Source organism: Agelaius phoeniceus, chromosome 9 (assembly GCF_051311805.1).
Source record: "Agelaius phoeniceus isolate bAgePho1 chromosome 9, bAgePho1.hap1, whole genome shotgun sequence".
Classification (NCBI taxonomy): Eukaryota; Metazoa; Chordata; class Aves; order Passeriformes; family Icteridae; genus Agelaius; species Agelaius phoeniceus.
The window spans coordinates 16,440,735-16,498,606 of NC_135273.1; the positions used below are offsets into that span (position 1 = coordinate 16,440,735).

The following is a 57,872-nucleotide window of genomic DNA, read 5'->3' on the forward strand; positions in this document are numbered from 1 at the left end:
GCCTGCAGGGAATGCAAGATGAAAAAGATGGTGGATATGTGGAACGTTTTCTGTTAAAGTAGATGAATTGAAGAGAAAATGTATTCTGGGATGATTCTGAAGAAGTACAATGTCCTGGCTTCCAAGAGAGCAATCATCAGCAGCCTGATCTGTTGACTGAAGGATGGGCATATGGATCGTTTCAAACCAATTCTGCATCATTAGAAATTTATTTATAAATCTCCTGATCAATACTATGCAGTTTCTTTTCTATCATTTTGCAAAAAGCTACCTCTTGAACAAAAGGTTGGGTTGAATTTCAGTGGCACTTGGTTGTCAGGGAATGAAAGAAGCAACACACAAACATGTCAAAAACCTGGACAAAGGCATCAGTCTGACTGGAGAGAAGTGCTTAAATAGGATCTAAAGGTAATTGAGAAGGTCAGTCTACCTCCCTGTAGACACATTAAATATGATGTTATTCTCTTGAGCCAGTACCAAGAAATTGGAAGATTGATAGCTCAAACAAGAAGGTTAAACACAGCTATGGTCTTGTGTATTTAAACCATTTCAGTTTATGAATCATAAACATTGTTTACACTACCCACTTCTCTGAAAGGAATTTATAATGACAAGGGTGGAAATTGTGACTACTTTCCACTTGTAAAACAAAACTGTTTTGCAATCATTTGCAGTTGTTACTGCAGTCCTAGAAGCTAGAATAACAGAAATGGATATTATTCTTCACAGTGACTGGAGTTTTTATAAAATACAAATGATTAATTCAACTGAATTTTTAAATATCAAAATCCTGAAGTCAAAACCCTAACACAGTTTCCTGTGCAATATCTTCAAAGACTGCAAAGTGGCCTCTAAACATAATATAAGTTTTTCAGTTCAGAGTTAAAACCTAAAGGATAATTTATTCATTGACCAATGAAAAGTGGGATTAAGGCTATGATCTGAACTTCTGGAATAAAAAGATGCATAAGGAGATAGCTGTAATCAGTGATTGATTTTTTACCATTCGCCTTCTCAGTTCTTTTCTTTGTTAGGTTAACAAGCCCCTTGTTTAAATCAAGTTTTCTAGGTCTGTGATACTCTCATTGCTTTTTTACAGACTCACCTCAGTTGATCTTTATCACTTTTTGAAGAGTAATGTTTAAACTGGATACAATGCCCCATTCAAAGCCTGGTTTAGCCCATGCCTTACTTCCTGTATCTTATGGCTGATATATTTATTTCTGTGTTTGCCTTATTTGCTATTGTATGACAGCTGTTGTCTCACATTCATTGTGGTCCCTGTAGCCTTTTATGCTTTCCTGCAGACATGACTCCACCAGCATCCATCCCCTTGGCTTTGTGCAGGTGTTTCAGAACAGGATCTTGCACTGTCTCCACTGAGCTGAGTCTCACACTTTAGGCTGGTCCTGAGTGGTCACATTAACTTTGAATTTGGTTGAGGATCTGGACTGAAGTCCAGGTTACATCCAGTAGGGTACATCTGTAGCTCTACAATGAGGAGCTACATGGTAAAGCACACTCTTTATTTCATCTGTCAGATGGACAGGCCCATTAACTCTCCAGGGATTTGTTTCAGGCTCTCTGCAGAGGCAAGGGAAGCATCTCTGCCACAGTGCGCACTAATCATGTTTTCAGAGATAACTCCATAACCAGCTGCTTCCAGGGCTATAAAGGTTATTCTAACATAGGGGACAGTAGGGAAAGAGCAGTCAAAACCCAGCTACAACAGCAACAGATTTAAACTGCAAACACAGAACAAAAGGATACGGTGATTTTAGTAATGTAAGAAAGATCTTCCCCCCACTATATCCCCATCAAATCCAAGAGAGAAATTGCAGCTTGTTCAGGAAAATTGATATAAAAGCAATGAGCACCAAAGACTAACACCTGTTATACTGCAAAAGAGAAGTCACAATCATGGAGGGAAATGTGTGTGTAAATATAGGCGCAGGAGAACATGGCAAAGAATACTAAGAAAGATTAGTTATTGCATGGGTAGGCTAGAGAAATCTCATTCTGGTTTATTTTCTTTCCTTAGCTCCTAAAGTTTAGTGACTTGTATGAGATGTGAAGTAAATTGTCCAAAAAAATATAACAGCAACATGCTCATTAAAACACAGAGTAATATTTTCCTCCAAAGCGGATACACTTAGGATAATCTCCTATAAAGATTATCTCAAACATATTAGACAACTCCATTTCACACTGCATAAGTGGCAGCAAGAATGTGAAAAATGGACAGAGATCTCAGTGTAATAATATATAACAATTACAGGTGGTCAGAACTTAATTTGAAAGCAACTCCAATGTTTGGTGAACTAATAAGCCAAGGCACATGATGTGCCTTGTGCTCACTGGAGCCATAGAAGATTTTAAAAGTCACAATGCAGTCCTTTATGGTGCCTCCTGCTACCCACAGCCCTCAGTCAAAGGCCAAAATTCCTCCTACAGCCCATGGGGTGTCCTCAGCACCCATCAAAGTGAAATACACAATGTGGCATGCTGAGAAGGGAGCCACACAGTTATGTATGTAACTCCAGGCAGCTTCCTCTTGAGAATATTGGTTGTAAACCCTCTCCTATGGTTTGTTGCCCAAGATATTTTATTTCCTTCTCATAGTCCTCTCTCTTTTGTTTCTCTCCCACTCCAAACAACCAACCAGGGAGAGCTCTAACTATGCAATGCAGTTAGGAACTGGGAGAACTACCTGAAAATGTTCCCTCTCCCCTGAATTAGAGAATCCCACCTCTTCTCCAGGAGTCATTCTCTCAGTCTCTCACACTCTGCAGAGGTCTTTCATTTTTAGCACAGAACGATCAATTAGTCAATATCAATTGCTGTTGTCACATCATAGCATGAGTCATATCATAGAATGGTTTGGGTTGTGAGGGACTTGTAAAGGTCTCCTAGTTCAGCCCTTCAACAAGCTGGGACATCTTCAACCAGTTCAGATTGCTCGGAGCCCCATCCAGCCTGGCCTCAGATCTTTCCAGGGAAATGTCCCCGCGCTGTCCCCCCGGGCGGCGGCCGGGGAGGGGCGTCGGCGGGGGCAGTCCCCGAGCATTGATAACCCCGTGCCGGGCCCGCCGCGGGCAGCGGGGAGCGCCTGCCCCGCACCGCCACGCAGCGCACGGCGCACCGTGAGTGCCTCGGGGCTGCGCGGAAAACGCCGGGGTGCGTGGGGAACACCGGGTGCGGGGGAAAAGGACGGGGGTGTCTGATGCCGCTCGCAGCTGTGATGCCGCACGATGGGCTCCGGCTGCTGCTGTCCAGTTACGGATTCCTGGTCAGGGTGGTCCCGGGACGGAGCTGACGGATGGACGGACGCGAACTAAAAGCCCCGGGGCTTACGAGCCTGGAGGGATCAGCCCTCTCCACGCCCGGCTCGGGCTGGCGGGACCCCGAGGGCTGCGCTCCCGCCGGGGCACCGCCCGCCACGCTCCGTGTGTCCGCAGGGCGCGGAAGATGCGGCGGGAGGGAGGGCCCCGCACCGGGACGCGCCGTCGCTGAGGCAGCCGAGGATGAGGCCGCCCCTGGCGCTGCTGGCCCTGGCCGCCCTGGGGGCCGCCGCGGGCGGCGCGGAGCGGGCGGCGGCGGAGGAGGCGCGGGCGGGGCGGTTCTCCACGCCGGAGCGGCACCGGTGCCGCTGGGAGCTGCGCTCGGCGGCGGGGGCCAGCGAACTGCGGCTGAGCTGCCGGGCGGCGGGCGGCGGGGCGGCGCGGAGCTGCGCCTACCGCGGGGAGCCGCGGCGCTGCCCGGCCTTCGGCGCCCGCAGCCGCCACTACTGGCGGCAGATCCTGTCCCGGCTGCGGCGGCGGCGGCGGCACCCCTGCGCCCCGGGAGCGCCGCTCAGCGCCCGCCCCTGCGGCCCGGGCCGTGCCCCGCCCGAGGCGCAGCTGCGCCTGCTGCCCGACCCCGGCCCGGCCACGCCGGCCCCCGGCCCGGAGCCCTCCGAGGACCCGGCGCAGACCTACTGCGCCGAGCGGTGGCACTCGCTGTGCAGCTTCTTCGTCGGCTTCTGGGAGGGCTGAGCCGCTCCGGCCCGCGGGAGGGAGCGCGGCCGCCCGGGCTCCGCACCCGGACACTGCCGGCCTCGCCTGCCCTCGGCCACCGCCGCCAGTGCCCCTCGACTCTGTCCGCTCTCCTCTTCTACTCCCCAATAAAGCGGTAACTATTTTGTGACAAGAAGCTCGCGTAATTCTTTGTCTCGCCGAAGCCCTGTAACACCTGCAGCACCGTTCCGGTGTGTACTGACCCGGGTGAGAGCACCTAGGCACAGCTCATGCATTCAAGTACGTTAACCTTTTTCAAGGGACATAAATACGAAGAGACAGCTGTTCTCTCCCCAAAATCAATTTCTATGAGCCTAAAGTTTGTAGTTAGACTGCTCGCCCAAGTAGAAAACCATATATTTACACCTGAATAAGAAACGACTGAGACCTCATTGAACCCTAGAAAAACCTTTCTTGCTGACAGATTTCGCAAGCTACATGAACCAGTCTCGTTTCCCACAGAACAGCAGGGCAACTGTCTCCGAACAAGAACTTTAACAGGGCTGGGCAAGAAACCAGCTGTGAAAAGAAAGGTTGAGAAACTCAGGAGCATCTAGGTAGAGGAACTGGATTTAGGAGATGAATGATATTTCATGACATACTGTTGAACTAGACAGGTTGTTTTTGCGGGGGAAAGAGGGGTTTGAGTGATACTTTATCCACGCAGAATGGGGTACATTTTGGTAAGGAAAGCTAAAGTTTCCCTCAGCTGTCTGGGGTCCTACACAGCCCTAGACATCTGCCTGTGACCAGAACAGTTGCAGACTCTTTCTGAACGGTTTTAAGGATCGCTGTGAGAAGGCCACTAAGAAGTCATCAGGATCTTGCCAGTACCTCTCACAAGGATCTGGGCTGTTGCATGCAGCTCTTACTGCCAAAACAATTTCCTTTACAGCAAATAGCTGGATAATGCTCTGTGCAAGCACTATGCCAAAGCTTCATCACCACTGAATGTGGCTTGGATCACTATTTTTTTTAATGACTGCTCACATTTCCTTCATGTGCCTGCCACCCAAGCAGCCACAGAGCAGGCTGCTGGCTAGAGCATTGCACAGTACATTGCAATAATGCCCAGCTTTGTTTTACTTCCATGGCCCCAGCACAGCAGCTTTGTGCAGTGCTGCTAGAGTTTGTATTTCTCACCATCAGATGCAAAGGTGGAACACCATGGCAACCAAGCTGATTACCCACATCACTCTGCATTTAAAAACCCAGCTAGGAACGCTGAACAAATTCATTGTTTACCCAAGAGGGAGAAGAAAGCAGAGGATCCCTTACTTTATGTTTAACCACAATATTTTCCTGAGTCTCCAAAGTAGCTCAAAGTCTTCCTTTTAGCACCACTAACTAATAAAATACAGCAACGCAAGAGACCGTATTAATTGCATTTACTGTGGTTAATAACACCAAAGCCTAGTGCTGAATAATATACACTCAGTTTTTCTATTGACAAACTGACCTGCAGATCCCAAAGGCTGGGAAACCATAGTGAGATCCTCAGATTTGTTCTTAAGGGGGAAGACCATGACTTTCTGCTTCCTATCTCAACCTTTTAATCCTCTCCCATGATTGGATAACAGCTGCCACCACCAGCTAAGGCAACCAAACCAGAAACACTTTGTAGCCAAGATCTCCACTTCCAACAGAAACAATTCATTTTAATCCTGTGGCAGCTCCACAAGAGGTACTCATTACACTTCCCACCCCTGGATTTCGTTCAGCTCCCCAGATCTGCCCATGCACCCACACTTTACCTCTGCTCTCCCATTGCAGCTGTGGCAGTCCTTCAGCTCTGCTCTGGGTCCTGGCTTGGCTGGCTCCTGTCATCACATCCTTCCTTCCTCAGCACCTCCTGACTATCCTCAGCAAGAAGAGCCAGTGTGGCCCAAACCCTGACTGTTTGTCCCGTTGGCCTGATAAACTCTTGTCTCCCAGAGGAAGGTGGTGCTGGGAATAATCAACTTTTCCCATATGCAGCTGCTGCTTGGGCTGTCATCACAAGGGTGCTGCCAGCTGACAGATCAGTACACTAGGTGTGTTTTTCAAGCTTGTCCCACAATGGATCTGGAGTTGCAGACCCCAGACTTTGAACAGTTCAGTCTTTTGTCCCAGTCCACAACAGGAATTACTCTTTCCTGGGTTCTGCACTAGGCACTTCCTTCTGGAAGATGCTGATTTTCCCTCTCAGTCTTTATTCATTCCTCTGAATTCAGAGGTTCAGCAAATGAAATCTGCTCAGGCAGTCATAGCTCAACCCTCAGCTCTACCAGCTGTACTTGCCTGTATTTGCATATTAATGTTTCCACATGTAATTTTGACATCGATATTTCCTACTTGAGTTTTTGAGCAGCCTGTGCTAGGAGAGTCTGTGAAGGGATGCAATATTTTTGAGGTTTGTGGTGCAAGTTAAAAGCCATCAGACTATTAGCAAATAAGAATAAGGTGGAGACACAGAAAGAATAAAAAGAAATGAAAAATTAAAAAAGCAACTATTCAAGCTGGAGCTCATTGGATAATGGAACCTGAAATCTTTGGGAATCTCTCTTTAATTGCCCCTGACATATTTCAGGCCTCCCTTGTGCTGTGAACCCTGTACTTACTGTAAAACCAAGCAGCACATGAGGTGAGTGAATGGCAGGCTTTGTCAATTTCCCAAATAACAAATCACCTCCTCTGTAATAATCTGGATTTTTAAGAGTTCCAAACTCACTTCACGAACACAGCTACATGAAAGAGGCTTTTAACCATACAGTATTACAGAGTTTAGATTAACTCTCTCAGCCCTCATTCTCCTTCCTTGTACCTTGTACCTTGTACAGATACCTAACTTGTATCTGTTAGATACAAGTATGTATCTGTTTGGTACATGTATATCTCCAGCTTTAATAGTTTTAGGCTCTAACAGGATATTATTTACTGGCATAAAATGAGAAAATGTTTGATGGAAGTGTCATGGTGAAACACAGAACTAATTTCTTATTACACATTCACAAAGTACTAAAATATCTATTTAACAAAGGAAATCCATAGGACAAAATCTGGTCCAATTAAAGACATCCAAATCCTAAAATACAAAATTGTATCTAATATCTACTTAGGCACACATTCTTAATTCAATAAGAAATATCTTAAAGCATTTCATTCTCCATGTTATTTACAGAGCTCGTATTTAATCTGACTACTGGAGCCAGCAGATATTCTCTCATGAGCAAATTAAAGTCTTAGGTCCCAAAATGTCTGTAGGGCTTGAATTCTTGGTTGAAAAAGAACAAAAAATTCCTAATTAATTTCTTTTTTTCACACTGCAGTTGGAACTAGAAAATACATTAGATGTATCATCCTCAGAGTTAGTTTAGTGAAATGCAGGAGATGAAAGTGTAGTGGCTAACCTTTTAAAGCTGTGTTTCTTTTCAATTTAAAAAAGTACTGTGCACTTCCCAAAGTCACGATCCTCAGCAGCAGCATGATTTGCACTAACAGGAATAAATATAGCCTCAACTCCATGTGTTTGCTGCTTCTTTTTTATTTTAAGAGCAAAACCTTTTCCAAAATTATGAATAAATTTATCACTGGGAATCTTTTGATGGGAAAAGGCTAACAAGACAGCCACACAAGACAGTATTATTTCGTGTTGGTCGAGACAAGATGCTGAGGATTTGGAGCTGATCTTTTGTTTCTGCTCAAAGACAAATGGTATAAAATTTATATGCATGCTTCTGTCCTGACAGCAAAGGGCTTCAGCAGGACTCTTGACTCTCACTGACAGCTAATGGCTCTTGGGGATGCTGCTCTCTGAAGTCCCTGGGCATGAAATGGTCTCTCGCAATTCATCTCCCGTTAATAGCAAGACTACAGTGTCTCTTTTTTTTTTAAAGTTCTTTTATCCCTGGCTGAAGCTGCCTGTGTTCCCATTGGAGCCGAGAGGGGGTAGTGTGATGGTTTTCTCCCCTCAGCTCTATTCTCTTGCAGCCCTCAGCAGACGTCGGGGCAAGCTGGAGGCCCTATGGCAAGCGGGACCTGCTGTCATCCCACCCAGCAGGGGCCAATGAACGCCTGCAGCCCCAGCTGGCGCACACACACGGACACACAGACACACGGACAGCATCTCAATGGCCTCGGGGCTCTCTGGAGCTCCATGGGGCCTGGCAAATGGCAGCGGGAACGAATGGGATGGCTCCTTTCAATGGGCATCTCTGGGCCGGAACATTGTGGGGCCGGGGTCGTGTAGGAAAACAGCAGCAGAAAACAAAAAGTACTTTGGTATAATAGACCCAAGGGAGATAAAGCTTCTGTTTTCATTTCTGTGAGACGAGGTAGCCCTGGGGTGGGGGCCAGCCATGTGCAGGGGGCACCTATGGGGAAAACACAGAACTGGGACACCAAGAGGAGCCAGCTGGCCCTTTCTGCCAGCACCAGGCTGGTGGGGAGAGCCCAAATCACCTGGCATTGGTTGCTTTCTTCCTTTTAATGTGCCCATGTGGTAAATGTGGCTTCGTAATGAAATAACATCACAAAGTGACGAGTATATGCCTGATGATACCCCAATATAATCAGCCACAGCTTGGTCTGCATTTTACATGGCTCCTCCTCACCTGCAGAGGTTGTGCAGATGTTTCATTGCCTTCTTCACACTCTTTGCTGCCTCAGGAGATCAGACTCTGATGCTCAGGTCCATTTCCATCTCTGCAGTTCCTCTGCCCACAACCTGATGGAGCTGGGACTCTCAACAGTGCTAGTTCCTTTCAAATTATTCAAACTAAGGTGCCAGAGTGGGGTAGGCTTCTTGTGGGAAATTTGGAACTAACCCCTGAATGAGGTTAATGAAAATGTTTCCATCACACATCAGTTGCAGTAGAAGTCATTTACACTTGAGAGGAAGTACCAGCTAATTTTAAATCAGTGAAAGTGTGAGTAAAAAATTGGCATAGGTAACTCAGAAGATAAGCCTGGAAAAGTCATAATTTCCTGAAAAATGATAGCTCATTTGTTTTTTTTTATTATTACAGTCTAGGTAAGGAGTAAGTACATATAAATATTCTTTGAAAATTTAAGACAGTGGTTTGTTGGACACCCTCTCTTTTCTAGGCACCTTAGGGATCCTGTTCAGCACAGGCTTGTGCTGTTAACCCAGTTATCCCACACAGGCACCCCAAAGCTGGGGAATATTGTGAGGGGTGTGTGGCCATTGTCACTCAACACACAGCAAACTGAAGCCATCTCCAGTCTAGTGACAAGAACAAACTATATTTTACCAACTCTGGATGATCACCATTTATAAATAAATATAAAATAAAAATAATTACAAAAAAAAAAAAGTGGTCTAAAGTCTTGTGTGGGGAGGGAGTGAAGGGGCAGAAATGTAAGGGTAACAGAGTTTTCAGCTATGCTCCTACTGGTAAATTAACCTTTCCAACACCTTCAATAATTGCTTGAGACCATAGAAAGGCAGCTTCTGTCAGATCTTCTCTTTTAACTCCTAGGGACAACTTTTGTGGACTGTCATAGAAATGCATTATCATTCAACTTCATGTGTGTGCCTGCATGAGCTCACCACAGTGAAGAACATCTTTCCCTGAGCAAAACGGCTTTTACAGATGCTGCTGCCCTTGAGTTGCATTAAGGGTCTAGCTGGAAGAAGTCAGACCAAGCAATATGATTTCTGTTAGGTCTATTAAACCAACACAGCCAGGCCATTGCCAGACTGACTGGAAGAGCAGTAGGGTGTAAAGGGAGAAAGCCCCCACTGCCTCCCAATCTATTAAAATGAGCCACAAACACAATACTGATGTGGTAAGTCAGGCAATATGCAAATGGCTGCGCGTCCCAGAAACCCTAATCCTATCAAGAATGCAGAAGATGTTAATTTGGCCATCTTTCACAGCTCATAAATCTATCTGTAGCAAAGCCAGGCTGGCAGATGTCATCCACTAGCACTTTGAGGCTGGCAGTCTCGGCATAGATGCCCGATCATGCCTCAGTAAAGACCAATGAAGAGCATTGTTTGTGTGGCCTGGGGGCAGCTTCTCACATTTTGCTACAATAGAGGAAAACAGTGGGAAATGTGAATGACTGATTGGCAGAACTGGTGGTCTTGGTTGTCCTGCTTTCCACATAGGGAGCTACAGATTTCACATGCATTTTTCATCAGCAGCAAGCAGATTAGTTTACCTTGTTCTCAACAGTTAGTGGTGTATGTTCCTCAAGTTTTTGAATCCTAAACTATAAATACAAGCTGGACATATTTCCTTTTCTCTCAGGCAGATACTCCTTACTTCAAACTACTGAAAAGAGCAAACAGCTTTATTATGATATGATCTTACTCCTAAGATTTAACATCTAGGATAGAAATATTCTATTTCAAAGCAAGCAAAGGTCTGTAAATAAAGTATCTCTATAACAATATGTTCATTTTATCCTTCTCAAATACAAGCTTTGAAATTACCAGTTGCAATATAGCTTCTTTAATACCAGCCAGAATTAATCTAATTTTTACAGTGAGGGTGGTAAAAGCACAGGTTGCTCAGAGGGGTGGTAGATTATCCATCCCTGGAAATATTCAAGTTGGGCAGGGCTCTGAGCAACCTGATGACATAGTAGAAGAAGTCTCTGCTCTTTGCAGGGGTTTGGACTAGAGGATTTTTAAGGGTCCCTTCCTACCCTACTATTCTAGGATTCTGTAATAATTTGCTTTTAAAAGGTGTATATTGAAAACATCACAGCAGAACTTTTTGTGTGAAGTTACCTGGGACCAAGGTGATGAACCTTGCTTTTATGAACTGAAATGTCTTTCAGCTTCTCAGTGGATATTGTGACTATCACAGAACTCCATGTCGAATCACTTTATTACAGCACTGGGCTGAAAAAAGAAACAAGACAAAATTATAAAGAATGCTGTAGAGAAACAGGGATTTCCAGCAATAAAAATGGCATGTGACTGTCTGCTATTACAGGTACAGACATCCCCATGGAAACTGCTGTTCATTTAGGATGTGTGCATTCCTGTCACAAGCCACCCACATCACTTCATTTTAGATCATGAAGCTGCAGCCCCACAGAACAGATTTCTTTGCTTGTTCAGAGGGTCTAGAGAGAGGCAGTCTCTGAACTGAGAAGTTGAGCTGCTTAATGCTGGCAAATCCCTGCTCTCTGCAACAAGGGAGAAGGTGCAAAAGGCAGCCACAGTTAAATAATTCAGATGGGTCTAAAGAGACAGAATGCTGCAAAGAAGAAGAAACCAGAATGAAAGTCAGTTTTAAAACTTAAGGACACATAATGAATTTGCTTGGGAAATCCTGGTTGTATTTTACCATTAGAATTAGATATGACAGGGGAGAATGCATTGTGTCTGATGACATGATAACTATTCCAACACCATAACCTTAAATTATTATTGCTAAATTATGATATAAATATAGTTCTGATTAATTTTCTGGACACTAACAGAATTAAGAGGCAAATGTGTGTTTACAGGTATGAGATAATTCATTGTATTAAAACTAGTAGGTCAGTGAGTCCAAACACATTATTTTAAGTAGGTTAAAGATGCTGAACCACAAACCCCACAAAATAAGTACTGTAAATTCTGTCCAGTGGAGGAGACATATTAAACATTATTTTGTAGTCTGTTTGTTTCTTTTTTAAAAGGAAAACATGTTATTTATTGATATTGCAGTAAAACATCTGTAATACATAACAATGCACCCTATCACACAATAATATCTAAGCTATTAATTGTACAAAGTCACACCATTATTCTTTCTTTACAAAATACTAAACACAGCTGAAACTTGATATATGAAATATTTAACTCATACATTTTGTTCAACTGCTTTATTGAACAGCTAGTATTTCTGAGAGAGGGGAGGGAAGTCTCAGAAGACATAGAGGAGGCATACCTAAACCCAAGAGTTTATGGACTATTTTTATATGACTCCTTGGCTTTTAAAATTTGCCACAAGGTTCTCGTATCTCTTGCAAAGTATTGTCATGATTTCAGTATATCTGCTGGACTACGTCCCTACAGCTGACACTTGGTGCTCACATGAATAAAACTATCCAAAACTTTAAAGCATGTCCCTGAATAAATCTATTTACACTAAGTGTCAAATTTTCCTTCTAACTGAAACATTCTACTTAACTGCTCCAGGTTATTATTTCTTTCTGCATTTTATATCTGTTCTTTTTATTAGTGTTCCAAATTTATAATTGACTAAGAACACTTTTAATAATAGGTGGTATTTCAGAAGTGCTTTGGAATATGGTTTAATATACAATTACATAAAAAAGCAGGTTTCCATATTTGTCCAGTCCTATCCATAGTGGGTTATTCCCATTAGAATTCCCCTGGGACTTATCTGCTCTGTGCTAAAATTGAGAATTGCTTGAAATGAGCTAGCTCATCATTCTGCCTCTCCACCTCATTTTGAGTCTGATTATACAAATGCCAAGAGGCTTTTAAAGCTGCCCAAAATGCTTACATGGCATATATATGTAGGATGTTGGATAGAAGGTTCACTACGTTTTTTTTATTTCAGAAATTCAGCAATCTGACACACTGGCAAAAAAGGGCAGCATGTTTCTCTAATTTTTCCTCCTTATCAAGACACTTGGTGCCTTTTACTCTAATTTAGTGTGGATGATTTCCTTGACCTTGTGGTGTAACACTGACCTGATCTTCTCTGTTAATGTATTCCCACCACTCTGAGATGCTCAGTAAATTACACCCACAACCCTGCTCCCTTCCTCTTTTTTAAACCTCATTTTTTTCTTAAGGTCTGTTCTGCACCTTCAGAAATCCATCTCTCTAGTAATGTGCTAAATGGTTCTCCATTCAGAGATTTACTCCCAATAGGAGAATGTTTTCTTAAAACCCGTAATTTTGCAGTTTCTAGTGCATTTTCACATTCCTAATCTTTTGAAATAAGCTTTAACATTAACTCATTTAGTTTGAAGTCAGATTTATTTCACTGTCTGATTACCTGGTTTAGAATCTTTGCATTAAAAACCACCTTTGGCACAATGTGCTTCAGGGCCCTCAAGTTATTACTGGAACTATGCTGCTGTCTGTACAAATTGCACTCATTTATGTGTTTTTTAATTATTTCTAAATCTTGAAGTTTTAGTACCCAACTGCTAAGTGGGTTTTTTCCCTAAATACTGAATTAGACTTTGTTCAATAGAAACAAGTGTTCTAATGAATACTTATTATTCAAAGTAAACCTCTTTCATTTCAAATCTAATTAGTTTATCTCATGTTTGCTATGCTTCAGGAAAATACTTTCAAATAGGGAACCATGATCAGTCATCATATGCAGGTTTATTGATTTAAAGATGACACTTTTGGACTGCTTAGTAGCTAACTCTATCATTAATTAAAACAGTACTTAATGTGACTGCTGTCAGCTTCTACTTTGACTAAAAAGCTATTAGATACAATATTCCCCTCAGCTGGGTCATAAATATTATATAGACTAAGTGATTTACTATTACTCATTTTTGTAACAAAATCAGTTTTTACCTTTCATAGAATCACAGAATCAGTAAGATTGGAAAAGCCCTCGAAGATTGAGTCCAAACTATTTGCTTAATTTATTTACCTGCTTAATTTAATTACCAGCTTCTTTATGAGGCTAGTAAGAAATTCTATTTCTGTACACATCTATTGATCTATGATGTCCACAGCCCCAGAAAATTGAATAGATTTCCTGTGAAATAAATAAATATGAATGAATAAATTTATTGTGAAATAAGCTTCCAAATGCATTGCTGGCAAAGGTTACCTTTCTGAAGAGCAGCTGGACAGCACAAAGCCAGACATTTCTGCCCCTGACAGAAACAACTACTTCCCAATCCACTTCACAGGTTACTTCTATCAACTACTCAATATTAACCCTTCCCCACATGTACCACTCCAGTTCTGTACACAGTGTTAGCAGGCGACACGAAGCTGCTTTTCCAACTATAAAAGGCCTCAATCACACATTCTTAGGCACTGGTGCACCTTCTTTTGCTCCTTAAACAATTCACATTTGTTTTACATGTTAAGGTCTGCAAATACTTCATGGTCTTTTGAAAACTGCGAATGGTCCTACCTTAAAAACTCTGCAAGGAAGTGTTCCCCTGGCTATGTCACTGCACATGTCAGGAGCCACCCCAATCACCTTTGGTGCCACTCAGGAAGACCCCAGCTGAAACACAGTCATAAATGAACCAACTTTATCAAGATTGCAGATGGAGAGATGGATCTCACCTCCACTTCCTTCCAATTTCCTGGCTGCATTAAAATCCCCACCTTCCCATATACATCTTACCACTATACAGAATCCAGGGGGTTTTCAGCTTGCCTCTGATAAATCAACGCTTCAAAAATCAACGCTTCAAAAGTTTCGAAGATCTATTGTGCAGGACATTTGCCTTTGGTATTCAAACCCTATTTCTTTTCTTGCACACAGTTCACCAGGTCTAACATTAATGTTTTGAATTGGCTGCAAATTTTCCCCTTCTAAAACGTGTGTTCTTCTCAAAAAGAGCCTCATAATGTCCATACATCAGTGTCTGCTTTTTTATGTCAAATGTAAATTGGGAAGCTGATAGAGTACTTTGGCCATTCCCAACAATTATATTTGTTATTCCTAACATGCCTTTCCAGTGTGTGTAGAATTTGCCTTTCTTTTTTTACAGGTTACTATTTCTTCTATTCTCTCCCTCCTGTCTGTCTTCTCTCAGTTGCCATCCTTGCACTTTTTAGGGCAGAACTTGTTATCTTCAAACCAATCACCTACATGCTTTTTCTTTTGTGTCCTGCTCTGGCTGCCTGTAGCTTTTTCTGATCTAGTGAGCCACAGGGAGAGGGAAGAAACCCCTTGATACTCTCAGAAGCACCACTGCTTATGCTTGCTGCACTGGGACAAGAGGAGGGACACACCTCCTCTCCACGGTAACACCACCACCTCCACCTCCTTCTGCAACTTAAGCACAGCTCCAAGAACCAGAGAAGGGCAGGCCTCAGTCAGCCTCACTGCCAGGTCACTGAAGGCAAGAAAGCAACCTTCAGCTCAGTACCAATCAAATCTCTATTTTTTTAAACTGGAAGGCAGAAGGAAAGCCACCCATGGGGCTGTTTCCAGTGAAAGAGAAAACCCATTTTATTATATTAAGTTCAGGAGACGGGCCAAAGAAGGGGACATGGCTCCTAGGCTGCAGCACTCTCACTGACAATGATGTTCTGCAGGAAAAAACACCCTCAAAACTTCTTTTACATTTTTCTTTCAGAGACTGAGCAAGAGTGTGTGTATGCACAGATACACATACATGGCTAATGAGCAAGTTCAGAGTAGAAAGGACAGTGGGAACTCCTTTATACACTTTGTCATTTGCATTCTAAATGAGTGCCAACATAGCTCTAACATGCACTGTATGGGTAATCAACTTTTTCAATTATATAAGAGAAGAGTGTGGCTGAATTGTTTTTTGATTTCTAAGAACTAAAGTTTAACTTCTGAGTAAATTTTTTAATAAAAGATCCTAACATTTCCAATTTGGTTAGTTGTATAATTTCTTTTTATACTAATTATTTAATTAAACAAAACCAAATCTAATGCAAAATGGAAAGTTAACTTTTTACAACCCAGATAGGTGGAATTTTCAGAAACAATTTTATCAGAAGTTATGTTCCCAAGACCCTTTAAAGATTTTCATTACCCTTGATCTTAGAAAACATTCGCTGTCCTGCCCTCTAGTGCTCATGTCTATTTAAGTCTTGTATACAAATCTGGTTTTGGAAACCTACCACCATATAAATGGTCCTATTGAAATAAAACTACTTACTGATTGCAATACTACCAGTGATCTAAACAGTTCCTTCTGTTGTTTCTCAGGTATGTATAACACCCATGCAGTTATCTGAAAGTAAGACTCTTCAGGTTACTTTTCATTTTACCAAACCAATGTAAACAAGTTTTCTTTCTCAGTTCTGGACCACATAATGGAGTTTGAAGTGGACAAATTGTAGCTGACTTCCGGGTTTATTACTAAAACATTTTCACTACTAGCTAAAGCTGTTAGTTAGCCACATATAAAACTACAAGTTTTCACAGTATTTACAGGTTTTCATCCACATTAAAAGCTCTTCTACTTAATGTAATTAATTTTGCCTCCAGTGATGCAGTTTGTTACAGCATTGTGCATGCTTACATTTAAAACAATGGGTTAACATACTACATCTGTAATTACTCCCAAGCTACCAGAAAACCAGTGAATTAAATTTATTTAGTGTTAAATGGATATGGAATGTCATACAAGTACATGTAAAGACACTTCAAGATGAGTAAAGCAGAACTAATTGCACAAGGGATTAAAGGTTCACCTCAACAGTCAGTATTATCAAATCATTACAGCTTCCATCTTCAGAGTGCAAGGTATGTCATGCAAAAAAACAGCTCAAAAAATCCCAAACAGACAAAACCAACATTGTGGTACCACTTAAAATGCTATCATACCACAATATTTTACAAGACATTAGGTGATCAGTCATATAGAATGAAGCATTTTAGCAATAACAAAAAAGTTTTAAACATAATCAACAGATTTTGCATGAACACAAATTCCAGCATTACTATACCTAAGGAACAGGCAACATGCTGGGAGAAAGTACCTAAAAATCAAAGCCTCTTTTATTCATAGCCAATATTACCTTCTGCAAGAATTCTGCAATCTTATTCAGTTTCCTCACATAACTGGGTAAGGTTCAATACATTTTTACATAGAGCATAATCACATAACCACCACATCAGCAAGAGGATTTCATTATCTTGATCAGTTACTACATTTAAAACCATGGTAAGATAACATGCCCTGCAAACAAATTGTCTTCTGGGACAGTGTTCTGTATGTAGAAATATTAAACAACTAAAATATACTCCTACCCACTTTAACCCCAAGTAACTTATAATTTGTATTTACATATTTTTGAAATATGTAGGTAAAAACCGCAGACGGCAGGAAAGCAGAATACACACGAGAGCTATGACAGCGCGGGTGGGTGCAGCCAGGAGCCCCCAGTGACACCTGGGCAGGGGCTGGACCTTCTGCACTCCTCCTCTGCCCAAGGGGCCTCAGCAGGGCTGTGGCAGAGCTGCTGTGGCAGAGCTGCTCCTCCTCTCCCAGCTGGCTGAGCTCTGAGCTGGGAGCAGAAGGTGCAGCTGCAGCAGTTCCACGCAGCTGAAAGCAGACAAACACACTCCTACACACCTGCTTCAACCACAGCTTGAATGTTAACATGGATGAGACACAGGAGATGAGAGGATGCCTTTTAACATTTCCACCTTGCAATGCTCATATTCTGAGGGCACCAACAGGTAGATTCATCTACCAGAAAAAGCATATAAAAAAGACCAAGTTGTTTGCCCTCATATTAGGAATAAACTATTTAACTTCCTGGCTTAAATGTAAGCAAGAGAAACTCAAGAAAGAACTTCTTGAGGTTAATTTTCCATCTACATTCAAAGAAAATAATTTACTAAAACTGTAACTTGCAAGGTCTACTAGCCTTGAAGTGAGGATACAGGTTAACTATACCTATAGTTAAATAAAAAACTTCAAAAGGCATTTTACAGAAATAAAATATGCAACTCTAGGAAGTAGGTGGAAAACCACTTTAGTATTTGTCTGGAACATTCTATTTTCATAGCCCATCATTCTCAGGAATGTATATTTCATAAATAAAAATACAGAACAAAAAATTTGTGTATTCAATCTAAATATTGAATATTGGATATTTCTAAGCCTCTTCAGATAAAATTTGCTTTCTCCCCCACAATTAAGTGATAAAACCTGAAAAAAACCTGACTTTTCAAATCTATCTCACATGAGAAAACACAGATGAACAAACCAACATCTGGAAAGAACATTTTGTACAAGATTGCAGTTCTAAAACACCTATATTACAAAGCAATGTAAATAAATACCAGGCTAGTACAAAAGCTCTTATTTACAGTTTTACAAATGAAAACGTTTTCAGTGTAAATGCAGTGTTTTAAAGAACACAATATTAGTAAAATGAGTTCCTGTATAGACCATTACAATTTCTGCTAGGTTTGAATGCGGTATTGTATAAAACCATTGTTTCAAGTTAATTTTTGTTTATAATTTAGTACAGCCAAACCCCAGTTTATGCCTGGAATGGTATCTGTTAAAGTGCTGAAAAAGAGGACATTTCTGAAATTTTAGAAAAACATACTGTACATTATTAAAGCTTTATCAAGTCAAAACTGGTATATTTTGTTCACATTTGCTACCACACCACCTGGGAATGGGAAGTTTTTCAACAAAAACTTGTTATTATTGGGATGGCAGCCATTGGTATCTTCACATCCAAAGTCTGATGGTTTCCCATGAGTAAATTGTCTTAAGCTTCAGTGGTGGCTTCAGGTTTCATAATCTGGTAAGTAATCAAGTATTCTGGATAAGCCTGGAAAAGTGACACACACATTGTTTATTATTATTTGATTCTCTGGATGAATTAATAATGTTTGTTAAGGAGGAGAAAAAATTAATGCCAAAGGGAAAAAGGGCAAAATGCCAAAGGTAAAAATCCCTGGATCATTCAGGAAACATGCATCCTTCACCTGCAACCACAGCTGGAGTTTGTTCAAAAACAAAATCAAGCCCTAGCACCCATAAACCTAGGGAAAAAAACCCCAATGCATGACATGCCTTTGAAAAGGCAAAAGAGAGTCTGTGAAACCAACCCAAAATCTCTTTACCTGCTCTCCTCTGTAAATGACATATTCTGCCAATGCCAATCCATTGACACTGGGCCGCCCGGTCACTGAGTGATGTCCTGGGGGAGAATGAGCCATTTTCATGGCACTGAACTGCAGGAAGGACTTGCCCAATGTTACACGACAGAAGAGCAACTGCCTGTGTTGAAAGGGAAAAAGGAGCATGAATGCATAATGCTTATGACTCTGAACCTTGAAGCCACTTCAGTCAGCTTTCATAGCTCAAATTTCTCAGGTTCTGTTTTGCTGAACAAAAGCTTTCACTTTGGAAAGCTCTGGTCCAAGGAATGGGTTGGTAGTAAAATGGAAAAATGTTTATCTTAGTTACTGGAAACAGCATGCTTAACAATGTACTCAGAGATTGCCACCACCTTTTCTTTGCCTGTTACTTACTTATTTTAAATTTTTTGGGCGTTTTAGGAAAAAGTTTTTTATCCCCTCCCCCCATTACTCATCCTGACAACATAATTCACAAGTGTTCTAATGCTAGATTTGTATCCAAAGGCCAAGTCAACATCAAGGCCAAGTGCAAACTCTAGGTCAATGCAAAATACCTCAGACTAGTATTTGTCAGTTTGTTATGCTGTTTTCACTATTAAAAGACTCAACAAGGGCTCTTACTTCTGTATACATGTACCTACTGCATTGACAATGGAATCCAGGCATTTTTATAGAGCAAGGTTATGAATCACCCTCACTCTGCCAAAACTTTTGCTTTTATCACTCTTTGCAGAAGACAAACTAAAAATCCCTTCTTATTCAAAACTTTAAAAAGCATGACAAGACTGACATCCTCTGTAACTCTGGAAGATGATCCCCATTATTTGAGAGTCCCACAAAAGAGTAAGCAACATGAAAAGGGAGAGAGACTCAAAGAAGGATACTGGAAGGATGACTTTACCTTGTATACCAATGTAAAACAGCATGCACACAAACACTAAATATTCTTCTGGTTGAAATGACTGCCACCACCAAAACTGACTCCATGACCTAAGAGTTTGTTCTGAACTGATGGTGTTGTAACAGGTGTTCTTGTTGAAAAGTGGATTCAAGAACTCAGTTAGTGGCAGAATCCACAAATCCACATCTCTGTTTCAGTGTGTGAAAAAGCAGTGATGTGAGTGCTGACTGTACATCCTCCTCAAAGAAATACTGCATCTGAGTATCTCTGAATTTCTCCTTTCCCTGTAACACACAATGAACTAAACTCTCATATTGCATCTTTCACATAAGCATCTAGCACATCCTCTTCATTCTCTGGCTTCCTAAGTCTGATTTTTACACTAAGTTAAGGGAAAAGATATGGTTAAATGCATTAAGATGGTTGAAGGTTCTTTGGGACTTTGAAATGTCAAAAGTTTTCTGAAAGTTTCTATTAGGCCCAGCATACAGGGAGTACTGAGAAGGTCTGGTTAGCCAGAAAATCTTTCTTCAGAGAGAGACTGCTGCATTGATAGTCTAGGACACAATATAAAAAAGCCAAATCAGATTCTTTCAAGAGACTTACCTATGGCAAACATAGCAAGATCTATCTTTGTGGATTGGACATCCAGTGCCACCTCCAATTCCATACACATACTGATTGCTTTTGGAAGAATTTTCAGCAAAATAAATCCCAGCTCCAAACATGCCGCCTATATAGGCATGTCTCTCATCAAAGCCTTTGTGAATGATTGCATTCACAAATGGGGAGCCTAAGAGAAAGAAAGTAAAACACTGAAAATACAGTACACACATTTCTGTATGTGTCACAATTCAAACACTTGTTCCCAGTGTGTGGGGAACTATGTGGCCTTCCTTGTGAACATGCACTGTGAACTTTGCTCACCAGGACAAACTCTGTATTTGTGCACAGTAAAGGCTTCAACTGGCTTTACCTTGCTAATGATAAGCTATCTTTGGAATGCTTAACAAAACTAACTTATCAACTTATAAAACCAAGAAAACAAACAAAAAAAAATCGCACCCCAAAACAATCCTTAACAGAATAAAGTTTGACCTTTAATCATTTTGGTCATACAGCTGCCAAAACAGCCTCCTTGAGGAGGCACACTACTTAATCTTCATTCATAATTACTGAAATGTCTTCACTTAGATCTTTGAAGTCTCCTTTGGGGAGGGACAAGGAGATGCAAATTTCAGAAGAACAATACAGTACATTGTATCATCCCTTGTGAAATACACAAACACTTGCTCATAAAAAACTCATGTAAAACCTGGAACCTACTTCCACTGAGGAAATTGACTTTCTTTGAGACAGTAGAAACCCTCCAATAAAGAGTGCTGATGATGAAATAAGTTCATTAAGTGCATTTCAAATTCTCACCATGAAACAGCATCCTTTCATTGGCATGGTTATGATTCTCTTCAGAGACCTCTTTCCTTCTGTGTGTGTATCTTTCCCATAGTTTTTTGTTGCACACTTTCTGAATCTGAAACAGTCAAAATAACACCAAAAATCTCAGTTCACTTCACTGGACAGATAATCTATAGCCACTACACTACAGTACAGTTACACTGCCACTGCAATGAGAATACTTTTCTTAGGCCTCAATGAAACACAAATTGACTTACCCTGCACAAACTGATTGTTGTTTTATGACAAGTAAGTAATAGCTATATACTTAAGAATCAATTCATTTTACAGAGCTCCTTGTTAATAATCCTTAAATTAAATATGCTCTAATTTAAATTTAACAGGCTCAGTCACAATTTTTCTTGATGCCGAATCACTAGTAAAAAGATCAATCAATAAATTAAGAAATGTCTTCCATGAAGATTTGTGAAGCACTTCTAAAAGAAAGTAAATAACATACTCCCTGCAGAGGTATGCTGGGTATTGCAATGTCTTGTGCATGCAGATATAGCATAGCAATTCCACTGTAACTTCAGTTAAGAATTAAACTTAGTAGTACTTACTTGCAAATCAAAATATTTATGATATTAATGAAAATTACCATTACTTCAGAGGGAAAGCCAGATAAATACAAACCAAAATTCCATTAGATTATTTAAACTCATCTACTGCCTATTTTTTTACACTTGTTTGATGTTAAATCAAGCCAAAATAAGAGTTCAAAAGTTTTGCTTTTTCTTCTTCTCTTTCTTTCCTGTCATTCTCCCTCAAAAGGAGAAGAAACCCTCTTCTGTTTCTTATAAAACCTTCTGCCTTTTCCTTCAAAAATTCTCCAGTTTTCAGTGACATCTTTCTATGTCAATTTCTTCCTGACCATTAACCCATAAATAGCTTTTCCATATAAATTAAGTCTTTGAATTTCCCTGGAAAGTGATCTTTATCCTGTGCATGTCTCAGAAAGGCAAATCTTGTCACCTTATGGAACTCAAACACGTGTAGAACGTTTATGGATATGTTACTTTAAGACAAAGCTCCAAACATGTAAAACCATTGGCCACAAAAAACTCAAGCACCTTTAAGATGTTGTATCTATTGAAGACTCCACCAGCATGTCCTCCATCTCTGTGCTCTCGGACAGTACTCTGCATCTGAAAATTGAGAATTTAAAGAGGATGACATTCCTGCACAAGATCTTCAACACGTTTCCCTTTACACAAGTCAAGTAATGAAAATAATGAATCATGTATTATTAACACAATTAAAAATCATAAGAGAAATTTTAGGTGACTTGTTGTTAAGTAATGCCAGATTTTGTGAATGCACATGAATAGGTTTAATGATTTAAAAAAAACCAAAACAGTATTTTGACTGCTCCATGGTCTAGTCTTCAAACTGGAGAAGATCATCACTAATCTCTTTAAAATTGTATTTGTTCAGAATTTTGCCTTGTGTGATTACGGCACTTTGAAAGGAAGTGATGTAAAACTGTCTATGACAAACAGGCAATTAATTTGTAGTACAGAATTTAAGTTATATTGAAGATATTTGATATATTATACAGGTTTTAAAAATACTACAAGCAATAATAATGTAAGAAAGAAAAAAGTTACAGACATCATGACCAAAGATTATAAGTGGTCCAGTCAAAGTTGGGAGTCTGAAGTATCCTTATGCAGGTTTTACTTAAACTTAGTGATGTTTACTGTACTGTTAAACTGTCCAGCAATGCTTCCTTATCTGCTTCTTTAGCAGCAATAGCAAAAATACTGAAAGAATACAAAGAATGGCATTTACCTCTTCTTCTACAGACTGAAATTCCTTGTCTTCGGTGGAAAGGTCTATGAGAATAGTTCCACTAGCAGAAGTATTTAGAGTCAGGTATGGGTTCAGTCCTGTGAATGCAATAAAACACAGCAAAATGCATGTGAATGTAATAAAACACAGTCTCAGAAACCACAGCTGTTTTCTCTGATCTGTGGACACTGATCTTCTCTCGGCAAGAATCATCATTTCAGATGCACTAACCCATTTATTCATGCTTAGCTCAGTATACTAATACACACAACAGGGGAAATGCTTGTAAACACTTGCTTACTTCAGAGTTCATTTCAACTCTAGGTAAGTGACACAGTGAGCAACCACTCCCTGTACAGAGTCCACAACTACTGGTGGCAGTGGCATCATGAATGGGAAGAGCAACCTGAAGCACTAATTTAGTAGGAGTGTTTTTCCCATGGTCATGCAGAGAGAACTGACAAAGAACTAAATTTGTCAATCCAAAATGCTTGAGCCTGGTAATGAAAGCTTAAAAGATATGGAATGTTTAAAAGAAAACTTCTCTATCTTTCCAAATATGCAAAAAAATTTGGAATTTTACAAAGAATCCAATGTTAGTTTGCATTGGACAGACTGCACTCTAACTGACATAACTGGCAAGTAACGGGAGCGTAATTACTGGATACAGGAATATGAAGACTGTGTGCATCAACTAACAGGTGACCAGAATTAAACACTAGGTCTGCCATGAGCTCTTTAAAAGGAATAATCTGGGGAAAGTAGAAATTACAGATTCATGCACAGTCTGGAGCCTCACGTTAGCAGTGTGCAACTGGAACAGTGCTCAGGAGAAACAAAGTGGCAAGAACCAAAATAAAGCTCATCCACTACTAACCTCAAAACAATGGTTATACTTCAGGAAGAGATGCCATATGTACAAATACACATATGTTCAAAAATACATCAGGCCTACTTAAAAGGCAAAGTATACAGTTAGTGGCTATGTAAACTTTGAACTCAAACAAGACACAAGGCTGAAATCACACCTTAAAAACTAACTTTTATCCTAATTACTCATGAGTCTGTCCAGAAAGACCTGACAATTACAAGAAAATTATGCAGATTCACATAAATACTTCATTATCAGGAAAAGAATTATCTTAGGGTTGGTTCTTACTGTTTTAAGGAGCAAAAAGTAATTCAGAGATTGGGATAGTGACTCATTACTATGGAGTGAAAATTTTAGAATGAGATTTCACAAATGGTGAATCAGGAAGGGAAAAAATCCTACCAATTCTAATTTATTTCATTTCTGTGAAACAGAGCAATACAACAGTATGTGATATTTCAAGCAGTCAAAGAAGAAAAAGAGATTTGGAGGGTTTTATTTGCCTTCTCCACAGCCATAGTTAAATGAAGCATACTGAATGATGATGAATTTACAACTGCTGGGACCATGCTGGTATCAACAGTCCTGCACAACTAAAGAGGCTTTAGCAGTAATTTCAATGCAAACTAAAGTTGTTAAACAAAGCAATTAGGTTAATTTTGGTTCACTGAAAGCACACCAACTCTATTTTTAAAGAAAAGTGTAAGAATTTCAGCTGCTCTCTGAGTGAGCAGACAGCATTCTGTGGCAGGACTCAACAAACAGGACGTAACACGCCTGAACTCATCAACAGAATGTGCTCTGCTTTGATGAAGACAAATATTCCCTATCTCAAAGAGCTTATGAACATTTTGCACTAAGTCAACACTTTACCTAAGTACATAAAAAAAAGTGACCACAGAGGAAAAAAAATAAATCAGAGAACTGAAAGTCAAGATTCACAGTAATTCACAACATAAATAAAAGCAAAAAAATAATAAAACCCAAGTTTCCAGTCAGAAGACATTCTTACCATTTTCTAGGTCAAGTTTTATTACCCATTCTTTCTAATGAGATACAAATTGGAATAACATAAGTAATTCATAAAAATTGATTATGTAAAGGCAGTATTATGTGATAATTTAAAATAAGCATATACCTTGTTGTCCAGAAATAAGTCTTTCAACTCCTTTGATGATTTTATGCCTATGGCCATAAGCATTAATGCCAATTTCCTTCAATTCTTTGTGTCCCATTTCAACCAATACGTCCAATGTTATCTATAATTAAAGCAAGACCATGGTTTTTGTACCAGAACAAATGGCACTGACAGTGAAAATATACTCACAATGGCCGTGAGAAAAAGCAAGTGTGAAAAGAACAGGAACATTAGAGGCTTCAGCGTATTATTTACATATTTTACTTTTACTCAATTGCTTTCTTCTAACTTTTTATCTCAAGTAAACATGCTACAAACTACAAATTGTAACCTGCATTGCTTGCAAGTGTTATGCATATGTTAATATATATGCATATATTTTAAGATACATTTTTTAATATATCAATTAAAAATCCAGTTACAGTCCTTTCCTTCATCCAACTCATTCTGACTGTCACTCATTGAAAATCTGTCTTATTACATTATACTAACCAGTCACTATTTATTCCATTGCTTTCTAGCCCAGACTATCTGGAAATAAATATAACCACTTACCTGTTCTCTCTCAAATATGTCAATTAGATGTTCAAGGCCAAGGTTCCGCACAAACTGATTAATGCTAAAATCTACACCTGAAACTAAGTAAGAAGAAAAACACAATGTACATTCATACCTGTATTGTAAAATAAGGCATACACATCTGTGGCAGCAATGAGAGAAGCAGAAATTCCTGGTCTTTTGCAGATGTAGATTAAATATTAAATATCACTAACCAGTATAAACTAATCTGCTCTTCTACATCCCTAAGAGCAGTCTTTGCCACAGAACAAGGCAACCAGCTACCAGAAATGTACATTACTAGAGAAAATATATTGACAAGTGAAATGTCATAGAAATAACCTTTTTATGATACCTGATCTAAGAACAGCCTCTTAAAAACTAGATAAAGTTTGCAGTAAAATACTGCTTGGTATACAGCCAAATTTCATTTGACTTCTCTTTTAAAACACAATTCACCATATTGGTTCTGTTCAGCAAAAAAACAAATTTAAAGGCTCTGTAAGGGGAAAACAGTATAATCTTATACTGCAAGACTTTCAGACTTCTGTTCCTCATTAATGGCATAATAAGGAATCTAACTATTGTGTATGCTATAATACCTCTATGAATGTATGGGAAACTTGACACCTTTGTGTTCACCATTTGTTAAGAAATGCTATTCACTCCTGAAAAAGCCTCACCTTCTTTTTTCTCCAGAACAGTAGCTCCCTCTGCACAGTTTGTACCAACAACAGAGGGAAGTTCAGAAAAACTACCAGACAAGTTGTCAAGACTACTTGCAGCAGACAGACTGGATGGACTGGATGGAACAGAAGAGAGGGAATCAGCTGCAGAACCTGTAGTCTGAGACACACTTATAACCTGAGGTTTGTAGCAAGTTGGTAAGGCAGAAGGAGGCATTGCTGCAGTCAGTAACGCACTGACATCGTCTGCCTAAAGAGCAGAAAACAACTCATTAAAACAGAGAAACACTTTTGCACAATGTTTTTTCCTAGAATGCACTATCATTATAGGAGATTTCTTAAGTACACTGCAAAATAATATTGGGAAAATGCATTTTACAGTGCAGCTTACAAATGGTCTTTTCTGCCAAAAGCATACATCAAATTGCAAAATGTCTGTATGTAAAAGCTGTAAAAAGGTAAAGACTTCAGCATTTCTAAAAAAATGTAATGGCAGTTAAACAGAATTAATTTGCTATGAAAAATGAACAGAAGCTCCTACTGGCAACCAGAACTTATGAAACAAAACAGTTTCTCTAAGTGTAGTTTTATTTACATTATAATACTTAGAAAGAATACCCCTAAGAATTTAACAGACAGATAGTTTCTTACATTTATGCTGCTACAAAGTTTGCTTATATTTTATTGTCATAATTTTTGTATTAGTCAAACTATAAGCCCTGAATTCAAAGCATCAGATTAGACCCATTAATTCACTTTGTTAGCATTCTGAGGTTTTTTCACCCCTAGTCCATACTGAAATAAGATGCCTAAAGCAAGAAATTATTTAAAGAAAATTTATAAAGCTCTATTGACTTCCCTTGCCAGGCATATACAAACCCCACAGAAACCACAGTATTTTTAATTTTGCAGAAGTGGTTGCATTACTGTTTTTCTAAAGGATAGTTTTAAATGAGGTGTCACACATAAGTAAGTATGGATTTCCCAAGAGGAGCCCCATCACTTACAGTGACCAGGTCCAATGGTGTTTGTCCTTCTTGGTTTTTCAGAGTAGGGTCAGCCCCATGTGCCAGTAACAAGGCACAGAGCTGAGTCCTTCCTTTCTGGGCTGCTTCATGAAGTGGTGTGAAAGCCCATTTGTCTGTAGCATTCACACATGCATTATATTTTATAAGTAAAGCTGCTACATCAACATGCTGGAAAAGTTAAAAACACCTGTTAAATTCCAAGGTACCACAGTGTACTAAAATAATTCAGAACTATTACTGTTATTTCTCTGTAATCAGAATAATTCTGAATTTTCTTAGAATGCATTTAATTATGATTTTAGAAAGTATTAAAGCAAGGTGTTTTCTTCCTCACCTATGACATATCAGTAAAAAGGTAAGTAAGATTTGTTCTCTTGTGAAAAAAGGATAGAGTAAAACAAAATTCCAAATCCAGAGGAATCTGAAGGAAAAAAAAACTGATTCTGAACTTCCAGTTTGGAAAGTTCTCCAACTGTTTTGGTTAAAGACTTGATTCAGGGACAAAGATTCAGGAAGTTCACAAAAACAACTGCTGTCTCAACAGCATTCATATAAGTGAAAGTGAGATCTTCTTGATAAAATCTGACTAGCACAGGTAAGGAAAGGCATTTTACAGAACACCTTTCAGCCTGCTGGCTTTTTAGGCATTCGTGGTCAGAAAACTCCATTCGTGACTTTACAGATTTATGAGTCTTTACCTACAACATAAGCTGTGATCTAATTATTCATTCTGTGTCTTACAAATAAGATTGTACTATAACTCAACAGCAAAAGCATTCTACAGAGGCTCAAAATGCTGTCAATGAAATGTACCATTTTAAAAAAAATAAATAAAGTCTCAGAAAGTTTGAGCTATTTACCCCATAAGATGCTGCATTATGCAGAGGAATCAAGCCTCCTTTATCCTGTGCATTCACATCTGCTCCATGCTGCAACAGGTATTCTGCAACCTCCAAATTATTGTAACCAGCTGGAATTGCAGAAGGACAGAATGAATAGAATTAAAACGCCATCCCCAACAGGCTGTGGAGAAGTTAATAATTAACTTAAATTACTTGAAAGTAAATTAAATTGTCAGTACCAGTGAAGACAGTGCAATACCTACTATGAAGGACAGCATTACCTTAAGAGTATTTGGTTTTAAAACCTGTCAAAAAACAATAAAAGACCCTCTCTGGCTAGACAGAACAGGAAAATAATTAAACAGTTTGAAAAGCAACCCAAAATTAATATGCATAAGAATCTAATTTTTTTAAAGAAAAGGTACAGAATCCTCCAGCTTGAGGCTACACTACAACTTGTGCAGACATAGAAAGTTCAGCCGCAGTAATTAGTAACCAATCACTAGTTAATTAGAGCACTGACCTGCTAAATGTAGTGGTGTAGAATGCCGTCCTTGTGTGTCCCGACAGTTGACATTGTCAGGTGAACAGAGCTTTTTTACTCGGGCCAAACAACCTTTCTTTGCAGCATCTAGGAGAGCTGCATCTCCTCTAAGCAGGTCTTGAATATCAGTATCACCATCTTTAACAAGGTCTAGAGGAGTATTTCCATCCCTGTTTTTCTTTGTAGGGTCAGCTCCATGCTGTGCACACCAAAAACAGGTGGTAAGGATGTCAGTAAAATAAACATGATGCATCTTAGGCATCTAATGCCTTGTTGAGCAAGTATTCTGACACATATTGGAATCCTGCAGAGAGCCTTCCATTTACTGTGTGAAAAAGGCCAACACAGGTACTAACAGTATCCCTTTTACTAAAAACATTTAACTACAATAATTTAGTAACAACAAATCAATTTCTGAAACTTAAATGGACTTTGAAAGTGAACGAGAAAGAAATGTACCTCCCTCCAGCATATGTAATACCTGTAACAGGAGTTTGCAAATCTCGTATTTTCCTTTTGCTGCAGCTTCATGCAAGGGAGTGAATTTCCACAAGTCAGCTACATTGACAACAGCACCATGTTTAACCAACAGCTCTGCAACTTCATAGTGACCATATGAGCAGGCGTTATGTAAAGGGACAAGTCCTCTGGAAACAGAAGAAGAGAAAAACTATCTTTAAAAACAGAGTATTTTTTCAACAACAATATAAACTTAAAATAAATACATCTTTGACCATATCAAACCCTAACAAATTATTTCCCTCCCCCCCCCAACAGTCTAATATAGTAGGAATCCCTACTGCAGTAAAAACTTAAATCAGCAAGGCACTAAAGAGAAGTAAGAGCACAAGGCCAGAGAAATTCTTGATGCTCTAATATTAAGTACTGCAAATGCTTTTGGATATTCTTAACATCTTCATTCTAACAGAAGTTTCCATGAAAATAAAAATACGTCTTAAGAAAAACGGGATGCTTATCAGCTAGCAATATTCAAAAGCTGATAGATACGACCAATTACAATTGCCAAGAAAATACATATTCAAGCATTTACCCCTTATCTTTTGCATGTACATCAGCTCCATGCTGAAGAAGATACTCCACAACAGATACTCTGTTGTATCCAGCTGCAAAATGAAGTGGTGTAGACTGACGTCCTTCAATATCTCTGCAGTTCACACTCTGGACTGTACACAGCTTCTGTGAAGTTCCCCAAACAAAACATGTCACTATATGTAGTGTTGACAATTCTAATTTAGTCATAGAATATTGTTATACACATCTAATTTTGCATAACTGTTTTCAATAAAGAAACAGTATTTTTACAGTCTTTACTTTTTACAGATTTCATCCTGAGGAAAAAATCCACCTGCCCCCATATCCACACCTCTAACTTCAATTAATGCTTTTTATATAAGGCATCTGGAGGTGATGAATATTGTATTCTGCAATCTGTAGTGATTGTGCAATACAAAGGTTTTAGGACCGATCATAATTCTAAAGCAGTCAGTGAAGGATTGTTTGATTGCTTGCTTTGAGAAATTATACACTGGCATATAATTCTGTGCTACTTTGGCTGGGGTGGAGTTAATTTTCTTCACAGTGGCTGGTATGGGGCTGAGTTTTGGATTTGTGCTGCACACAGGGCTGATAATACAGACATGTTGTTGTCATTGCTGAGCAGGGCTCAGACAGAGCCAAGGCCTTTTCGTGCTGCTGCGCTGGCCAGGAGGCTGGGGGGAGACACAGCCAGGACAGGTGACCCCAACTGACCAAAGGGCTGCTCCAGAGCAGATGGCATCATGCTCAGTACATAAACTGGGGGAACAAGGAGGAAGGAGGGAACATTTGTAGTGATGGAGTTTGTCTTCTGAAGTCACTGTTACCCAAGATGGGGCCCTGCTCTCCTGGGGATGGCTGAACACCTGCCTGCCCATGGGAAGTAGTGAAATAACTCCTTGCTCTACTTTGCTTGTGCGCGTGGCTTTTGTTTTCTCTATTAAGCTGCCTTAATCTCAGCCCTCGAGTTTTCCAGCTTTTACCCTTCTGATTCTCTCCTGATCCTGCTGGGGGGAAATTGACCAAGCATCTGTGTGGGGCTCGGTTGTTGGCAGAGGTTAAACCATGACCAATTCCCTCTTCTGTTTAAGGAGAGGTTTAAGCTTACTTTTACGGTATCCACATCTCCAGCCTTTGCAGCCTCCAGCAACTGTCGATCTGCATCAGAATTACCTAATGGGATACCTTCTGCAAAATAAATGAGATTGCATGACAGGTTAAATGTAGGCAGTTGAAGAAATTTGTTAAGACAGGAAATAACTTGAGCTTTTTTAAAGGGAAATCCTTGAAATAAAGTTAACTAATTACTGACAAGTTTTGTCTCTGTTTACTATCTACAACTATAGCTGCTAGAGCTAATGGTGTTTAACCATTAGCTAATGGGAAGTTAAGTTCAGCAGCATGCTTCCTGTATGTTTTGGAATATTGTGGAACCAACAAAGCATTCTTATTTCTGTTTCAGAATTAGACCAGATCAAGTTTATGTATGTATTATAATGTCCAAACCTTACTCTTGAAAATCCACCTACACGGTTGCCTCCACTCACAAATGCAAATCAAGCATTTTGTGTTTTAGAAACTCATTTTCTAGTTTCAAGATTCCCCCCACCCTATGTCAGGATTTTAATAAAATTATTCCAGGTGACTATACCACAAATCTTCATATCTGATTATTCAGACAGTAAATTATATTGTTAAGTAGAAAGTAAAACATCACCTAGAACTGTCTTTCATAGAACATTTTTTTTTGTTGACTAGTCTTCACTATTCTTTGGCAGCACTTGGAACAGCAAGTGAAACAAAGCACCTCAGTGGATTCTGAATAACTCAGCATACCTTGTAGTAGCTGTTGCACACTTTCAGTCCCCATTTGTAAGGCTGTAAAGCCTTGCAGAGACACGATGGAAGGATCACATCCAGAACTCAGCAGCAACCTGCATGTCTGAAGATGACCACAATGTGCTGCTCTATGAAGAGAGGTCTGGCCAAGATTATCTAATGCATTAACCTAAAAAATAACACAGACAAGAAATACCACCATCAAGTTGGTATTAAGATGTTTTCATTGCTGACTGGGAACATTTCACAAGTAGCATCCTTACACTAATAAAAATAACTTATTTAGTATATTTCCAAAGGTGATGACATTTCAAACAAAAACAGTTCATAAAGTAGCCCCCTTTTAGAGGCATGGGAATTATCCACTGCATTTTTACCACAAACAGGAGTAATTCACTATTTTGCTCCTCGCAGTACTAACTTCAATGCTAACGTGTAGAACAGCTTCTACCTTGCATTGGCTTATTGTGGTTTCTCAGCCTGAGGGCTTCCTATCTGTTGGCTCAGTCAAAGTGTATTCAGCAATTTAAAACTCTGCACCTAAACCCTACTTTCATTCCCTTCTCTTCCTCTGGTTTTGGAAAACTTCATACAGTCAGGCTACAATCAAATTTCTATGAGAGAGATTCAACTCAATCTTGGAGGCTTCAAGCACTACAAAGTCTCTCCTTTCCACATTTTCTTTCTGTGGAAGTTTGAACTAAACATTGTATTATGAATTACCATTTTGCTTTAATTTTACTTTTTACTGCATACAACACCATGTAAAGTCTGTCACACAGTTCAGTTTAGCTTCTTGCTGTTCATATATACCCCCCACATTTTTTTCTCATGTATTCCATTATTCCTGCTGGACAATGAAACATTGAATAAGACACTTTGAAAGTTTTCCTTTCCCAGAGAGAACTACGTCCTCACTTCTTAAAAAATAGGACCAAACCAATGATGATTTTGTTATGTACAGGGCTGTACTGATGGATTGATGGCCTGTAGCTGAAGTCTCCAAATCTAGAACCTTCCAAAACAAATTATTTTACCAAACCTTCCACTCTCATGGTGTGAAAACCTGTACAGTACATGAATGTCAACAAAAGTATGATACTCATACCTTAGCTTCATGTTTCACAACTACTTCAACAACATCATTATGAGCTTTTTCTGATGCCACATGCAGAGGAGTCAAGAAGCTTAAAAAAAAAAAAAAAGAATAATTCAAAATGTATTTTGCAAAATCTTCTAAGCAAACAGTTAAGAGCATTCATTTGTAACCACTCACTCTTTTGTTTTTTCATTGATATTGGCTCCTTTCCTCAGCAGCAATTCACATACTTGTTTCCTCTTAGGATATGGAGATGCAGCAGCACAGTGCTGTAAACATGAAAAAGTTTACAATTAACAACCAGCAAGCAATATGCAGGTTTTGCTGATCAGCAGGCAGTTAAGAGCTGGTGGCATACAAAGACAACAGAAAAAAATCCCCCAAACCCTCAGACGCTTATTAATTTGGAAGATTAATGGGCTTTTGGATTTACTCTGGTATTTTCAAGAACTCCCCTTTCTAATAACTGCTGGAAACCATCAAAACAAAGCTAGCACATATAGCTTGCTGTTGCTTAAGATAAGACTATCCTACAAAACCCAGTCATTTAGACAATCTAAACAGGCCTAAATAATTTATGTTAGTCTTAACATTAAGAACAAAATATCAGTCAGTGTTATTTGCTTAGCTAGACACTGTGTATTCCAGGTTGGTGTGAATTACAACACTTGACACTGCAGTATTTATTGCTAAAGTATTACCTAGTGTGCTTAGGTTAGCCACAATATATACAAAGCCATTAATAAATCCTGAGATATTACCAATGCTGTCTCATGTGTCTGAGGATGTTTGAAGTTCACTGTTTCCAAAGAAAGATGTTTCTTTATACGAGCTACATCTGATTCTCTTGCAGCCTGCAGCAGTGAGTGACCTTTGAATTCATCTTAAAAAACAAAGAAATACATAGCAGAGGGTTACACTCCTTGGCTCAAAAAGGATCAAGAGAATTGCTTCTTTCAGTTAAAAAAAAAGAAATTAATTGTATTCAGCAGACCATGGAGCACACATTTCCAAGTCTGACTCAAGCTATTACATCAATTGACAGAACCTTTTAGTTAAGTCAAAACACTACACAACTTTGGCTTTGTTTCTAAACCAAAGCCAAACAACATCCAAACTGGCTGCACAAGACCTATTTCACTCACCTCTCTGTAGGTTCTACTGTTCACACAGGTACTAACTCAGGCATATAAAAATCTCTACTTCTGACCTATTTCTGGAAAATAATTTCTAGATGCTTTCATGAATAAATACTACTACTAGTGTAGTATTTACTGACAATTTTTGTAAATATCCCAGAAAGTTATTGTTTTAACCACTCAAAGACAGAATCTGAGTTCACTCTTTTCACTCTTCCAGTTTGCTAGACAAAAATCAATGCCCTTCATCAGTTTTTTTCAACTTTCAGTGATTGTGGCACACTCAAATGTATTCAGCATTCTAAACAGTTACTCTTTTCTTCAAAGAAAAAACTGTGGAATAAAAATTAATATTTCAACAATCTTGATGCAATGACAGGAACAAGTATGGGATATGAAAGTGTACTGGCAAGGTCATGAGGGAAAGCATTTAATAGGGAGAAAAGCTACAAAACCCATCACAACCACTTGACTATAAAACTGACAGTAAAAGTCTTTTAAATCCCTTCATTCAGAAAATACAGCAGTTTCAAATTATAAACAGTGAAATATACTGTGCAACATTGCACAATTACTGTTAAAGCATAAGCATTTTCCAAATCTGGTTTCTGGCTGGTCACTGTCTAGGGAATCTAATTACACATTACAAGCTGTAACTGCAGAACTGATCCCACTTGATACTCACATGCTAATCGTTCTTTTAATTGGGGTGTTGGAGCCAAATCAATGGTGCTTTTGTTGTGACAGTTCAAGAGTGTTGGGTCAGCACCATAACTTAACAAAAGAGAACATACTTCCACCCTGTTCTTAGAAGCTGCTTCATGCAGAGGAGTGAATTGCCACAGATCCATTGCATTCACACATGCTCCATGCTTGAAAGGGAAAGGGGTAAAAAAAGATGCAATCAAAACCAGGACGTTAGAAAAAGACTATGTTATTAGTTTTAATACAGTAGACTGTTAAAATAAAAATCAATGCTTATATGCAAACTGTTTCCAAGACACTAATTTTCAATCTAACACAACATTTCAGCACATTGTGGTTTTTAATCACCTGGTGTCCCACAGGTACAATCAAAGAATCCAAAGGCTAGCTAGTCTTTTCAGGCTTATTTCAAAAAGGAAAAGAGATCTGCTACAGGTCAAATCAGAGAAAGAGAAATATTCACATTCTCCTAATCACCTGTGAACAAGCTCTAGTTCTTTGCAGCTCTAGAAAATGTCTAGAGTGACCAGATGTACTAAGATAAATACAAGTTCTGTGAATAAACCCCAAGATATGAATGCCACGGTATCTCAACTGAGATGGGCACTCAATTTTAATTCAAAACATTTAAGTACAAGATTCTACAAGTAATACTCCTGGATGAGTAATGTATGTGTAATTCTTCTCCAATAACATTTTGATTGTACTTCAAGTTCAGTCTATAAGCAAGTACATGCTCTTTCCCACGGCTTCTCTTAAAGATGTATAGCTTTGCAAAAAGTAATTCAGAATTTTCTAGAGCAGAAATCCAATATAGAACACAACTCTAGATAAACAGTTAGACACACAGTAGTGTATAGTCAAAAGTTCATTTGTGGGGCTGTGTCTAGTACCACCACTGTAAAAATTCACTTTACAACTGGCCCCTGAAGTAAAAAAAAATCATGACTATTTATATTCACGGCAATGTAAGCTTATTTCAATAGGTTCTTTTGCAAAATTTTTTGCTAAACAAGTAGAAAGATACACGGAATTAGTGGGGGACTGAAACACACATAGCAGAACAAGAGCTATTCTCTGAGCAGCCAAATGTCTGGAGTTAGACAACAGAACATTCTCAGTTGTTATAACAATCTTGATTTGCTGTGGCAGCTGAGAATAGGCACAGCTCAAAACTCCTTTGGTGGAGTACACATATTATGCTGCAGCCCACATCTTCAAGCCACTAGTTTAAAGTGTATCATACTTATCTTCAAGACTAACATAATCCAGATACACTGCTTCAGTTCCAAGAGTTCCCTTTTGTTAGGAAAATTGACAGGTTTCTCTTTCTTTGGGGTAAAAGCTACAATTCAGGGCCAGAACCAATGCTGTAAAGTTAATTTCCTGAAAAGACTGACTGCTCTTTAGTTTTAAAACATTTACTATCTTTACCTTATCTTTATCTTTTTAATATTCTTTTAAAACATCTCTTATTGCTTCGTCTTCTAAAATATTCTTCTACTGTCAAACTCAAAAAATTACTCAGCTTGTAGGAGTTTTTTTGGTGCTTCATTTTTTATTTGTTGGTGAGTGTAGAAAGATTGAGATAAGCAGTACTTACTTGGTGGTATGAAAATATTCAACTTTGGAGCAGAGAGAGTTAAAAACAGAAAGCACATTTATAAAGAAAAAGCTTCCTTGCAAGCAGAAGATTCTGTAGCTCCAGCTTAATAATCACTATCATGTAGAGCAAAAGCAATTTATTATTAAGTTTTGTAAATCTACATACAAAATAAAAAAATATGCAACTTGTATTAGTCTATTATAAACTGTTCTTATTTAATAATATGCAATTTGATCTCTTCAAAGACCAACCTTTACTAGAAGCTCTGTTACTTCGTAATGACCATAGGAACAGGCATTGTGAAGTGGTACCAGATCTCTACATAGAAGAAAAAGGAGAAGGATGATTAGTTCAGAATACACATATATTAATTTCAAATGCATCAAACACATTGCAACTGGTACTATGCTTCATATTGAACATTTTACAAAAATTATATGACAAATGTTCAAATGAAACTATGGGGAAGTAAGAAGCTGAAGAAGAAACCAGAAAATCCCATCAGCATTTATCAGAACAATAAGCATCTAAAACAATCAGAAGATGAGAAGTGAATTGCATCGTATCAGTGCAGATGAAATGATTCCACTCAGACTTGGAATCCTAAGCAGGAACAACTATCTGCAGGGGATGCTCAGGAGTGACCCTAATTATATCCCTTTTCACAAGAACAATGATGTAATATCTTCTCTTGTGAAAACTAATCAATTCGCATTTTTGTCACAACAGAAAGGTTAAAGGTTACAGAACAGTCTAAAGTTGGAAATTCTCTGTGCTTAAAACAGTATTACTGCTCTTTACTTCACCTCAAAATGGATTTTGTTTATTCTGAACAAAGGGAAAAAGGAACCTACCCTTTATCCTTAGCGTGCACATCAGCTCCATGCTGCAGTAAGAGCTGGACTATTTTCACACGGTTATACCCAGCTGCTAAATGCAATGGAGTAGACTGAAACAAGAGAATGCAGAATGAGTCAGTAACACAAAATCAAGGTTGAGTTTCTATTTATTTTTTCACAACTTGTTAACAGTATTAAATGATGAAGTCCTTCAAGACTTACAAGCTTAAAAAAATCCCAGAGTGCTTGAATCAGACATTTGATAACTATGTTCACTGTTGACCGACTACTCTTGAAGTCAACATGAACACAAATCCCAAATTTACTCCATCACTAATACAAAGGCCACTTTTGGTTTTTTAGCCTACCATAGCTATAAATACTTTGCTGGCACAAACTATATCCTTGTGAAAGGGGAAGTAGGAAGACCATTAGCAACAATGACTGTTAAACTATGAAGAAGTCTCTCTGCCAATCAGTGAAGTAAGTTTGAAAATTATCAAGAGGGACTGTTATCCACGTTTGTGAATGCAGTGAGCAGGGTGTGGGGGAAATTTCATCTCTTCTAAACTCTCACCCTCCAGAGAGCAGACAGATAACTAACTGCTCTAGGATCTTTTCTAGCAAATGCATTCAAGAGCATCAGCAGCACTAAAGGCAGAGTTACAAATTAGTGAGGAGGAATCTTATCCTCTGCATTTACAAACCCATCCACTGAACCAGATTTCTACAGTTCCTAGAGGATGAGCCTCATAACCAGATGAGAAAACAGAGATGCATCAGTGTTTTGGAGATCCCAGTATCTTACCACAAAGCTTCACAAAGGGGAAGTAACTAAATCAAAACTTGGGTGAATAAGTACAAATACTTAATGAGAATAATAATGCCAAAAAGTGATACTCAATAACCTGAACCTTCTGTAGGCTAGAGGCTGAAACCAGAAGACTCAGGGCTTTTCAGAATGGAGATTCTGAACATTTTTATGTCTTTCTTTACCATTACTTACAGCAATGAGCAGCTTGCTCCTGCATCAGGAGCAGCAACTTGCCTAAGGGCTGCTTATGTCAAATAAAGCACCTGTGTATTTCTCCCTGACAGGGACAAAAATCTGTGCAAAGTCCTCGCTTCTTTATCACTGCAGATATGAAGGTCAAGCAGAAGCTTCAACTGAGGAGTTTGTTTATTGATCCTATATAGAATTACTTGCATAGTCCTTTTAAGATTAAAAAACAAAAAAAAAAAACAACCCCTCAGCTGGCTACTAGAGAGGTGGAATCTTATTTTTCCCGCATACAGTGAAGAAAGTAGATTTTATGTTTAACATTTTTAAAATCTGATCAAACAGTAACTGGATCATGTAAGAGATAACTACTTTTAAATCAGTTTTAAACAAAAATACCTTTCTGCCATCACTTGCATGACAGTTAACATTTAATGGTGTAAGAAGAGACATCATCTTTTCCTCATTTCCACTCCTGAAAAACAAGATGTGAAATGAGCAGAAATATTCTTATCCCAATTTTTAGTAGCTTTTTCTGGTTTTATATTTTTCACATTCAACAGATCTGACGCAACACATTCCCATCTGCATTGCCAGCATTAAAGAGAGAACAAAAATGCATTTATGGAACTACTTTTGTAGCTTCATTCACAGAAAACAGGCAAAACTTAGCATCTAGATGGAATGCAAGCTCCAAAGACTAAATATCTATATATAAATTACACAAAATTCTGCAAATACAACTAATTCCAGTTATTTTCCAAACATACATACCTGGCACTCTCTAAGAGTTCATCTTTCTTGTATTCACCTAGAAGACAAAAGGGCTTTCTTTAGCTATCAAATAAATATCTGTACGTGCAGTTCAATATTTATCCTCCTCTTCAAAAGTTTTAGAGACCAAAAGTGCTAGAGTACTTACAAGTACTCTTTTCAGTTGTTAAAGAGAGCTTTTAAAAAAGAGGAAGGGTGAGTTTTCACACAGGTGGGTATTGATAGGACAAAGGGAAATGTGCTCAAACTGGAAGAGGAGAGATTTAGACTAAATGTTAGGAGGAAATTCTTTACTCAGAGGGTAGTGAGGCATTGGAATAGGATGCCCAGAGAAGTTGTAGATTCCCTTCCTCTGGATGTGTTTAAGGCCATGTTGGATGGGGTCTGGGCAGCCTGGTGTAGTCAATGTTCCTGCCCATGACAGGGGGTTGGAATTATGTGATCTTTAGGGTCCCTTCCAACCTAAGCCATTCTATGACTCTAAAAATTTGACAGTTCATTATTGAACTAGCATGATAAACTATCCAGAACCCATGCCATGACTGAGATGATGAAAGCCATATGGGAATTCTATTTAGAATTATAAACCAGAGACAAGTCAAAGTAGTATCAAAAAGACAAGCTCCAAACTACTGTGTTACATCAGTTCAACATCAGTCCCAAAGGAATCTAAAGATTATCACTTACCAGTCAGCACTGCTTTTGCAGACGGGTCTGCTAAATCCAAAGCTGTTCTGCCATCTGTGTTCCGGATGGTTGGTTCAGCACCGTGCTGCAACAGCACTGCAAAAATGCCAAAGTTTTCCATGAGAAAACAATTCTACAAGACAAAGTTTATGAGACATAACATTACTGTCATCTGCAAACAACAAAAGAATCATTCTAACTTCCTTTTTCCAATTTTTAATGTCAGCATTCTGCAATGTCATCTGTGACCAGTGTCTCTGATGAAACATGTCTAGACACATTTTCAGAGAAAAAAGCAGATCAGAAAGAGAACAACTACAGACCGACAAGAGAAAATCTCACTTGAAAGCTTGTGACCGACCCACCACAAAACTCAGCTATTTTCCATCAGCTCCAGAGCATGCTGCCCCAAGTCCTGTGCTAACCTGCAGACAGTAGTGGCAGGCTGTGCATGCTGAACTCAGGTTAAACAGGCAATGTTATCTGTACAGCTCTCTAGAGTTTTACAGCTCTCTTAAAGTAAATGGCAGCAAACCACACAATCAAGAAATGTGTCTCGACTATGTGTCTAACTTTCTACCTCCTCCTTAAAGAGTTCCTCTTAAGAACTGTGTAGGTAAAACAGGTAGTCAATATAATTGAAGTTTTCCCATCCTTAACTAATTTAACACAGCTGCTACACATAAGACAGAATGAATCCATTATTAAGATCACTTCTGTTCTTCTCACTGCACTATGATCAGAAGCAAAAGGCAGCATAAGAGTCTAGGCTGAAATAGAAGAGAATTTAGCTCCATCACGTCACTTTAAAGCACTTTCCCCATGATGAACCTTAATAGGTAGACTTTATAAAAAAACTATAAAAAAAGATCCAAAAACCTGTATCTTGTAACAGTGACATATGTATTGAAGTTTATGAAAGATGTTTACTTTTAACCCTTGTATCAGCCATAGCTCCATAGAGTTAAAATGGTCTTAAAAGGGTTCTAGATTTTTTACAGTGAAAACAAGTGAGTCAGTCACAGGAAGAGTGGGAGAAAATTACCAATGCAGACATCTGTCTTCCCCTTAATGGCAGCTTCATGAAGGGGAGTGTAATTCCAATTATCTCGAGCATTGGGATCTGCACCGTGCCGCAAGAGCAGATTGACAACTTCAGCATGGCCAAAGGAGCAGGCGTTGTGAAGAGGAATAAGGCCTCCATCATCCCGGGCGTGGACATTGGCACCACTTTGAAGTAAATATTCAACTACATCCTTCCGACCAAAACCTGGAAGAGGAAAGGGAGAAAAGGCTTCAGGGTGGGGGAAGAGAAATTCCTGCCCCAGATGTGCAGATTAAACCAACAAACTTCAGTAACAGTGACCACTCCTAAAGACAATCACAACTGGCGTATTTGCTAAAGAAGCATTTATATACTAAGGATGTTTCTGAAATTCTTTAAAATTTGATTGAATTCAGTAGAAAAGTAATATTAAAGATTACAGAAACAATTAATATCTTGATAGGGTTCCCTCCAATTTCAGCTGTATCTGGCATACTTATATGTTTATTGTACATCTGGCAAATGAACTAGGACATCAAACTGTATCTATATTTGCTTTACTATCTCCATATGAGGCCAGAACCACAGACTCTACAGCAAATTCACTTTTGAGTCTCACCATGCCACTTACCCACCCTGCCTGTCCTAACAGAGAAGAGTAGTTCAGAATACTTGGGATGAGAACTGGATCAGATACATGGTCCATGCAAAACCAATTTATCTGCACAGGCACAGTAACTCATATTCACTGCACATGCAATCATATTTCTGCTGCCAAAAAAATTATTAGTGGCTATACCCATGCAGTCTTATTGTCTATATTACATTATATGCATAATGTTTCTCATTTTTCAATATGTTCAGCTATTCTAAGTATTATAAATACTGTTATTTTTCTTAAATGTGTCCTGACATTTTTCTTGTTTCCTCAAGCTTTCAAAAAATTCTGTTTATAGTTTGAATATATACTCAAAATGTACTAAATTATTTTGAGGAACTACTCAGAAGAGAAATTCACATGTGCACGAGTCCTGCAAACACATAATCAAAACTGTAATTTGATGACAGACTGCTTGGTATTTTCTTCTAAGTACCAAAAAATGTTCTCCAGGACTGCTGCAATCATGCTACACAAGACTCTGATCAAATTCTTTATTACATATCTGGCAGCTAAACCACTCATTCTTGTACAGAACAATTCCCACCCCTCAAGGTATTGATGTAAAGCCACGTTTTTACAGGTAAAATTCCTCACCAGGAATCAACATCATAATTGAAAATCAACATCATAATTGAAAATCAGCTGTAGTAAACCTTATTCTAGGCATAGAGAATTCCCTCTATTGAATACAGACGTTCAATCAGATACAATTCATGAGCAATCCACAGCTTCTCTCTCAGCAAAGCCTGCATCTATTCACAAAGTACCTTCAGTACAGCAACACCCCTGCAGCTAATTTGATGTCCATGAAATGAACTCATTTGTATCACACCAATTTTTGTAACTTCTTTCCAGCCCCGAGCGCACAGCAGGGATTCCTTACTTCCTTGGGGAAGCATCTGCACAACAGGGCACCATATATGGAAGGGGAATTATTTTCCCATTGCTTTCTAAAGGATGCATGAGTACAGAGGAAGTGGCCAAACTGCACAATGGTCTCTGCCTCTGCTGTTTTTCCTGAGAGTGGAAAGCAGGGGCAGCCTTTGCTATCACGGGAAGGCAGTCACTGCCTACTCCAACAGCTCCTCTTCACCATTAGTTGGCTGCAGTAAAAACTATTTCAACACTTTAAAAAACCCCAACACTGTAATTTTTAAGAGGTAGGTGTTTTCTTTAGCTCTTGGGCTTTTATCAAGAGACCACGTTTCAACTGTGCAAGGTAATGGTCTTATCATCATGATCTCTTTGTTTTAATTGCCAGCAAGAAAGGCTGGCTACTCAGGACCCCGAGCTGACGATCTTCTATCACCTGTGACAGTTGAGCAGCTCAATGCACTTGCTCCCTGGAAAGTTACAAATTTTTAGCTGACAATTTGCAATTATTAATCACAGACAAAATGTACAACTGTGCATAATTTTAAAAAGGTATTTATTACAATCACAGTGGGTTATAACTCACATTCAGCTACTTCTGATGGGATAAAAAGCTAACAGAAAGAACTTAGCTCAAATTCTTCTCCCCTACCTTGGGTATTCATATATTTTATGAAATTTAGATTGCAGGAAGGGCATTTTACCTGCCAAGTCCTTAAAACCTTGTGATACTTTGACACACACTGTGAAGAAAAAGACTGACTTGAGGAAATAGATGCAGTTTATGATGGGAGAGGATGGAGCCTCTTTTATTGTGAAGGATGGTGGGCTCTTGACTAAACCTTCAGGATAACTTAACTATCACACACACAGTTGTGTACTACAAAATCCAAAGAGCAACCTCCAGCAAAACTCCAATATGTATTACTTTTGATAATGACACATTTCTAGGGAGAGCCTGAAGCTTTTTTCTTTTTCTTCAAAATCTGCCTTTACAAACTGACACATAAAAAAAGAGGAATTGGGTTTATTTTTTTTTTTAAATTGTTAAGTAAGATCGGGGAAAAGACTTAAAAAATAGAACCCAAATTTAGACCCAGAATGCCACTAAAAAAGGAAAAAAGGGCAATACAAAACATGGTGACATTATGTATTTCAGCTCCAACTCCTCCATAAAAGAAATCTTGAAACTGAATGAAACTAGTCAGAGAAGTTTTGTAATGTATTTTCTAAGAACACCCAGACAACTAGGATAAACAAAGCCAGAATAAAACAGATTTTTGCTTTTACTTCCTGGAATGTGACTCTTTCAGAGGCAAAGACAAAAGAAGTGAGTATTATTCCAACTGTGAATAATAGGGGAAAGGCAAAAACCAAACAAAACCAGTCAGGCCCAAGTCCAAGAGCTACTTATGTCCACCTTTCACACAGAGCCTAGTGCAGGTGGGCTGACAACAGCAGAGTTCGACCTGAGGGGTACAGAGAGTTCCTCAGAGAAATCACACAAGCGTTTTCTGTCCCATTTAACCAGAAACTCTCAGCATCTCCTACAGGCCGCTGAGAGGAGCAATTAATTTCTCTGTAGCAAGCTGGAAGAAGACTCGGGATGACAACAGTGTCTCTCATTTACACACCAACATGTTTAACCTCAGAAATCTAACAACTACACGAACCTATGGCTATACATTTTAAAAGAAAAATCTTTCTACAAATCAGGAGTTATTTAAAGTCAAGACAGATCACCCCTGTTCAGAGAAATAAAACAGATCATTATAGTGAATGAGAAACATCTTAGGGAAAAAAACCCCAAACTAACCAAAAGCAAATAAATAAATAAAACCTACCCCTCACTTCTCCCAAATGCTCTAAAACATACACAGTTGTTTAGAAGTTCAGAGTCTATAAGTGCACAGGAAGGATTGCTGCATATAAAAAATTAGCTACAAAAATTTATTTTCCTCTGACATTTTAAGTTGTCAAGTTGTCTCCTGAGCTCTCTTGCCAATTAAGCTTTTTGAATTTATTAAATACTGCTGTCCTGAGAAGACTTTCAAGAACCTAGACCTAAGTCTGAGTCAAGCTCTCTTAACATGAGGAAAGGACACCTGAAGCAGAAACCTTTACCAAAACAATCTAATAAAGAAAGAAACATCTCTGCTACTACCCATATTGATTAGCTGAAAAGAAGCTGCTGTTTTCTGCAGCCTGTCAGCCCTGGAGTCCTACATCTAAGGCTGTAATTAAACCAAAACAACCAACATGAAAACAAGAGTCATAGTCAGGTCTTTGTCTGAAAAGGTGGGATACAATCTTCTGGCCAGCTGCCAGTGAAAGCCGTTGTCCTGTGACGTCAGGCGTTTGCTTACCTACGTCCTGAATTAACAAAGTCCATTTGTCAAAGATAAGAACGCAAAAAGCTTAGAAACGGTGTTGTCTGACAAACACCTTCATGCGTTCAATTCTGAAAATGCACAGGCCCGCTGAAATCCATGAGAACTGTACGTGGGACATGTGTCCCTGTCAGAGCTCACGTGTCACAACACGAACAGCAGAAACCCCACTCCAGATCTGTCCTCAAAGCCAGACGAGGTTTGTTTAAAAAAAAAAAAAAAAGAAAAAAAAGAAAAATGAAATAAGCGAGCAGACACAGCTGTACCGCTCGCTGACCCCTCAGCGTGGGTGACACCGGTTCGGGCCCGAGGCCGATGCTCGGGGCCGGCGGAGCGCTCGGACCCCGGCGCTGCGCCCGGCCCGAGCGGCGAGGCCCGGGCGGCCCGGCGCTGCCGGCGCTCCCCCGCGGCCCAGCCCGGCGCCCCGGGGAGGCGGCACTGCCGCCCGGCTCCCCCTGCCCCGGTACCTGCGGCGAAGTGCAGCGGGCTGGACTTCCTGCCCGCCGTGTCCCGGCTGTTCACGTTCTCGGGCCGCACCAGCCGCTTGACCCGCTCCACGTCCCCGTTCCTGCAGGCCTCGAACAGCTCCCGGGCCGGCTCGGCCGCCGCCGCGCCGCAGCCCGGCGCCTCGGCCAGGGCGGCCGCGCCGCCCGCGCACCTTCGCCCCGCCATGGCCGGGCCGGGCCCCGCGCAGCCCCCGCCCGCCGCCCCTCACGGCCCGGGGGGCTCCGCACGCACTCCCGGGCGGGCGCTGCGCCCGGCGGAGGGATCCGGGCACCGCCGGCCTCGTGCGCAGGCGCGCGCGGCGGGAGCCTCCCAGCGCCGGGCCGCGGTGCTGCGGCCCAGGCCGGGAGCGGAACCCAGCGCGGCCCCTCACGGGCTGCCCTCAGTGCCCTCTGCTCCCTCGGGAGGGATGGTGAGGAGCAGAAAATAAATACAGCGCCAGCCATTCGTCCCAGAAGAACAAATGTGTCTTTGGTGCTTTCAGTAGTTAAATGTGAGGATTTTTCTGTTCAGGGATTTTTCCCCCCTGCAAGTGTGTAAGACTGCATTTTGGTGCCAATGGCTTCATGATCCTTGCACAGTTGCTTGTATAGGAAAATACTGTGACTCCTAGGAAGTTCAGAGCTTGCATAACAACTATGAAATGGAAATTATACAACTTAAATGACACAGTTCTCTTTATTAATCTCGAAACACAGATATTAAAAAACCTGTTAGTTGACTTTGCCAATTCAAGGTTTTGGAAGAGAATAGGAAGTGTTCTGTTCCTCCCTGCCCCTGCAGTAAGCCTCATCGGCTTGATGGGGAAGCCTGAGCCTCTGGGACTGACTGGAAGAGAATTCAGTTGATCATTCTGAAACGTGATTTTTTTTTTCATTCACACCATATTAAAACACTTTGGAAAAAGTAGCTGAATAGGGTCAGTACCTTCCTGTTGCAAATGCAGAGATGAGTAGCTCCAAAGTCAATTCACCTTGCAGACTTCTGTCACATTAGGAAATTACTTAAGTACAAGGAAAAAGATCTAGCACATTTGTACAGTCTAGTCACTTCCATTCTGTCAAATATCCCTGTCCCTGAAACAAGGCAGTTACATCCAAATTTTCTTTCCCTGATCCATGCTGATGCCTAAACTGAACTCAGGAATTTTTTGGGGGAGACTACAAGCCGTACCAGGCTGCCACCATGCTAGGGACAGAGCAAGGTCTGATGCTTGTGTCAGTGTGTGTTCAGTTTGGTAATTTACACACAGCCACAGCAGCAGAGTGACAGAAGAATGCAGCCAGCACAGGGCAGAAACCACATGCTTTGACATGCCTTCGTCATGTGTGTTTTCTGTAATCCCACTGGCTTCTCTCTGTGTCTCCATTGAAATTTCAAACTGTGCTCAGCAGGCAGGGAATAGCCAGAGTCCCACACATACATAATTCATCCACTGCTTTGCATGGGGCCATAATGTTCCCAAATAAACTGTCATCAACTGTGGCTCATGGGCCCTCTCAGACCTTCCCAACTCCTCCAAAGTGTGCATGATGAGAGCTTCCCTTCCTGCCTGCAGGCACCACAGACTGAAAACAAGACCTGCAATGCTGCCATTTGTATCTTTTATTATCACCATTAGCATAGCTTGGAAAATGATACAAGCTTTTGAGTTCATAAACCCTTCTCTGCAGAAGCAGAGAAGCAGCAGAATGCACTAACAGCAGAAGCAGCAAATACATTAACTTGACTGCTTTCATTTCAAAATTAAAGAAGGGACTTTGTATCTAGAAATCTGTGGAAGTGCAAATACTTGTGTAAACACAAACACATCCTGCTCCTCAGTCTTCTAAATAATTTAAAATCCAGAACAATATTTTACTGTTCCACTGGAGCATGATTATAAAGAGCATAGCCTGAAATAAATTCTACATTCTCTCCACATCACTATACCCAAAAGGTACTATTATTCTAAATTATCTGCAGCCTGATTTCCTTTTCCAGCATGCCTTCATGATAGCTTGACTGTGAAACTACAGCAGGTCTTTATGAATGGAAACAATTAAAAAAATTACTCTGTAAGAGCAGGATTCAATTAGCCTTTAATTCAAGAGGCAAAGACTCTCAGCATATTATAGGACTGGTGTGTTAATAGCCTTCTCAGTGACTTTTGAGATTCACCATACATACCCCCCTTTTATATGTTATTTATATGTTTATTTATGTTATGAGAAAATAATCTGTAAAATTCAATATTTTTCTTCCTTCTTCTGTACAATACCATGGTTAGAAAAGTATAGCTGAAATATATGCCAAATCCCACTCAATACAGGTGGCAGGGACTTTTCTAGATGCAGCAGGGGGTTTGTAACCCACCTGTTACTAACCCAGCCTAAGAAGCTCAGCCATGAACAGATCAGAAACATTTCACTGTTATTCCTTTTAGTTTAATTTGTGATATAACAATGGCCTCTACCTTTGAAGTATATTTATTCTGGTGGCATAACCTCACAAAACAGAAACATGAAGTATTTTGGAAGCGTGCTCAGTTTGTTTAGGAACATGCTTGGTTGGTCACTAGAGGGCAGGAAAGGAAAGGAGATAAAAAGGAAGGAAAAAAATAGAAAAAAATGACGGGGGAAAAAAAGAAAACAGAAGAAAAATAAAAATAAATAGAGAACTATATAGAAAAAGAAAGGAAAAGAGGGATTGTTGGGCATGGAAAGACTACAGCAGCCTTGCAGCCTTAAGAAGAAATTATTTTCCTTTCTGCTTAGGAGATTAAGGTTTACTTTTGGGGAGAGACACTGTTCATGCCAATCTACAAGGCAGTCCATCAGGTTTAGGATTTTCGGCTGTCAGCCCTTCATGTTATGAGGATTTTCCATTTTTTTCCAATTGGTCCTGCAGTTCTTTGCCTTGCTCTTGGAAGCAGAGTAAAATGCTGGAATAAATAGAACATTTCAAGAGTTCAGAAATTTAGCGTATTCCAAAAGGAGAATGATTCAAAATTTATTCCATTTGAAGTATTTCCAGATGAGACTTGGAAAAAAAGCCCAAACCAGGGATAATTAATGTGTACATCAGGAAATAATAAAACGTTCCTATAAAGAAAAGAGTTTATTTTGGAGAGAAACAGAAGTGATCTGTTGTTTATTACTATATTTTTATAAGTATAAATAGAAACTTTCTCAGTGCAAGCTTCTTTTTCTAAATTAAAAGATCAATTTATGAAATATAGGCTCACTGCAAAATCAAAGCAGTACAGGCTGTACATTAGTATGTGTAATACTGGATCTTTACAGAAACTTTCTCCCTTCCCCTTATTTCATCCATCAAGTACTTTGGCTATGTCTCTTAAACAAGCAGGAACTGGTTCTTTTCTTCTGCCAGTTACCCATGTGTAGTTAGTGGTGTTTTATATGCAACACCTATATTTAACCAGCAGTTGGGGGTAAAGTGTAATAATTATAACATGTTGTTCTGGAATAACAAAGGAATTAAAAAGAAAAAAAACAAAAACGAGGAGACATAGAGATGGTGAAATGTTGAGAGACTGAGCTTTTCAGAGAGGAGCAAGCACAAAGCCAAGTGGTCCCTCTAGGAGATGGGGGATATACTGTCAGCTGCTAACAAGCTGTAATGGGAGGCCATTTAGTTATCAAAATACTCTACCTGTGTATGCAGCAACCCAGATAATTGTTCAGCAGCTTCATGACCAGTTGGACAGCAGTTAGAGAAGATTCTTTTTAGTGCTAGGGAGAAGCTTGTGTTCTGGACACCAGCAGCACAGATAAATGTATAAGAGTTCATGGAAACTAGATTGCACAGAAAAAAAGGAAAGCCATTGGTCCAGGATGCCTGTGATTTGTTTAAAATTGTTCCAGTTTTCTGTCAAAAACTGCTAGACAGAAACATGTCTAGAGGGCCTAAATGGAGCTCTTGTTTGTTTATCTGTAGTGCCTGGAACATTCTGAGGTGACAGAGAGCTTTTTTAAAAGCATAGGCTCCTTGCGTGCAAAGCAGAACCACACAGGGTGCCAGCATGAGAACATGGCAGAGGCCTGGGAAGCTGTGATTTTTTTATTGGGAAGAAACCACAAGCAGCAGAGGAGCAGTAGGGCCAAAGATCAACATTGACGGGGGATGCCAGCAAAACAGATTAATCTGTACCTCAAATAGGTATAATAATATGAACATGCTGAAAGCAATTGAAGGCAAACCAGAATATCTGTCCAGCCATGAAATTCATTTTTTCTGGAGCCAGTCAAAAGAAAAAAAAATAGTGGGCTAATTAGGTTAAAATCTGTGTAGAACTGACTGAGATAGTAATAGGGAAAGAGCAATTCTCTTGAAAAATCATCCAAAGGGAGAATATTTAGAAGGAGCAACCAACAAGTAGTGAGAGACTCTCCATGCATTTAAATTGCAATTCAAGGGACATTTTATTAACAAATTTTGTACTTGTTTTCTGTCCCAATTAAAAGCAAAAAAATACAAAAGGCTCTGTGGAGGTTCAGACATCTTCACAATCTGCCCCAGGCCTTTAACAGAAGTGCCCAGGTCCTCCAATAAATTACCAAAGCAGGCAGATTTCTCAGTGTTTTACTCTTAATTGACCTCTGAAGCAATGTTCCTCTTTCCACTGATGGCATAAGAAGCCTATACTTTTAATTTGGATACCTGAATTGGTTGCCTATAGTATGTAAATACCATCCAGAGCAGGCAGTGTGAAGGAAAGCAAAGAAGAAACTAAATGTAATGTTTTTTTAAGGAAGTAGTAGTGTACCACTCCAAATAATTGCGCATAGATTGTCAAGTTATTCAAGAAGGAATGTCATTACAGTGATATTGAAATCAGACATTAAATCATTAAAATCCTAAGACTTACTGTGAAGAATACATGCAGATTTTTAACTTAGTGACAGAAAGTAGGAAACGTTCAAACGGTTGTTGGTGTCACACTCTAATGGTCAGTAATCTTCAGTAAAAGCCTATAAAAATGAATGCAATTTTTTATTTTTAAAAGGAGGATTATGAGAAGTGAACACAATAATGTATATGTCCTACTAAGCATAAGTTATCGCAGAGCTAAACCAGCATTACAGCTAGAAAATTCTCCTTTGGGAGGATTTTTCCCACACCTTAAAATTCATCGTAACCACTAATGTCTCCAGAAAGGGTAGAGTATATTTTGTGAGGGATATTCTTTGAGGAAAAAAGTGCTCCATTAAGACAATTCTTATGTTCCTGCAGGCAAAGTTGAAAATCTTCATCCAAAGATATTTTTGTCTTTAACAGAAAAGTCTCATAATACTCAGATATTTACCAGATAAAGATATTTGCCTTCCTACCCGAATGCAGACTAGACAGCCACTCTACAAATAAGGGGCTAACCTTCACTTAAGGGATGTATATTTCATTTATTTGTTCCCTGAGTCAGTTGAAGACAGAATCCCTTTATCAGAACTACGAGATCAAAAAAAGCAGCAGAACTGCTGGTTGCACCTTAAATTTATTGAAGGCTTGAGTCTAACAAAAGTTAGAAAAAATTGAGTAGTCAGAAAGTTCTGAAACAACTATATACTTGAACAGTGTTGAAAGCAAATTAAATTGCAAAAATAAGTTAAAAGCCTTTAGCAAGAGAGAGAAAATTTTAAGCACTTTATTCAGGCAGTTTATTCTAGGATTTTTTCTGTGATCTACTTTTTTTAATCTCTAATTATTATAAGCAACTGAGATTTCTTCTATATAGTTTATATGAAGCCTTAGAGCAGTAATTTATGTCTTTTTTTATCCATGGAAGATAATTTTTCCATTAAGTTTAGAAAATTACTGATTTTCTTCTTTTATCAAACATGCTTGATTGTTGAAATGTTGCCTTATAGTGACTCTCAAGATCATGGGTCCACAGTGATGTAATCTGACTGCCTCAAAATAGTAAATGGTGCTAAATTTCACTTGGGAATGTGATTATTTAGCACAGCACTGTGTACTTGGCCAGTACAGCCAATGCCTAATACCTGATAAATTCCTCTTTAAATGGCAATAATTTTAGTGTATAGGGTAATGCTATGTAATGAAGATTTTAGCTATCTGGGAAGTATATTTTAAAGTTTTCCTTTTTATATTTTAGAGTTACTGAATACATTTCTTTATAATTAAAAAGTAGGTCATTTTTACTTTGCATGATTACACAAATGCTAACTGTTGCTGCTAAGGTGAAGTTACACAATATTTCATTTCAACAGCAAGGTTACTAAATATATCTTATGTTCTATCTCTCTGGAATGGTTCCAGGAACATGAATGGTCAATCCTTCTCTCTTTCCTTTTCAATTCTTTGCCTCATCTGGCCAGGCCCTGTGGTCTTCAAGATGAGAAATACTTAACTGAGTCTCCTACCTCACTTCCCCAGAAAATACCCAGTGGAAGCCTATTTTACTTCCAGATCTGTCTCATAACTTGAACAACTTCAAGACTGGAAACAGAACAGCTGAATGGAAGGTTAGACTGGTGTGGAGAAGAGTAGGCATGATAGAGATCTTAAAACCTTAAAGACATTTGAAATATTATCTCTGCACACAATATGTGTGCACACAAATCAAGGTCCCACAGGCATCTAACAGTGAAATAGCATTTTTCACATTAGGTTACCAACTGGTTTTCTTCAGAAAGGATCATCAGCGAAATTCTTTCTCTGCTGTCTGGACAGTTCATGGAGCAGAGCTACTGCTGTCTTCCTCAATACTGTCCTTGCATGGAAACTATTCAGTGTGGGCCAGAATAGCCCTTGTAATCTAGATGACATGATCCAGATGTTCTTGTGACCCTCTTAGCCTGTAAACAGAAGTCCTCTGCAACAGATAAACATTGGATACAAGTTGGCCTAATTTGTATTTGGTCCAAGATAAATGGTATTCCTGGAAAAAATATATGGAATGCATACTAGTTACTAGGGATCCTAAATGGTAGGCAAACAAATTATCATTTGAGTCGGTTTGACACAACCAGCAAAGTCTGCTGTGCATTCAGAGGGGTGCAGAGCACTGTAGAACTGATAAGAGCATATGCACAAATGGCTCAAGGGTTTTCTTCTCCATTCAGGCACTTTACACTGTAACAGTATTTGATAATGCTAGTAGGAATATTAGTTTCCCTTTTATAGCTACATTGAGAGATCCAAAAGCAGTCTGTGCTGTAGCAAAGATCTGAGAAGCCACAGTGCAGATTTACCACAACTACTGATACATGCCTGTGTTCATTTTGTCCAAGACAGAAAAACCACAGCAAGGAAACATTGGGAATCCTCCAATTTAGCCAAAAGAGCTTTTAGCAAAACAAACTTGGAATAAAATAAAGTTGTACTTTTCTGAGCAATTCTTACTTAGCATCTACTCAGGTAACACAGAGAGGGAAGTTCTGAGAAATTGGATTTGCCTTATAGACAGTATGAAGTAGAAACTGTCTTTTGCATCTAACAGCACAAGATGTAACACCATCTTCTGGGAGAGAACTGGTCTGCTTTTAGCAGAGATCTCACAGACTCCTGTAGCCCACCTTGGCTAAGAGCTGAATTTAGTTTTTTTTCCCCACATGGCCTAGTTCTGTCTAGCAAAATATTGGAATATTTGGGGTAGTCATACTGACTTACATAGAGAGCTTTGATAATTAAGCTGGTCAACTGCCAGTCCCTTTGGGATAGGAAAAGAATCTGAAAGCTTTGCCTCTGCACTGGCAGAAGAGTGGGAGAGAAAGAAATAAATCTACCATAGATTCCCTTAGCTAACATTCCTCAGCACTGTGTTATTTATTTCTGGACAGATTTATAATGTACTTTGATGCTGAGCTCATAACATTCTTAAAAGGAATATTTAATAAATCCCTGAAGAGAAGAATCAGAAATCAGGACATTATGCTTCAGTATAATAAGAAATGAAACAAGTATTCATGCTACTTACATTGTTCAAAAAAGCTATGGGAAACCATCCTTGTCCAGCAGCTGCTGACTTGGAAGCTTGGGTTAAGACATGGTGTGAGCTGGTGCCTTCCTCTGCACAGGGCCACGAAGGCTGCAGGCTGCAAGGGGCTTGAGAGGCAGCAGGATGGATGGAGGATGGGCAGGGAGTGCAACACTGCTGTGTGAAGTGTGCACCACCTTGCACTTCTTGCAAAACAGCATTTGTACAGCTATGTTGTCTTTTTTATTGAGGTAATTACCCGGTTGGGATGGTAGAAGAGTTCAATGTAGGTGTGGTAAGAGTTAATTCGAGAATGAAAAAAGGGTGAAGTAAAAGCAGATCTTCTGCAAAGTGATATTAAACCACCTAAATAGTTCTGGTGGCAGAATGAAGCAGTCATAGCCTTGCTATTATTATTAGTCTGATCAGGAAGGATGAAATTCAAGCTATGCTCCCACACAGGCCAAGGTCACAGAGTTGCTCAAGATTGATATCTGTATGTATGGATAGAAGTCAGCTTGGCACAGCACTTAAGCTCCTCCTTTAGGAAAGCAGCCTAAGGAATCAGATTTAACCTTTAGTTACTGACTTACTTTGGAAATATACTTTTTCTTGACAAGGAAACAAGGAATCCAAGATTGTGTGTTCGTATTTTGAAATTGCCTGGTTACTGATTCTTTTTAATTTCTAAGTTACACTTTGTCCAAATACTTTAGACAGAAGATTTATTGGCAGTTTGGTTTTTTTTTTTTTAGGCAAACTGCCAGTGTCCTAGTTTAAACCCCTGCTTCTGCTCTAGCTGTTCCCAGCACAAATGTGAAAGCTTAGGTGACATTATACTTTTTGGACAGGGGTTCCAAATTCAAACTGTGACAAGGCTTAATATAGCCCCTCTGTGGGGCTATAATTGGGAGGAATTATGCAAAGCAGCTGGGCATGTGGTTACTGTGAGTAATGGCAAAGTCTGATGGTCTTTTTAATTCTGATGCCAAGCACCCTGATAAATCTTAGAACATGGTGCCATTTGGAAACCCTGCCTTCTGTCCATTGTTTAGGGAAAAAGAAGTTGAATGAAGAGAAACCACCATAAACATAATGTGAATTATGTGTCAAAAAGTTTCAAACCAGAAATTTAAAATCAGTAAAAGACCTCGATTTTTTAGGCCAAAATGGTACTTCTGTTATGCTAAAAACTGAATTAGAAACATGGCTGACAAATTAAATTGTAATTCTGCACACAGGATATTTTGTACCCTGTTCTTTTGCAAAACACCACAGCACTTAAAATTACTAAATGGAACTATTTACATAACTGTTAACCAAGAATCCCAAACAATAAAAAAAATTCATATAAAAAAAGTCTAAGAAGTTTTTGACTTTTGGGAGGTGAGAGGGAAATATTTTCACCAGTGACTGACAATTATCTGCTCTTTGTGGCGACTTAATAGGAAAAATTATATCCTTCTCCTGCAGGAAAAAGTATGGTTACAAAAAAAGCCCCAAATAGTAACAGCCTTTCCAGGGACAAGTCCCAGAGAAGATCTTCCACAGTTCCTTGGTACCTTGACTGGTATTCACTTCACATTCTTTCAACTCAGGGATCTCTAAACAACTTCTTAACTAGCAAATTTTCTGTCAGCTTTTGGAAGGTTTTAAGTTACCAAGTGATTAAGAAGGAAAAATATGAAAGAGATAGTGGAATTTGTTTTTTCTGTTTGAAGCTTAGCTTGGACCAGTTCTGTTGTGCTGTGTACAAAAACAACTTCACATGGGCATGGACCCTCCAGGCTAAATTTGGAAGGAATTCAAAGCAGGCCACAGTGACCTGCAGGGATTTATTTGAATGTTCTTTTCCTTTGCTGTGTACCTTTTATTATCTTATGTCAGTCCTCCAAGTTTATCTATATGAAACTAACACTCTCCTATTTTTAAATTGCTTCTGCATAAGGTGCAGAGCCTTTCCTTTAAGATAAATATGAATAGTTGTGCATTTGTGCTACCAAATTGGCACATGTTTGCAGCAGACCCACTGACACACTAACCTTGCTTTTGCACCTGTTGTGTTAGCATATGGTAAGACTAATTCACTGATTCTGTGAGGGATCACTTGGAGCTCACAGGCTGTGCACCTTGGAAGCTGCCTCAGCTGCACCTGAGAACAAGACTGCTCTTAGCCATTTTTCAGGACAAAGGAGTTCATCTCAAGTCCTGCTCTGTCTTCAGCAACCACCTGACATGATCCTAAATTTCTTAGAAAGATTCACTGAATCAATTCTTGACTGTTTTCTGTCAGCTACAAGTGGGAGGAGGCAAGGATGAATCTGATCCCTTCTCCTTGAGTCCTCTGGGCAAGAATGACACACTGAGTCCCTCTTACATTTCCTCCAGTAACTTGCTTTGCCCCAGTCCAGGGATAAGTTTTCCACTGTGGAGAGTTTGTTGTGCAGGTATGTGAGCCCAGCCCCAGGACTGGCACACAGAGCTGTTAGACACTCGTGACTGGCACAGCTCCTCTAACTGCAGGGATGAAAAAAAAGAGGTAGGAGGAGAAACTGGATGTCAGGAAAACGTGCTTCTTAAAATGTCACGTGTCATTTTAGCTGTCACCTTTTCTTAATTTTGTGCTGCATCAATTGAGGCACAAGGTGAAGGAAACAGAGCAAAGGGAGGGCAATGGCTAGCATCTCCTCTGAATTAGAGACCTTGTGCTTAGCACTGCTCAAAGACACTAAAAGATTTTCGTTTTTTTTTTTTTTCAAGTAACATCCAAGACTGAATTTCTGTCAGAGTAATGATGTTCAGATAAACTCAAATGTGCCTACAAAACACTTACCTGCAGTGAGAATATAGGATTTATGAAGGCTTAAAATTTCCCTTCATGTTTAGACAATGTATCTAAATTATTTTTGCTTGGGCCTTTCTTGGCACATATTGCATTTAAATGATGACATTTGTGATGGAAGAAAAGGACTGACATGAACTGGCAGCACTCCCTTCTGGGTCCCCTTTGAAGAAAAGGCATGATTCCACAAAAATAGGCCTCTGTCACAGCATCTACTTAGAGACAGAAGAAAGCCTCTAGATACAGAGCCTCTAGCCCAATTTTTTCCTAGGCTGACATACATTTTTTTCCATCATGACTTCCTCCTGCTCTCTGCCGCTACTCCAAGTTAAACCAAATTTAGTAGGCAGTTCCAGATATTCCTATTCAAAAGTGTCCCCTGGCAGGAAATCAGTGCTCTGTTTTTCAGATTAAAAAAGAGCAAGCAAGCTAAGCATTTTCTCAGGATGTATGCTTTTATCTCTCTCACCCACTCTAAATCCATGCACATGCTTTTTGCATCAGCCATCCTATCATCAGCCCTCTGAGCCTGGCTACCAACAGCAAATTTAAGGTGGTTGAGTAGTCAATTATCTGCAGGAGTGAAGTCTCAGTGGGTAATTGAACTCATCTACTCAAAAGACTTAGAAAGGAAGAACACTGGAATTAGATTTGATACTATATGTGACCAATGGAGCCACAATACATTTGGTAGTAGTTAAAATACTGTGTGACATAGCAGAACCTCAAAGAGCTCTATGGTACTTTGGCTACAGGTTGTTGGAGTGTCTGGTTTATATCTGTAAGTCATGTTTCCTTCCTGCTATAAAGTCTTGCTCTAATTCAGATCTTTGACTATCTAACTCTTTTGATAAGGCATGGAAACATCATCATTCCACTGTTAAACTTACACCAGAATGAATCTGCAGGGAAAGAAGGTGTGCTCAGCTGTTCTGCTGAACCACTCCTTCTCCCATAAACAGACAGTATAGAAAGATGAAATCAATGTTAGGCAACACTTCATAAAACTGTAAGCTCTTCTTGGCATTTCTTTTCAGCACTGCAGCAGATTTGAGTTGGTTTTTGCCATTTGATCTGTTTATAGTATACTGAAGTACAGAAACCCACGGATTCAAAGGAACCCCATGCTCTGTTAAATTTCTGCAAACTACTGTGGCTGTGGGAATGATGCACAGTGAAAGTGTAATTGTCCCTAAACTGGGAACACACCCCACTGAATGTGTTTCTAAGCACCATTTTGCCCCATCAAGAAAAGCTTGGCAGGAGTTTCAGGTGGGGGTTCCCACCCTTGTTATTAGCTGCATTGTAAGGGTTCCACACTATGTGTGGTAACATTGCTCAGGGAAAGATCTTCAGGAGTATAATTACTCTTTCAAATTCATATGGATAAAGAACAGAAATGATCCTGAGAACAGAGGACCTCAAAGACCCATGAAAGCAATCTGTATCTCTGTTGACTTCGTTGAGAAGGTATCATTAGAAATGTCAGCCAGAGAATCAGGGCAGGGACTTTTTATATTTACATGGTAGATGTTATTCATACTTCACACCAGTCTGATGTGCTTACACTGGAGTTGGTCTCATGCAGTTTCATTAGGAACAGCTGTTTTTTATCCACTTTACATCCAACTCTCATAGCTTAAACAGTTTAAACGAAATAGAGATGAATGTCTTATTTTGATAAAAATGCTAGAAAGAATGTTTTGCTAGCTTCAGCAAACTGATGTAAAAATAAAAACCATAAATGTCAGAGTCCAGGAAGCTCCCTGTCTTGGACAGAATGACTTCTTCCTGCAAGAAGGATTCATTTGCTTTTATTTTTGTATATGGCTATCATAAAAAACAGGGCACAAACATAAGCCTGGAATAAAAAGCCATAGTGTGCTATCAACTATATTATGTATTTTTAAAGTTCCACATGCTGTTTGAAAACACAGAGGACAAAACAAGTTTGCTGAAAACACAGAGGACAAAACAAGTAATATACAAGTACTATATCACTTGCAAAACTTATAGCAAGGGATGATAGAAGTAGGATATACCAGAAGAGACATTAAATGCTACTGACTCTAAGGCTGATCTAAACCTTTTGATTTAGAACAACATCAGTGACAGAAAGCATAGCCCATCTCCTTTGCACAGTATCTAGAAAGGTGATTTAACAATAGTCAAGAATACGTTTAGACTTGTGAAGCTTTAGGATGTAGTATGTGAATCAGCAT

The 57,872-nt window shown here is 39.4% G+C and overlaps 2 protein-coding genes across 3 annotated transcripts; one reads left to right on the top strand and one right to left on the bottom strand.

Moving 5' to 3' along the window:
- Nucleotides 1-2,889: 2,889 nt before the first annotated feature.
- FGFBP3 (fibroblast growth factor binding protein 3) lies at nt 2,890-4,191 on the top strand. Of its 2 annotated transcripts, none has more exons than XM_054637795.2 (2): nt 2,890-3,177; nt 3,459-4,191. In XM_054637795.2, exon 2 carries the CDS (start codon nt 3,525-3,527, stop codon nt 4,032-4,034), a length of 510 nt encoding a protein of 169 aa, XP_054493770.2. In that variant the 5' UTR covers nt 2,890-3,177; nt 3,459-3,524; the 3' UTR covers nt 4,035-4,191. The 2 variants fall into 2 exon arrangements, with proteins under 2 accessions (XP_054493770.2, XP_077039182.1); XM_077183067.1 differs by having other exon boundaries at nt 2,890-3,143.
- A 12,103-nt stretch (nt 4,192-16,294) lies between these two features.
- Nucleotides 16,295-45,152, bottom strand: TNKS2 (tankyrase 2). Its single transcript, XM_054636918.2, has 27 exons — nt 44,833-45,152; nt 40,442-40,666; nt 39,397-39,492; nt 38,710-38,746; nt 38,335-38,410; nt 36,951-37,045; nt 36,348-36,414; nt 34,471-34,657; nt 33,408-33,529; nt 32,824-32,915; nt 32,656-32,734; nt 31,545-31,716; nt 30,817-30,896; nt 29,704-29,849; nt 29,134-29,299; nt 28,632-28,851; nt 28,127-28,236; nt 27,246-27,434; nt 26,236-26,488; nt 25,550-25,632; nt 24,995-25,115; nt 22,986-23,083; nt 22,265-22,339; nt 21,162-21,267; nt 20,343-20,529; nt 18,818-18,974; nt 16,295-18,522 (listed from the first exon to the last, which is right to left on the bottom strand). The coding sequence occupies exons 1-27, from the start codon at nt 45,035-45,037 to the stop codon at nt 18,460-18,462; spliced, it is 3,507 nt and encodes a 1,168-aa protein (XP_054492893.1). The 5' UTR covers nt 45,038-45,152; the 3' UTR covers nt 16,295-18,459.
- Between the last annotated feature and the right edge of the window lie 12,720 nt (nt 45,153-57,872).

Coding starts and splice junctions, on each gene's coding strand:
- FGFBP3 (XM_054637795.2), top strand. CDS start 3,525: ATGAGGCCGCCCCTGGCGCTGCTGGCCCTGGCCGCCCTGGGGGCCGCC.
- TNKS2 (XM_054636918.2), bottom strand. CDS start 45,037: ATGGCGGGGCGAAGGTGCGCGGGCGGCGCGGCCGCCCTGGCCGAGGCG. Junction 28,852..29,133: donor TTTGCAAACTCCTGTTACAG/GTATTACATATG, acceptor TGGTGTGCACAG/CATGGAGCTGACCCTACAAA. Junction 22,340..22,985: donor TTCAGTCTGTAGAAGAAGAG/GTAAATGCCATT, acceptor CTCAATTTTCAG/ATGCAGAGTACTGTCCGAGA.